Source organism: Mytilus edulis, chromosome 8, assembly GCF_963676685.1.
Source record: "Mytilus edulis chromosome 8, xbMytEdul2.2, whole genome shotgun sequence".
Taxonomy (NCBI): Eukaryota; Metazoa; Mollusca; class Bivalvia; order Mytilida; family Mytilidae; genus Mytilus; species Mytilus edulis.
The window spans coordinates 33,299,121-33,360,361 of record NC_092351.1 but is presented as its reverse complement, the minus strand read 5'-3'; the positions used below and the strand labels follow the sequence as shown (position 1 = coordinate 33,360,361).

At 32.1% G+C, this 61,241-nt stretch overlaps 2 protein-coding genes across 4 annotated transcripts; both read left to right on the top strand.

Annotated features, from left to right (window-relative positions):
• The first annotated feature begins 20,931 nt into the window (after nt 1-20,931).
• On the top strand, nt 20,932-37,152 carry LOC139485412 (transmembrane protein 272-like). Of its 3 annotated transcripts, XM_071269883.1 has the most exons (7): nt 21,249-21,354; nt 22,905-22,996; nt 26,322-26,351; nt 31,852-31,965; nt 32,424-32,483; nt 32,995-33,201; nt 33,926-37,152. In XM_071269883.1, exons 3-7 carry the CDS (start codon nt 26,336-26,338, stop codon nt 34,108-34,110), a joined length of 582 nt encoding a protein of 193 aa, XP_071125984.1. In that variant the 5' UTR covers nt 21,249-21,354; nt 22,905-22,996; nt 26,322-26,335; the 3' UTR covers nt 34,111-37,152. The 3 variants fall into 3 exon arrangements, with proteins under 3 accessions (XP_071125983.1, XP_071125984.1, XP_071125982.1); XM_071269882.1 differs by lacking the exon at nt 22,905-22,996 and having other exon boundaries at nt 20,932-21,354; XM_071269881.1 differs by lacking the exons at nt 21,249-21,354; nt 22,905-22,996 and adding an exon at nt 22,181-22,326.
• Nucleotides 37,153-47,815: 10,663 nt separating this feature from the next.
• On the top strand, nt 47,816-59,123 carry LOC139485411 (transmembrane protein 272-like). Its single transcript, XM_071269879.1, has 4 exons — nt 47,816-48,051; nt 51,811-51,870; nt 55,536-55,742; nt 58,594-59,123. The coding sequence occupies exons 1-4, from the start codon at nt 47,937-47,939 to the stop codon at nt 58,809-58,811; spliced, it is 600 nt and encodes a 199-aa protein (XP_071125980.1). The 5' UTR covers nt 47,816-47,936; the 3' UTR covers nt 58,812-59,123.
• Nucleotides 59,124-61,241: the final 2,118 nt, after the last annotated feature.

Sequence of the window (61,241 nt, the reverse complement as noted above, 5' to 3'; positions counted from 1 at the left end):
GACCTTCCAGGAAAATAATAGATAAAAAGGGGAGGGGATAATCCGGTGATACCGTTTGGGTAAACAATAACATTCTTTTGAAAATTCCGATGAATAACAAAATAATTTCAAATGATTGCACGTTGTTTTCTCTTAATTTGATCATAATAATTATATATTTGAATCAAAATCGACTGCGGTGCACTCAATATGGTTCAACGTGTGCCGTCACGTTATGTCGTCACGTGTGCTTTTCTTTTTTTTTTCTCTCATTCACATAGAAAGAAATGAAACCCGATTAGAAAAAAAGAAGCTAATAGGAGAGGACTACAATTTGAAAATAAATTATATATAAAACTTGCCATTATAAGCTGCTAAAACTATATCCTCTTTTTAATCCACACTAAAATCGAATATATCTGAATACACATTTAATTTTAATCCAAAGTTTGAAACAGCACAATCACTAAAAACGACACCACTTTATTCGTTTTATTGGCATAAGGAATATACTTTCCTCCTGTATCCATTTTGCAACACAAAACGCATGTAAAGGTATTCACTGATCATATTATGAGTAGTCCTTTCGCACTCACAAATCATGATGCGCATACCTTGAGTCTCAATCTACATGTAGCAATACATGTTGACAATGTTTACCTTCAGCTGTACTTTCTTTTTTTCTCTTGTTTAAGTTGAGCTACTGTTTGTAGGGGCCAACATGTAGGATAAATTTTAATATAAAGAAAGCTTATTCACAAACAATTTTCACACTTGATGAAAATAAATCTTTTTTATTTGATTGCATTTGTTCACCTTTTTGACGTGTTAAACAATGTTTTAAGTAAGATATAAGCCTCTAACAGTCCATTCTGTAAAATATTGAACAGGTCTTCGGCCTGCGGCCTCAGACCTGTCCAATATTTTACAGAATGGACTGTTATCGGCTTATATCCTTTACTAAAAAAACAGTGTTTTCATTAAAATAATATGATACAAATTTTTAAAGATTCCATTTCATGTGGGATTATATAAAACAACTCGGAAGAAACGTTTGCATCATGAAATAATCGAATCTCCGGCGCAGAGTTCAGGGAAAACGGTACTATTTATTCTGCCATAGGCGAAAATACTAACATTTTCTAAATTTAACAGTTTTTATAATAAAAACCTGGATAAAACAGTTATGTGTGGTGTTAGTACTTTATTACTGTATTCTAAAAATTGAAGCCAAATAGTGTCATGACCAATTTCCAACGGAGCTTGTTTATGTTATCCATGCCCATCGTCATTTTACACCAAATTTATGAAATTTTGCAAGCCTTTTCGAATAATGCTTTAGAAAATATTTCAATAGGTTTTAAAATTTATATTGTAAATTTACACACTGTAGTTATTCATAGATAAATAAAAAAATATATTGTACCCTTACATCCGATCACAGCGCTCCTAATTTATAAGTTGACTTCCTTCTCCTGTCTTGGGTACACAAAAGGCCAACCTAATGCTGGGAAAATGTAATATTACCGTTTCCCTTCATATCTGTTTCATACATGAATGTAGCATGAAGTAGAACTGAACGGCACGGATATGATCTCTGCACCGGAGATTGGCAATAACTATAAAAATATGAATGTTTATCAAATAATATTGTCGGTTGTTGAATGACGAGATGTTGATCAAACTTGTGTTGATTGTGATTACATTGAGAATCAGCGTTTTCACAAACAGTACAATTAGAACGAATAATTTAGGAAGTATTTTAACATCAGCATTCATACCATATAAAAAACATACAACTTCCTGTTTACATAAAGAACGTAACAATTGAGAATGCTTTCATATGATTCAATCATATATAGAAATTGAAGAGAGAATAGTTAAAAATAAATCTAAGATAAAACATCGAAAACTTACATAACTATTGAAGCAGTGTCTTACCCAGTCATCTAGAAAGTGGATGTCTGTTAACACAAACATGCATAGTTAATAGACATAAAGCTTTTCACTTGAAGGGCGTAAAGTATATATATAAAGTTCAGGGTGATGAATAATACTGATTATGGCATGATCCTCCGAGACAAATATTCTGACTTTTATCTTAGCAACTAAATTTGTATCGTCATTGGAACGCTTATAGGCATTTTTAGCAACTGTGTCGTTATATTTTTCTGCTTGGTTCGAATTAAGGAGCGAGGTCAGCGTTATTTCATTCCACTTTTGGCTATTGTAGATTTGATTGGATGCTTTGTAAGTTGCCCATTCTATATCATGGACAACACATTCTACTATAATTATCCAATTGGCACAGTTTGTCGGATTTTTACATTTTTACAAGCGTTCGTGGCAGGATTTTCAGGTCACGTTTTAGTGGTAATTTGTGCCCAAAGATATCTTTTAGTATGCAAACCATTAGGGCCAAAATTGACATTATTTCGGAAAAAGGTATCGTTTACAACTGCTTTGGTTTTGTCGTTAGTTTATACTGCACCGCTTTTAGCAATATCAGGAATTAAAAGCACGGATGAATTGTTTCTGAATCATACAGTTCAAACAACGCTTTGTAAATACTATGCCGAAGATACTTCAGCATCCATTACAGCATACTTTGGATTTCTGGTTTTGATCAGTGTGGTAAATATCATTATTGATGCAGCACTCTTCATTCCTGTTCTAAGGAGAATAAACATATCTTTTTCTGGGAAGAAGAGGAAAAATGTTTATCACATAAACCAAGACAGCAATACGTCGTCTAACACGAAATCGGTTTCTCAGTCAAAAAAAGACGTGTTCAATCGATTCCGATACACTTAAGTCTGTATCAAACCAAACAAAAACATGTGGAATTGGTGTAACGAAGTTCATTTCAAATCCTGATGAAAAGTATAAAAAGAAGGATTTTTAAACATAACATCTAATAAAGAGCTATCTCTTGATGATGTAGAAAATGGAACATCTTTCGATAATACCACCAAATCTGAGGATATAGTACCATCGAACAATGAAAATAACCCGGATGTAAATCAAAGACTAGGAAAGATGCCGTGAAAAGAAGAATAACCATAATGTATTTTGTCATAATTATTACCTATATAGTATCATATATACCCTCTTTGATTATTTTAATACTTGCTTATGCAATAGGAGATTTTAATGTCATAACATTAACAAAGGGCGAAACATTTGCGTGGACATATCTTTCACGCTTCGTTTTTCTCAACCATATAGTGAATCCCTTTATATATACTTATTTTGATGTAAAGTTTAGAACAGAATTGAAAACATGTTTCATTGACAAACTTTAATGAGCAATCATAGTCACTTTAACTTTAAGAGTTACATATATATATAAAATAGGCTGAATTTATCATGGGGATATTGAACCTCATGCATTGAAGAGAAACTGTCCGCGCTTCGAAAAATAACGAAAAGACGAACAACAATTCTAAAACACAACATAGAAAATTCAAGAATGAGCAAGCAACACAAACACAATCTAAATAGTAGGGGTGATCTAATGTGCGACTTCAGGATAATAATCATCTGCTCCATGGTCTAAGTTTCGTTCATTGATATTGAATTTGAAGAAAAGATGGCGGAATTGTGAATACGACAATTATATTTATTCGTAGGTATCTGTGAAACTGATATTCATTATCAGTCAATCAACTCATAATTGCGATCGTAATTTTGTTTTAAGGGATGCCATCAACCATTTTTATAGATTTATTAGCTCTTCAACTTCGTACATTATTTGGCCTTTTGACTTTTTGATTCAAGTGTCACTGGTGAGTCTTTTGTAGACGAAACGTGCGTCTGGCGAAATACAAAATTTCAATCCAGGTATCTATGATGAGTTTATGAGTGGAAATGATTTTAACATTTTGAGATCACCACATAATGTATTGAGAGAAAAGTAGAACGGGCTTGAGTCGTGTATATAATATTGTTTCAGATTTTTTTTCATCCATCTATACCAGAAAGAAGTAATAATTAAATTTTACATAAACATACAATTTGTATTTTTTGAAATTTATGTTACATTGTTTATTTGCACAAAACTGTTTGTAAATTATTAATTTTCTTTGCATGTTTCTGCCTTCAATTTTTTTAAAATAAATACCTGTTGGTACTGCAAAAGCTTATCTTTATTTTTGAGAACAATGCTTTATTGATATTATTGGCTGCATCCGGAAAACGCTCAATATTGGCAATACTATCGGAGTAAATATTTACTTTGGTAGCATGACTTGCATAAATGAATATAATCTTTTGAAGATTTTTATAATTTTTCTTGTCAGATTGATATTATATAATATATAATAATTATACAGCTTTGGTTAAACTTGTGATCAATGTAGTCTCTTTCAAACACAAAGTGCACTGAATCATCAAGCTTTTTTTGGGGGGCAAAAATACTGAATAAAAACAACCATAATATACAGATAGTGGAAAGAACTTCAATAAAAAGAACACATCTTCAATGTTAATCTGTGTTTAATATTATCTAAGACTTCAAAGGTATATATAATGTTCTTATTCTCTGAATTTGAACAAAACTATTGTGCATTGTGTGACTATGCGAACAGGATATTCGTCATAAAAAGACCCTAACCAGTTTTCATTGTTATCTAATAAAACAGAATTTCATGATTCCATTTAATATGGGATTATACTAATGGGACTTTAAACAGTTAATTGCATCAGTGTTCATATCTGTTCCTTACAAACTCCTCAATACCACACTTAGTAAGAGTCATGTTTTGTGTAGGGGTAAATTCAGTAAATAGTTATACGTCATCTGAGTCCGGTTATTTGGGGAAGAGCTTTCTGTATTAAACTGAAAGCATCTGCAACTCTGATTGGAAGATAATATTGTAATTGATAATTTTTGATAGATGGATACAAACTAGAGTAAAAAACAATGAAAGCTGAATGCACCATGTTTGTCAACTTCAGGGTTGAAAAGTATTTGGGTTCAGTAGAGGAATTAAGTGCGAATCTACAGTGTTTTATTGGCCATACCCAAAAGTACCACAAGACTGTATGTTTTTATCTTGGCAAACGATGGGTCTACATTGGTACTTTCATGAATGATATGTGAAAGCTTCTAAGTTCTAATGGTAAATTAAACATTTCTCTTGTATACGAGATTGGGTTTCCTTTATTTTATATAAAAAAAATTAAAATGTTTTGATACTTTATCCATTGTTTTTATGGCTGTTACAATGTTGTGACTGACAGTATTTAGTTTGAAAATACTTGTGACTGAATAACATTTTTCCATTCCTTTGGAAGTGCAGAGATTAGACCATAGAACTCTAGGAAAATTGTTTTTATATTATAGTTTCTAATCAAAATTGTAAAATTCTCTTTTTTTCCTTAATGAGATCATTTATGAAAAATATATTATTCTTTATCGAACTATTATAAAAATCTGTTCTTCCATCAATCATAATAATTTCATTTAAAAATAATGGTTGAGACAAGATGTCACTAGGGGATGTGGTCACAGGTTCACACAATGAGCCCATGATGAAATTATATTTTGTCAAAAAGGGTTAAATTCTTTTTTAATTTGTGCTGCTTTTGATAAATGCCAAATATTTTCTCCACAATTAATTTCAAGATAGTCTGCCAAAAACACCTTCTATGATGAATAATAAGGTGTGGTGTTTAAATGTTTTTTTAAAGCAGGATAGCTTAAGTGATTTTATAAAGGATTCAGTATGTGGCTTTTTACGCCGCCATCCTCGTGATTTGAGATAAGTATATTTCTTTTAATTTTCTCCCCTTTACCATAACACAAATCTGTAAAGCATAGCTTGTATCTGCTTTATTTGATCTTTGGTGAGATCTGGTAAACCAGTGTAAACATTGAATTAGAATTGGAATGGCAATAGTTTTAGAACTACAATTTTTCAATATATAGTAATATTTCTAAATGACCAATCATTTTAGAGATTTTTTACTTTTAATTTTTTTCTAATAATTATTAACACATATATCAACTTTTTACAAACAGTATATAATGCCTAGGAGTTTGAAACTTCCTGAATGTTTCCATATTATTTGTTAAATTGTGTTTAGCTCCTCACCACAGTCCTTTTTTGTCCCATTCTATATAACTTCGGTATTTTTTCGAATTAGCCTTCAGACAAGAACATGAGTAAATCAATTCTATCTTATTCAAAGCAAATTTGATTTAACAAACTTTACTAAAATTTTCCGTTTATAAATTTTGAAATTATTATGAAACTAAGGTTTCAACTCCCTCCGGCAAAGTTGGCTTTAGGTGAATTTGGCTATTAATTTTAGGTATTTTTGACATATAATAGCTCTTCAACGATTTTCGGTACTTATACATCTTCGGATTTCAAATGTTTGGCTTTGAGCGTTCCTGATGAAGGTAAATCCAGAAAAGCGCGTCGGACGCAATAAATTATTAAACGTGTTGTTTTCCATTTTGTACATCACTGGGTCGATACCTCTGCTGGTGGACTATCAGTCCCCGAGGGTATCATCAGCTCAGTAGTCAGTGCTTCGGTACTGACATGATTTAACAAACTTTACTAAAATTTTCCGTTTATAAATTTTGAAATTATTATGAAACTAAGGTTTCAACTCCCTCAGGCAAAGTTGGCTTTAGGTGAATTTGGCTATTAATTTTAGGTATTTTTGACATATAATAGCTCTTCAACGATTTTCGGTACTTATACATCTTCGGATTTCCAATGTTTGGCTTTTAGCGTTCCTGATGAAGGTAAATCCAGAAAAGCGCTTCGGACGCAATAAATTATTAAACGTGTTGTTTTCCATTTTGTACATCACTGGGTCGATACCTCTGCTGGTGGACTATCAGTCCCCGAGGGTATCATTAGCTCAGTAGTCAGTGCTTCGGTACTGACATGATTTAACAAACTTTACTAAAATTTTCCGTTTATAAATTTTGAAATTATTATGAAACTAAGGTTTCAACTCCCTCAGGCAAAGTTGGCTTTAGGTGAATTTGGATATTAATTTTAGGTATTTTTGACATATAATAGCTCTTCAACGATTCGGTACTTATACATCTTCGGATTTCAAATGTTTGGCTTTGAGCGTTCCTGATGAAGGTAAATCCAGAAAAGCGCTTCGGACGCAATAAATTATTAAACGTGTTGTTTTCCATTTTTTACATCACTGGGTCGATACCTCTGCTGGTGGACTATCAGTCCCCGAGGGTATCATCAGCTCAGTAGTCAGTGCTTCGGTACTGACATGATTTAACAAATTTTACTAAAATTTTCCGTTTATAAATTTTGAAATTATTATGAAACTAAGGTTTCAACTCCCTCAGGCAAAGTTGGCTTTAGTTGAATTTGGCTATTAATTTTAGGTATTTTTGACATATAATAGCTCTTCAACAATTTTCGGTACTTATACATCTTCGGATTTCAAATGTTTGGCTTTGAGCGTTCCTGATGAAGGTAAATCCAGAAAAGCGCTTCGGACGCAATAAATTATTAAACGTGTTGTTTTCCATTTTGTACATCACTGGGTCGATACCTCTGCTGGTGGACTATCAGTCCCCGAGGGTATCATCAGCTCAGTAGTCAGTGCTTCGGTACTGACATGATTTAACAAACTTTACTAAAATTTTCCGTTTATAAATTATTATGAAACTAAGGTTTCAACTCCCTCAGGCAAAGTTGACTTTAGGTGAATTTGGATATTAATTTTAGGTATTTTTGACATATAATATCTCTTCGACGATTTTCGGTACTTATACATCTTCGGATTTCAAATGTTTGGCTTTGAGCGTTCCTGATGAAGGTAAATCCAGAAAAGCGCTTCGGACGCAATACATTATTAAACGTGTTGTTTTCCATTTTTTAGAGATTCTGCATTATCTTCCAGGATTATAGGTTGCACATTGTAAATACAGCTGTTTCTCAAAACACGCCTCTTTTGGGGAGAACTTGAATATTCATAGAAAATTAATTTTGTTTACATACTGTTTCCCAGTAATGCTCTCTGTGTTCCATCTCACAGAGACATAACTTGGCAATGTTACCAGTAAATAAACATATGCATATTGTTTACATTGAAATCTGTGGTAACCTTTCATTCGAGGTAGGGGTAGTTAGGAAAATTAGTGTTAGTTTAAACTCTGAGAAGTTCAGGGCATATACACGTTAAAAATATGCCGCACAGCCCTATATTTTGACCTTTGAAAAAAATTGTGGTGCATATGAACATTCAATTCTAGGATAACATTTTTTTCAAAGATTCATAGTAAAAGTAGTACAGTTTTAGCTATAAAAGGAGTTCCTATGGGAAATTGCATTGTCAATATTTACAGAAATGCAACCTGAAGTCGAATCATCAGCCAACTGGTTGAGTAAAATTTAGAATTTTTATTCTTAATACCATTATTGTTGTTGTCATATTTTATTGATGATCTAAGCAGTTCCAAACATAAAAAAAAAAGATAGGGAGACAATGGATTCCCTTGTCGTACCTCCTCTCTATTGCCAAAAAAAAAAATAGATTTATAGTCATTATTTTTTTCTCGTATCATCAGTTTTAATGTTTCCCAAAACAGTTGATCTGAAATGGAAAATTCTATTTCTTCCTTGTTTTCAGAATCAACTATTTTATATTGTTCAATACATTCAGCAATACAAGTTTTAATATTAGCAATAAATTCTTTATCGTACAATAAAGCATTGTTAAATTTCCCCGTCCCTTTGCCTTTTTCATTTATATTAAATAGAATGGACAGAGATACAGGTGAGTGATCAGATCTATATGCAACACCAATATCACATAAGCTTAAGGTGATCAGTGGTTGACAATAAGATGATACAAGGAAGTAAGCCAGTCTTGCCTGCTTCTTGTCATGTCTTCTTCAGGAAAACCTCTTTTTCACTGGGTGTAATTACCTATAAACGTCAACCAGATTTATTTCTGCCATCATTTCATAAACCTATTTTGTGAGCTTTTGGGTTATTTTTATGCAAAAAGTTTACAGTGTCCATATCATAATTTTGTGGTATATTCCAATCAACCCCCACTTTTACTGAAGTATTACCAAAATTTTCAATATCTCGTTGGAATATTTCATAAAAAAAAACCCTGGTTTGTCCTTAATGGGTCCATACACTACTGCTATTGTCATTCTATGATTGAAAATTTGAATATCCAAATTTGCATAGTTTCGATCTTGATCCACTTTTTGCCCAAATATTTCACAAGAAAAGTGCTTCTAAACGAGATAGCCACACCCCTATTGCTCGTGGTATGCGACCCTTATGTTATTTCATTTCCCAACTCTGCCTGCCAATACTTTTTAAGTTCCTTTTTACAATGAGTGTCTACCAAGAAAACCAATCTTAATTTTCTCTACATTTACTAAATATATGTCTTCATTTTGTTTTATCAGAAGATATGCTCTAACAATTTTAAAGATGCAACCAATTTTCAAACTACCCATATTTAATATCATTAACATTTGTGAAGGACATATATTTTTTAAAATTATAGTCATAAACATATTCAGAGCAATACAAAAAAATAAAGTACAAATAGGAAAGAGAGATGAAAAGACATAAAATGCGTTTTCCCAACCGTTTAAACAATAACCAACAAAGTTCTCCCATATCATGGTCATACAATTTTAATAAAGAAAATTTGATAACTAAAATAAAGAGGAGTTCCTTCTTCCCCAGCTATTTGTATAAACAAAATCTAGTTTTAATCAAAATATGTCCCCGTTTCTTCATGCCTCTAACAGAAAGTTTTTTTTAACCCTATGTGTGGTATAGATATCTCTTAATCTATTTCCCGGTTCAAGTTGTTTATGTTTAATTTTGAGGATCGGAAGTTTAACTGTTTGTTTTTGTTGACAGGAGTTCCCCATTGTTTGTTGAAAACAGATAATTCTGCATTTAGCTGATTATGACTCGTCTCTCAGGTGGATAAACCCACAAAATCTTATTAACTGTTTTTCCAATAAAAAAGGCGGAGAGTAGAAAAACACCACTTCATGCATACTAGTACTACCAGAAGTCCCACTCCATATTGTGGTTAGTTGAATGACGGGAAGTTGATTAAATAATTGTTTCATTCGTGATAACACTTAGAAAGTTTTCATAGAAAGAACAATCAGAACGAGTAATATATGAAAAATGTGTTGAAAAGAAAACATCGAATGATTACAAATTTGTTGAAGCAGTGTCCATGAGCAGTTCAGAAAAAGGAAGTTTTTTAACATCAACATTCGAAGTATATAGACATACAAGTTCATGTTTACCTAAAGAACAATAATATATAAAGTTAAGTATGGTTAATAAAACTGATTATGGCGAAGTCCTCCGTGACAGAGATGCTGGAATTTATCTTAGTAATACAGTTTTAATCGTTATAGGCACGGTAATAGGAATTTTTGGAAACCTTACCGTAATATATTTCTATTTGGTTCGAATTAAGGAACGTGGTGAGCGTTATTTTATTCCCCTGTTGGCCATTGTGGATTTGTGTGCATGCTTAGCAAGTTCCCTGTTCATTGTCATGCACAACACATTCTTTTATAATTATCCAAGTGACATAGTTTGCAGGATTCTAACATTTTTACAAGTGTTCGTTACCGGATTGTCTGGGCATATGCTGTTGGTAATTTGTTTTCAGAGATACCTTTTAGTATGCAAACCTTACGGGCCAAAAATGACAGTATTTTGGAAAAAGATGTCGTTTGCACTCGCTTGTGTGTTTTCATTCGCTTATTCTATACCGCTTTTAGGAATATCAGGAACTAAAACAACAGATAAAATTTTTCTGAATCACACAGTTGCAACCACGCTTTGTAAATTTTATGCCGAAGATTCTTCAACAAATTCATTAGTTTACTTTGGTCTTCTTGGTTTAGTCATGGTGGCTAATATTACAATTACTGCTGCGCTCTATATTCCAGTTATAAGCAAAATACAAGTCGTTTTGTCTGGAAAAATTGCAAAAGGTAACCGAAACCGAAAAATATCATCTAAAACAGATGCTGGTGCAAATGATACATCTTTCAATAATACCACCAAAACTGAGGAAACAATGGCTGCGAACCACGAAATTCAACGGGAGAGCATTTCAAAAACTAGAAACGACTTCGCAAAGAGAAGAATAACAATAATGTTTTTTGTCATAATTCTCGCCTATATTTTATCATATCTACCCTCTGTGGTTCTTTTAATAATTGCCTATGCAATAACAGATTTTGATTACATAACATTTACAGAGGGTGAAACAATTGCCTGGACGTATCTTTCCCGAATTGTTTTTCTCAACCACATCGTGAATCCCTTTATATATAGTTATTTCGATGTAAAGTTTAGAGCTGAACTGAAAACATGTTTCATGTGCAAACGTTAAGTGATCAGCCAAAGTCAAAACGTTATTTGTAGAATTCAATCTATTTAAAATAAAAATTTAAAAAGGTGAAATATACCGAAGGGACATTCGTAAACATTCATATTCATAAGTGAGAAACAAACTGCCAACAATTTTGCAAATATCGAAACCGATAGTCTACAAAACATGATAAACGAGAGACTGACCAACACGAACCCAACCAAAATAAGAAGGAGTGATATAATGTGTTCTGTAAGGACACGAATAACGTGCCGAACATGTTACAACGGTTTGTTTCTGATATAAGTACAAGTGCGATGATAAGTCTCCTTTCGCTATATTACATTCAAAGAAAACATTACGGAATTGTGCTTACAACAACTGAACTCATCCTTCGGAATTTGTGAAATAAATATGTAATGACGGTCAATCAAATCGTCATACGTTTGCAAATTCACCCTTTAAAAATACTCTAATATATTTATTAGAAAAAATATGATTTACGGCTTATTGGAAATGCAAAGCAAGGGTTGAAATGACATCCTCGAATGCACTTGATACGTTTCCTCAACGAAAAGCTTACTGTTCTTTAGCTATTGTTATGTGTCATAATTATACAATGTAAATGAAGAATTTGTCGTTTTTTTTATGTTTTTCCTAGCTACATGCACTTAAAACACTATTTTGTACGGTGAAAATTATTATGTGAAATAACAATCTATTTATTAGGGGTAAAGAAATGTAGAATTGAAACAAATCGTATAATTAAATTGGTTCCGATTTTTTCATTCATCTATAATAAGTAAATCAGTAAGTATTTTTGATACTGACATGTGTATCATTAAATACAATTATATAAATATATATACTAAGCTATTTGATAACGTGCTGTTTATTTTTAAAACTCAACATATAAATGCTGAATAAAATAAAATATGTTTGGTTCTGCAACAGGTTATGTATTCCTGTAAGATTAGTGACGTTGCTGTCTGCATATTACTCAGAACTGCGGAAACAAATTAATTTCAGAGTGCAGATAAACCTGAATAATTTAATTTTGGATGTAACGCGTCTTCTGAATGGCTGACGTTATTTTGTTATGAGCCCATAGACATAATTTAGTCATGTAACCGTGACGTCATCAACGTTTTTTCATGGTTTTCTACGGTTTAAAATGGAATTTAGAATTAAAGTAGAGTTATGTGTTCTGCGCAGATCTGCTACGCGAGTTATTCAGTGTGCACCAAATTTTTTATGTTATTTCTTCATAGACAGAAAAAATATTACAGTCATTCCTTAAATGTTAAAAAAATCCATATTTTGTGTGCATATATGTTTATTATTATTATTATGGGGACGAAGTCCCCATTAACAGTAGAAAATTCAATAAAAAATTATTTTTTTTTAAATCGAGAAAATTTCCCGAATTTTTCATTGTACTAATGAACTCAAAATCGTTCAATTTTTTTTTGTCGCGTTTTTTAATTTCCAGATCTGCGCAGAACACATAACTCTACTTCCTTCTTCCGGTCATGTTGTCGTGAGACTTTGATTAGTCTAGTAAAATATAGGAACTCAAGGAACACAATACCAATATTTCATTTTTAATCCTTCTTTGGTATGAATAAACATTACCTGATGCATTTCGTTTCTTTGTTTACATTGAACATGACGCCATAACTTAAATAACGTCACAAGTAAAATCCCTAACAACAGAACCAAAATCGGAAACGTTACGGTATTTCCGTTTCTTTTTTTTTTTTTTAACAAATATTTAAGTTACAAAAAAAATAATTTAAACAAACTTCGTCCCCATTCACAGGTAATGCCTGCCTCATATTATTATTATTATTATTATTATTATTATTATTATTATTATTATTATTATTATTATTATTATTATTATTATTATTATTATTATTATTATTATTATTATTATTATTATTATTATTATTATTATTATGTACAAAAGAATGTTGAATATACAGATTGGTTACAAAGCTAAATTTAAATTTCGTTTCAAATAAACATTTTAAGTAATGTCAAAGTCCCACTCCCCATATATATATTCTTAGTGTAATATTGTTTTTCTACTAAAAATATTAAAAAAGTATGTATCGTATATTTGTTTATACTTACATAACAAGGCAGTTAACAACAGTGTATGAAAAATAAATTGATGAACTGTAATCATATACAAATACTATCTTAATCAGGATGTTTTAGATGTTCAATTTCAAATACTCGCCCTTGTTCGCAGTATATATTATTACGCGACTTCCACGCAGCAACCCCATCTTTACACAAAAAAAGGCATAGATACAATTAAAATGATAATGTATGTTTGGGGATATTGTTCCACTCTGGTATGCGAGGTTAACGCAAACCTTGTAGCGTATGCGGGGCATTTTGCTGTTCTCGAATACTTCTGTCAGGCTGATCTCATATAGGTTCTATGTGAGAAAGAATAGGTGATAATGCTGGACAAGAGAGAACTCGAAAATCAATACGGTTTTGTTCAAGATAATCCATACATTTCCTTGTCATGTGATATCTAGCGTTATCATGTTGGTAAACATTGATAAAACCGCGTTGTCGAATGAAAGACAGAACAATAGGTCAAATAAGTTCATTCACATTTCCCAAAGAGTTTAAGTCAACGACTTTTAACTATGTGTGTCCATTTGACATATTTCAGCCTATATCATCACAATTCCGCCTTTGAAATGAACACATGACACAAGGGTCTAAAAATGTCCATCTTGCTGAAGATATACTCTCATGAGTCCATGACTAAAACGGAAAGCAAATAAGAATTCATCTGTAAACAGGATAGGCAGTCAGGAATGCAGCCTCCAACGTGGTTGTATTCATTTAATGTACGGTTGCACAGGTGTAAAAATCGTATCGCACGGTCTTTATGCTGTGATGTCTCATGGGGTCTGTCACCATGTCGTCTATCATTCGTTAAGCTAGTTTACCTTATAAAAATCATCAGTCTTGATCTTGTTATTCTTACCCCGTAAAAAAAAATTTGAGACCTCAGCGTTCGTCATCAAAGCTCTGACCATACCAACAGCTTGTTTACGCTCATTTTTGAGTAATTGTGGCATCAAATTTTCGATTTGTTTTCCATATTTTTAGACGTCAAATTGTTTACCTGATACAATTATAGATATACGACCATTTAAATGGTTCATTAATCAGGGTGGTTTTATAATGTCGCATTCACAAGCTCATACACCAATATAATAAACTGCTGAAGACAGTATTCCTCAACTTTAGTTTAAAAATCCTGTATACAGTATAAAGAAATAGTCCAACTCTTTTTGATGTATACACCTTATTAAAGATGTGTGATTATTTATTTCTAAATATAGAGTTATGTCAAGAATATTCATTATTGTATCTTTATATAAGCAACAATGCAGACAAAAAAAAAGTTATGAGAAGAAGCCATTCGTAATAAAACAAAACAAAAATCTGAATCAATTGTATTTATATGATAAATATTTCTAAATATCCCATTTCATATGGGGATTGATAATGAATACTCTGGCGACAAATGTGCATTAGGAAGCAACTATAACATTCTATATGTATACCTATCTTGAGATACTTTTGAAAAACAGGAAGTTTAGTTGAGATATTGATTTGTAAGCTCTTAAATTACAGAAATTACCTTTCAACAATTGTTTTAGTAGCTATTACTTTGAGACCGCTGTCATATAGAACAATGGGAAACAGAAATTTATGAGAAAAAAGTTAAAACAAAAAAACTCGAATAATTTCATATTTGATGACGCAGTGTCTATAGAAGTCATCCATGAAGGGTGTGCATATAAACACTGACATGTATAGTATATAGACGTGGAGTTTCATGTGTACGCACACACAAACAAAATCATGAAAATGAAAGCAAGCATGATAAATGATACTAATTATAGCGAAATCCTCCGGAACAGATATTCGGACATTTATCTTAGTAACTTAATTTGCATCGTCATTGGAATGATTATAGGCATATTTGGAAACTGTGTCGTTATATTATTTTTACCTGTTTCGAATTAAGGAACTAGGTGAGCGTTATTTTATTCCACCATTGGCAATTGTGGATTTGGTTGCATGCTTTGTAAGTTCTCCGTTCTACATCATGGACAACACATTCTATTTTAATCATCCAAGTGACATAGTTTGTAAGATTCTAGCCTTTTTAAAAGCGTTCATGGCAGGATTTTCAGGACATATTCTGTTAGTAATTTGTATTCAAAGATACCTTTTAGTATGCAGACCTTTCGGGCCAAAAATGACATTATTTTGGAAAAAGGTATGGTTTGCAACTGCTGGTTTCATTTCATTGTTTCATTCCGCACCACTTTTAGCAATATCAGGAAATATAACCATGGATGATATTTTTCTGAATCATACAATTCAAACGACGCTTTGTAAATATTATGCAGTCGACAATTCACCAAACATTACAGCTTACTTTGGACTTCTTGCTTTGATCAGTTTGGTTAATATCACATTAACAGCAGCGCTCCTCATTCCTCTTGTAAGGAGAATACAAGTATCATTTTCGGGGAGGATGTCGAAAAATAAGTATCACATAAACCAAGATACGTCGTCCAATACAGAATCGAATTTTCAGTCAACTGAGACATGTTCCGTCGATTTCGATACACGAAAATCTGTATCAAAACAAATAATAAAAAGCGGAAATGGTATGACAATGACGAAGTTTAAAATCGAGGAACTTTCAAAAATTAGCTCCAATAGAGAGCTATCTCTGTCTATGTTCAAACTGAAACTTCTTTCTATAAAACCCCCAAAACTGAAGAAATAATGCCTCCAAACAATGAAATTAAGCCGGTTGGCTATTTAGAAAAAAGGAAAGATCTCGTCAAAAAAAAAATAACAATCATGTTTTTTTGCCATAATTATCGCCGATATTTTATCATATCTACCTTCTTTGTGTATTTTAATACTTGCTTATGCAATAGAAGATTTTAATGTCATAACAGAGGGCGAAACATTCGCTTGGACGTATTTTGCACATTTCGTTTTTCTCAACCACATAGTTAATCCCTTTATATACAGTTATTTTGATGTAAAGTTTAGAACCTAGTTAAAGAAATGTTACATGTCCAAGCGTTAAGGGATCATTCAATGTTAAGACTAAGCATAAGAATGCAGTATATAATAAGGCGGCGTGAGATGTCTAAGTGGTACTCAAGCTCATACGTAAAAGACAAAATGAGAACGCTCTGGCAGAAAAAAAAACCCACGAAAAGACAACAATGATAGTCTACAAATCATGACATATAAACCTTCACTGATCAACACGTTTCCAACCAAAAAAAAAACATAAAAACCAAGGAGTATTTTCATGCGTTTTGAAGGGTCAGAATAACTTGTCCCATGAAATTGTGCTTACGAAAAATATCCGTCTGTATCTGTAGAAAACAGATATACAATAACGGTCAATGAACTTGTGATAGTGTTTTAAAGAAATGGAATGGATAACATTAACTTCACTTACTAGAACTTTTGATTTAAGAGGTTAATTTTATAGCAAAATTAGTTAACACATAATTGATACTTAAAAAGCAAAGGTTAAATCAAATCCTCAAATACACATATTAAAAAAAACGTTTCCTCAATTTAAATATTCAATTTTTTTGTAACTGTTATGTTTTTCTGACAATTCAAATGATGTTACTTATGTCTTTTTCCTAGCTACATAAAATTGAAAGAAACTAAATTTTGTACGGTGAAAATAATTAATGGGAAAATATCGATCAGAACATATTGAATTAAAAGGAGCTGTGTAATGATATTTATTTTGTAATCTCATATATAACAAAGAAGGTTGTATTCAGGATTATATAAAATGTGTTATTATTTCAATAATTTTGTATTATGGTTTTGGAAAATTAATAAATGTTTTTTCTTTTATATTTCTGCATTCAAAAAACATCATTGGTTTTGTAGCAGGTATTGGGTTCATGTAAGATGTATAGTGTTGCTGTCTGAACATTACTGTGACGTGCAGACATCGATTTAAGAGTGAAAATCTTAAGTGTAAAATGATAGTTCTCTTATTCCTGTGTACATATGATAAAAAGAGTGAATACAGCTGTTAAAGTTGCCGAATTTTCTTTCTTTCAGGAATTTAGACACACACTCTTGTGACTATATGAGTTTAACGATACATTTCAGACTGCAAATCTTTGTCAAAGATTTTATTATTTTGGAATTGAATGTCTTTAACTTTTGTCTCTCAAGAACCTTTACTATATATGGCAGGTTCTTTTTGCAATATTAGAAAAATTGCCAATTGATGAACATTTTATGAATCTCAATGTTATTATTTCCATATATGATCTGTCATCAATAGTTGTATCCTTGTTTTCTTGTATTATTCTAGCGACATATTGTCGAAGACTTTGACGATTCTATATATTCAAGTATATAAATCTTTTTTTTTTCTATTTCTATAACCGATTACTACATTTTAACATGGAGGTTGATGCACGCAACGTACGAGATTCTTACACATACAGACGTAACGGTATGACCTAAAAAATTAATCATACAAAACAAATCTTGTCCGGCTACATTTACCAACAAGATGGCTTTTTACTTGCATATTAAAGCCCTGCCACACCAAATTAATTAGTAGTTCTTTGGAAAACCCGCACCTAAATTGCCGAAATTAAAATAAAAAAAATAAAAATAAATTTCCCGCACCTCACCTGCCAAAACCAAAAAATAAAAATAAAAATAAAATTCCCGCACGTCGAAAATAAATCCGCATTTTCGACGAACTCGATTCCGGTATTAAAAAAAATCTTTATCAATTAAGCTTTTGAAAATATGCAGTGTTTGTCATTTGTCAAGCATATTTTTGATTCTGATCAAAAAAGTTGCAAAGATGGAAAACGTGCTGATTGTTTCTGTGGTGAAACATTCAGACAAAATAACAACAAGGCATACATATTAAAAAATACGGCAACACAAACAAAATGTCAGACATTCAGGGAACTATATCAAGAAGCCATTGAACGATGTAGCGATGCACAAAGTGAGATTATTAATATTAAAACCATACAAATAAGTAAGTCGAACAGTTTCGATGATTCTAGTATCGACATATCTGACGAAAATATGGTATGGTCAATATGTAATGACCTAAACTTTAAATATGTGCAGTTCACAATTGATGATGGATCTACTGCTACTAAAGATGCATCAAATTCAAAACCAAGTGGAATTAATGCATTTTCGGTACTCATGAGCTCACAAAATGAGTTACACATGCCTGATAAACCTGTCCCCTTGTCTGGGAAACAGCTCACTGGGCCACAAAGACTTTACTCTGATATCATTGATTGTATTTTGTTTAATGAATACATAAAATTATTAACACATAGATTTTGTTTAATCAGGCCTATAGATGATATGCTGAATTGATTCTTGTTACCAAACACCATGGACCATGAAAAAAAATAGAAAAACTGGAGAACAACTAATTATTTGAGATCAAACCAGGCACAGATTGTCATTTGTAGTGGTTGTCTATATGTGATTAGTTTGGTTGCATATTCCAAGATCAAATTGGATGCTACAGGGCAAATAAATGTTTAAAATTGTTGTACATGGAGTAGAAATTAAGCCTTTTGTTGGCCCTGTAAATATCCCTACTGATATTTCATTGATACATTTCTTTTGATATGAAAAGATAGACACCAAAACAGTTGTTGACGGCCTTGTGGAGACCTCTGCATTTGTTATTTTTCCTGGTGGATGTTGTGCAGTTCTCAAACTTTAAAATACCCCATATTGTTCCATTTTTATATGTACCTTTTTATAATAATACAAGGTACTGACAAAATGATAAAATTTGATATTTTATACCATTTTTAAAGATGGGTGAAATTGAAAGTTAACTTGTTTAACACAGGATGTTTTGTAAATGAAAAAAAATGCATTTCTATTGCAGGATTATAGACTCCATGATGCATCTGGTTGAAATCTTAGTTATAACATAGGCTTAATATGTAGGTTATGTAGGTATTTCCATGTTGGTATGTTTTGGTGTAATTTATTTTCTGATATTTAATTGTAAAGTAGCACTAGCTAGAACCCCCAGTTTCCACTGTGCTTGGATTGACTGGTTAGTGATCCATATGCATAAACACAAAACACACACCATGCAGTTATGTTACAAGAAGCTAGCTAGCATACTACAGAGGGTGTCTAAGGACCAGAAGGTGCATATACTACAGATGAAAGCAGTGCATATTAAAAGCAGATAGCCATATAAAGTTCATGCATAAAAAAATATGTTCAAAAGTGTATATTTGTGCAGTGTTAATTATACAAACAACAAAACAAAATGAAAAAGAATGCAGAAAGTTGAAATACATATAAAAAGGGAGATAATTTAATTATATCAAATTATGTCCCCTTTCAATTAAGTGAGTTGAAAATTCACTTGCTTCTTTTAGGTAAAAGATATAAAAATTGAGAGAAAAAAAATATCGCTCGCTCCATATTTCTTCAAAATTTGAGGCGAAGAATTTAAAAATATAAATTTAAATTTCGCTCGCTCGCCCCATTTTTTTTGGGTAAAATCTCAAAGAACTATTAATTAATTTGGTGTGGCCTTAATGTTATTATTCCTAAGGATATTACTCAACGTCGCTAGAAATTTGTATACTCTTAGTTTAATAGCTCCGCTATTTTTTTTTTAGCCTTTAAAAGATCCATATGCATAACTTCACAGGGTGCAGTCATATATATATATTGGATTTTAGATTTGTCTCATTACATTTTCAAAAATTATTAACTGAAAACTCTGTATAGGAAGGAGGCAACATTCAACTTAAAAAAAATTAGAATATAATTTTCAAAAATGGTTGGTCGGTAAAACAAATCTCTTAGTATAGTTCACTCTCTTGTCACAAACAGCATCATGTTTTGGAACCTTTCAAATGTTTTGGTACGTTTGAGTAATTAAAAAATCGTTTTAAAAACTATAAGTAGAAAAAAGTATATGATCATTACAGATTGGTCTGAAGACGCTTAAGTAAATTCCTTGCACATTTCACAGCGTTTTGTTGAAAATACTGAAAATTGACCTATAACAAAAAGAGGGTGTGATAAAATCATTTAATTTGACCCAGAAGTCAACTCATGGAAGCTTTTCATAAATGTGTTCTTTTTATTGTTAAACTTATAATATGAAAGTAAGAATATGTAGTCTGATTGCCATGAGTATACATCCACTTGAGATCGAATGACGCAGAAGTTATCAATTATAGGCAACCGTTAGTCCTTAAAAAATGAACCCATACCACATAGCAAGTTATAAAAGTACATACAATTTGGATACTTTGGTGCAGAGAGTTCAATTGAAATGTCATTATGATGAAATTTACATGTTAAAATTGACATAGTCGACCTGTTATTGCATCTTACACATAGTTTGTGGACAAAATAGATGAGTCAATACCTTGCCAACAAGACAAAATTGTATTTATGTATTAGATTCTTTCAATCTGTAAACCAAACAACAAAACTGCATAAGATTGAGTGAAGAGTTCGTTCATTGTCTTTTTGTAGTGTGATAGAAGTTATTCCTGCACATGGAAAGCGTAGAATATGTATCATGACTGTACATCAGTAATTATAGTCTTGATATTTGAATCTTAGTGTGTTCTTTGTGCATATGGGACATAAGCACTTCAACTTATTTTGAGGAATAACCAAATGATTGAAACTTTATAACTGAAGCTGCATGAAAAGTTACCCACATCTCCTTTAATTCATCATTATGTGTTACAAAATGTTTTAAGATCAGAGTTGACTAGTTTCGTTTTGTCCTCGAATTCTTTTATATCGATATGACACGTTAGATCTTCAAGTTATTGTGATTTAACAGATGTAATACAGCACCAGTTTAATGTAGTCAAAGAAAACGTAGAGGTAATTATGATAAATTTAGCTTCCTTATTATAAAAAAAAACCATGACAAAATAATTAAAACAATTACGTATTAGAATGGAATTTTATCCTTCTAGTCACTTTTACAAAATGATTTTTTTTATCAACTTTCGTATTCAACATGTTCAAATGTTTGAGTTTTCGGCATATTCTACTTCCTTGTCTGATTTTATAATTCAATTTTATGAATGATTATTTTTTAAAAGGACATCACGACTTGCCCCATATCACCCTTGTCTGAAAGAGTTACTTAATTTTTTTTAGAATGAAGACAGATTTCAAATTAGAATCTCCACAGGTATTGTGTTATGTAAACTAACACAGCTTGTGTGTATCATGTGTATATAGTCCAATGTCAAGGTACTTTGAGCAATTTTATTTTCTAATATACCATGTCTAGGATTTTTCTTATGTTTTTATTACTGCAACCACTAAACGGATTCGTTAGATTTCCTCAATCATGATCACAGATTAATAAACCTAGATTGAAATAATTCCAGATTTATAAAATTGCGCCATATTTCAAACTTCTTCTATGTTGTCTCCCATTTTTTTAATTCTTACTTTTAAAAAAAAGAGAAGACAACAAATAAAACATTTATCTTGGTACCATTTTGTGACCTCGGTCTGAAGCTTTTACACTGACATTTGTGTATTGTTCCACAGTAAAATGCAGAAAACACTATATCGTTTTTTATTTTACAACCTTAAAAAAAGTTTTTAGAGAAGATAATTTGAAAGTAAAATATATTGAAATAATTGAAAAAAATATCGATTAAACTATTTATATATATAAATATCGCTAGTAAAAAAAAATTCAAAAACAGATAACAGGAAGTGAAAAAGTGATCGGAAATGTTCGCTTGTATAAGTTTGTCTATTTTATAACATTTAATATCTCAATAAGAACTTATTCTAAGTGAGGATTGAACGAAATATTAATTTTGTCCAGTGGTAAGTAAACATTTATCATTCAATAAAGAAATGCTCATGTGCATCGAACGAACATGTCAGTAAACATGTGAATAAAAAAAAGTTGAGTAAATGTTTATGAACCAATAGCCCCGGTGAGTGACACACTCAAGGGAGGGAGTTAAGGGTGCAGGGATACTTCAATCCTATTGGGGAATGGTAGGGAGCATCTGAGACCGCTAATGCCCTATCCTTTTAGTACTATTTTAATATATATACCCTATCATACATATATTTATGAATAATTATATATACCTACATCCATGATAATTACATTGCGCTATTTTATGAAAACCTTTCCTACTTAGATTTGACAAATATTTGATCCATTTTCGACTGAGGTTTTATAGCTACTATGAAAAAATTATTAGTTTCAGATACGTGTAATTCAATGAAAGACCTTTTCAGATATGGCATCATCATTTCGCGATCTTTTCATATACCATGACAGACATATTATTATATTATTATAAAAAAGAAACTTAAAACACGTACATACACACTAATACCAGTTAATAACGACAGGTACATAAATCAAAGTTTGATAAATATTGTTACAGGAAAAGGACTTTACTATCGTCTCTGCATTTAAACGTTTCCAAAATACAACGTTTTTAACAACAGCGATAGAAAACGACTTAGTGTCTCATAAGTAGGTATATTTGTCTGGGTATTGATTGTTTTGTGTGTAAATAGTACAATTGTTGTATATGTTTTATGGCAATCAATATGTGACACTTTAATAAACATATTTATGTATTTATTTATTTGTTTTTAAAAATATATATTTATGTCACCTAATGTTATAATTTATCGTCTGTATGTATAGTATCTTTTACAGAGATGGATGCTTTTATCTGATAGTGTACTTTTAAAAAATGCCTGATATACATCATTTGTTTTACTGAACTCGATAAATGAATGTGATCATACATATTTTGAGTTATTACAAATACATGTATAACAAATAGTAATGATCGTTATAAATGTGAAAAATACGTATGTGTGTGTACTTTAAAGTACTTTATGATGTCATACTTGTCCACGGCCGACACTCGGCTAACCGAGAGATTGGTCGGTTAATCTATATTGAGTATGCGGCTATATGGGCGATTGGTCTGTTAATCGGGTTGGTTATACGTCTGTTAAGAGTAAAACGTACAATTTAATGTTAAACTCTATCAAATATACAGATTTTTGGCATATTATAAGAACCAAATCAAAAAAAGAAAAGTGTCTGACAAAATGATATCTATCATAGAACATTTTCAACCTATAAAAATATTTCATAGTCTGCGCAGTTTTCAGTAAAACTAAAAGGCGTCGCGCAAGTATGTAGTATTTATGCTTATACGTATATACGCATAGCAATTTTTTTAATAAAAGGCAAAACAAACAATTTTAGATATCATTTAAAGTACACAAAATAGTACTTTGGTTCTAAAAAACAAATTGAAATGATTAAATATTTCATAATTGTAATATAACGTGAATAATACCACGTTTTAGTGAAAATTATGGGAATAAGGCCTGTTAATGGGTTGGACAATTGAAATTGTGTCAGTTAAGAGTTATTTAGCCACCTTTATATTTTCCCATTGAAAAAGTTAAGAATGAGATGTTCTTGAGAGAAAATAAAATGACAATACAGTATCCTTCTAGTAACAGTATTTTTATTTTTACTTTCTTTTCATTTAATTGAAGGGTGTGTCACTTCAATATAGCGTGATATGGATTGGCCGCTTGAATATGCAAGAATTTATTATTAACGTTTTCAATCAGCCTTAATTTGTCTGTCTGTTCAAAGTAGCTTGTTCTCAAATCCGACTGAAAGTGTCCCTCTAATACAACACAGGGTACATATAACCTGTTGTCGCTCTCATATGCACTTGATATTTGTAACTGGACGTTAAACCCTAAGGCTTATTCGTCAGCATTATCCAATTGGTTCTTTTCTTCTATTACTTAATCATATGTTGTTTACAAATCATTCTAAAGAAGTAAATGGAAAGAGGAGAATGCAGCTACATTTGGTTATCTTGAGTTTTCATTCATTTTGTTCCGTTTAGTTCCTTTCTACATTAGTGCAGAGGAGAACTGCAGTTGTCCGTATGTAAACTTCTAGCATTTGTCACCAATATGAGTACATCGCACAGGGCCGTTTTATGTCTGTATTCTTAAACAATTATTATTTTTTCTCTCTTTTTGAACAATGCATCACTCTCTACTGTCCTTATCTATTATTCTATATTCTGCGTCTCGTGTAGGGTCCGGATTAGGGGTATTGTTTATTTCTGTATTCTTAAAATTGTTATGCCATTTTTCTCTACATTTTATTTATCTTACTCATTATTCTTTCTCTATTCTTTATATTCTAGCATCCCAATATATTTTACTTACTGATGTTTAGTTACATTACGACGTGTATCTCAGATTTATATACTGGTTACCAATGCAGATGACAAATTGGCATCATTCATGACAATTAAACAGTAAACAGAATCCACATGATATACTAGTATGCGACCATTCTTGGATATATTAATATTACTATAATATTAAACTTTTTGAAACCATTTTTATCAATTTTCAATTTCCATTGTCTAAATTGGTCATTGTTCACGTGTTGTTTAAGAAATAATTGATGCAAGCTATAATACTTTATTGTAGTTTTAACATTGGTAGGCATTATATTCGTGATTATTTTTGACCGAGCGATAGTGAGGCCTAAAATAACACGAATGTAATGCCTACCGATGTTAAAACTACAATAAAGTATAGCTTGCATCCATTATTTCGATTCTGGATAGGACAATTAAGGTAATTTCTATGTCCGATAAGTATTAAGTGTAAAAGCGTTTGTGTAGGCTCTTCCATGAACCTAACTTTTTTACTTGTAAAGCAGCTAACGGCTGGCACTGTGATTTTTCAGAGGAAGGAGTTTGAACAGCCAGCATGAACGGTTGTCGTATCTAGGTCAAATATGTCAATTTCGGAATGCAACACATTACAGTCATCATAATTAAATTGGTACCATCATGTGCACCATTTAAAAGTTTAAAGTGTTTAAAAGTTAAAGAATGATAATTTGATAAAATTCATTATTCTGAAGAAGTCAATATACGCATGTACAAACAATTTTTATTGGATTTAGTGCATGTGTTTGTTCACAAAGCGAAAGAAACACGTCATATTAGAATTCCGTATATTTTATGTTTCATTATTCATGTGTTGTTATCGTATATTTTAGTTGCTGGCCTTGAGCCTACCCATTTGATCCGATAACAGTCACCCCATATAGCAATAAAACTATACTTGTGTTGCCATTCATAACTCTTAACAGACCAATTAACAGACCGGGTTTTATATATCCGACCCATTAACAGACCAGCTTTTAAATAAAGATTAATTAGTGTCACCAAATACAGATTTTCGTGTAGATTTTTCACACGATGATATCAATATTGCTGACAAACATAATGCCCGTCTTTGTTCGATATTCAAAATATTGCATGCAAGTAAATTCAACCAACGTGTCATTTTGTGTACATTTTGTGTGTGTAAAATGTGTATAAATTTATTGATGAGTAACCCGCCTTTTCATTTTATAGATCGTACATCGAAGCTAGAAAAAAATTAATTACACCACTGGATTCAGTACATTGAATTGTTTTGTTAGACATGACTAATTTTTATGATAAAAATATATTTAAAAAGTTATACAATGAAACATGCTGAACTTTCAATGATTTTCTCGATAACACCTGATTAACAGACTTTAGCCAACCCGATTAACAGACCAACCGCCGATATAGCCGCATACTCAATATAGATTAACCGACCAATCTCTCGGTTAGCCGAGTGTCGGCCGTGTTGTCATGGGATACAATTGCCTTATATCATATACATGTATTCTTCGTAGCTTACAAACTTGTCATACGATGTAATTTATATACTTATATCATATACTTTTGTAGATTGAAAATACAGAATGTCTCTTTTAGATGGTAAGTAAAACTATTAAATACTTTTTTTTCCGCCTCGCATGGCACCTCGGAGGAAAGATTATAAAAGTATCTGTCCTCTCTATCGCACGTGGTAAAATATTTAGCATTAATGATTAACCAGTGGCAGAATGAATATAATTTCAAGCCCCCATGACTTAATTATAACTTAATCAACGTTCTTTAATTGACATACTATTTGATTTGTTAAAAGTAATCTTGTATATATCGTTTTTTGTTGTGCTTGAATAACCCATATCTTTTTCTTTCTTTAATATCATTCAATTAAGAAAGTATTCGTTTAGAACGTTAAGTTGACAAAAATATAACGGCAATAGTTTACATGTATGTGAAACACACGACACATGGTTTAAAGCATAAACTTATGTGGAACTCTTGTTATGTATAGCAAATAATTAAAAATAAACAAAATATTAGAATAACATTCTTTAACATGCATAATTAAGGCAGATCCAAGGGATGGGAAGGGGACTGGGAGCCCGGTCTGTCACCCCTATCATGGGTATTTTAGTTAATGATGGCCATGAAGATATTATACGCTTAACACAATCTACACAGTAGAAAGATAATTCTATTTGTATAAATTAACATAACTCAAGTGATTTAATGAATTAAAGTCCCCAGTTGTTGGTTTAACGGGATCTATGAACAGTTTTTGTCAGATGATTACACAAAGAATGGATAATCTTGAGAAAACAATCCCGAATACAATAGCGACATTGATCGATAGTAAAATTTCATCAGAAATGAAAAATATAAAAAAAAAACAGTTCCAAAAAGAATTAAAAACTGTGTCTGACAAAGTTGAAAATATAGAAAAGTCCTATGCAAACGCGGAGAAACAACAACCAACTTCAGACGAGGCTATACGGGTTATTGTTAGGAATTTGCTCGAGTCCAACGGAGAGAATGTATCAAACAAGGGGAACGCTTTAATTAAAGATGGTCTACATTTAAAAGACGTAAAAGCGGTATTTGCAGATCGTCAGAAGAGTTACAAAGAAGGGAAATACGATGTAGTAATTGTAGTCTTCAAATCGATGAACGAAAAAAGAAAAGTCATGGATAAAAAGCACAATTTGAAGGATTCTCGAAACTTTAAATACATATTGATTGAAAATGATTTGTCGAAGTCGCAACGGATTCTGAATAACAACTTACGGAATATTGTGAACGCAATTGGCGAAAATAGACTAGAAATAAAAGGAGGCAAAGTCCGAACTCGAGAATCAAGATTTCGTGACAACAGAATTTACAGCAACCCACGTCGTAGTTAAAACCAACAAAGAGACCACCTACAAATAGATGAAGAATATGAAAATCGAAATTATAATACACAGGGATACAACAGCGCACGAGGTGGAAATCGACGAGGGAAACACTGAAAAAATGGGAGTGGCGGTTTTTAGGTAGAATGCGGATTTTGGAACATTAATGGATGAAACTTTAATGTAAATAGTGACAAATATAGTCTTTTAAGTTCTTGTATTCTGCAACGCAATCTACATATACTGGGTATTGCAGAAACACACCTGATGGGTTCTAATTCTGTAAACGTGGACGGGTACTGCTGGTACGGCCATAACCGACGGAATATACATATTTGAGCGAAGAATGGATCGGGTGGTGTAGGAATTTTGGTCCGTAATAACTTTGATGAACAATTTCACATAAAAATCGTTGATGATAACACTGATGGTATAATGTAGGTACAGTTTAAAGATAAACGCTGTAACGCAATATGTTTTACGTTTGCGTCGTCTACCTGCCACCAGAAAACTCAACTAGAGCAGTCAATGTACACGAATTTATGGAAACATTATTGACACATATATACACAATCCCACAAGGTAATTTGTTCTATCTGTGTGGTGATTTTAACAGCCGTTGTTCTGATTTCTCGGATTCAATCGGAGGAATAGATTACTTACCAGAGCGCGATATAGTCAGACAAACGGATATGGGAACATTTTTTTGTGATTTTCTAATTGATGTTAATTGTTGCATACTTAATGGTCGGAAAACATTAACTATCGACTTTACCTTTGTATCAACACGCGGTTCCAGTGTAGTTGACTACTGTATTTTACCATATGAAATGTTTGATTCATTTTATTTCCTTTAGCGTAACAAGAGCTACCACTATCATTCAAAGTCTTGGCGAGCCCGGTAGATATGACCTTCGTAAAATAGTACCTGACCATTCACTATTGACATGGAATGTGTGCTTATATTTTACAATGGAAGACCAAGTCAGTAAAATAAAGACAAAAATCAAACTGTTACCAAAATTAAATATGATCCTAAAAGTTTCCCGGAAATTTGGCTTATTGGAGATTCTATTTTAACAGAAATTAATCGTGTGATATTGCAGTTGGAACAATCTGAAGCTTCACAACAAAATATCGATAAAATGTATGAAAATTTTGTATCGGTACTGAAAACAGAAATGTCCGAAAAGTTATCAAGTAAAGAAATTCGAATTAGTAATGCGTTTAACAACAAAGCTACAAAATGTAAAAAACCGTGGTGGAATTCCGAGCTTACTATGTTGTGGAATGATGTTTGTAAAGCGGAGAAAAATTGGAACAAATGTTGTCTTAGTAACAAAAAAAAAAGGGAACTGCGTCATATCTTTGTTCAAAACGAAAACTATTTGATCGAGATGTCCAAAGATCAAAACATCAATATTGGCATTCAATGCAAGAGGAATTAATTAATTCGCAAGGAAACCCGAAAGAATTTTGGTGGAAAATTGGCAGGATCGGAGTAGGGAGCGAGCGTCAAAATACTATTCCAATGAAGATGAAATTAAATGATGGATCAATATGTGATGATAAAAGTTATAGTTATAAATAAATGGAAATGTGATTTTGAAGAAATGTTAAATAAAAATAGCGATACTAGTATTAGTAATGAAATAGAAAATTGTAATAGTGATATAATTTGTGATGAAATTTTTTATGGTGAAATTACTAGTAGCGAAGTGTATAATGTAGTGAAAATATCAAAATGTGGCAAATCTCCTGGCGTTGATGATATTCCAGTTGAATTATATACAAATCCTACAGCATTGAATGCGCTTATCCGTGTTTTCAATATATGTTACAATTCCGGTTAAGTGCCAGCTATGTGGAATAAATGTATCATTACACCGATCCCCAAGTCATCCACGGCAGATCCCAGAGATCCGATGTCCTATAGACGAATAAGTCTAGCACCAGTGGCGTATAAACTATATTGAGGCGTCTTAAATGCTCGTCTGACCGGAAAACTTACCGATCTTGAAGTGATTAATGACGAACAGAATGGTTTCAGAAAGAGTCGCAGTACCATAGACCATCTATCAACTTTAACAACTAACCTTGAAACAAGAAAACTTTGTAAACTTTCAACATTCTGTGCATTTGTAGATTTTAAAAAAGCATATGACTGGGTTAATCGTAATTTGTTGTTTAGTAATTTAGAATCCTTAGGTTTAAGTTCCAAAATGTTAAATGCTTTACATTCTTTATATTATAATGTTCAATCTTGTGTCAAGATAAATGGCAATGTGACTGATTGGTTTGGAGTAAATTCTGGCCTAATATTATCGCCGTTACTATTTAACATTTTCATAAATAACTAAGTTGATGACATCAAGAGCTTAGATATTGGTATAAATGTAAATGGTGAAAAGATTTGTATATTATTATATGCACATGATGTAGTATTATTCGCCGAAAATGAAAATGCCCTTCAAAGAATATTAGATGTTTTAAGTATATGGTGTAATGTAAATGACTTAATTGTAAATATGGACAAGTAAAAAATTGTTCATTTTATAACACAATCTGTGACACAAACAAATATTGAATTCATGTTGAACGGACACCAGTTAGATATTGTATTCAAATATATGTGTATTGGTTTATTATTAAATGAGTTTTTGGATTATAACGAGATGGCGAAAATTGTAGAAAATCAGCCAGCAGATCGTTAGGTTTACTAAATGCTTAACGAAAGCAAATGGTGGTTTTGAATATTCTATTTTTACTAAGCTTTTTGACACTCTTTTTATGTCTGTAATTGAATATGGTGCTGCGATATGGAGAAGTAAAGAATACTCTTGTAATAATGCTGTAAAAAATAGGGCAATGCGTTTTTTCATGGGTCTTGGAAAGTACACACCTAATTTGGCCCTATATGGTGATATGGGCTCGATGCCATGTATTTTAAAAAAATGGACATGTGTTTTTAGAACTTATAGTAGATTTACGGAAATGTATGATGATAGAATAAACAAAAAAGTTTTTATATGGGCAAATAATATATGCAATAATAGACTGAAAAATTGGAATTTCAGAGTACACACAAAGTTTAAAGAACTTGATATGGAACATTTTTTTAATACTAATTTGATTATTGATCAACATGTTATAAAAGATATTGAGAATATCTGTTTCAATAGATTTAAAGAGCAATGGTATATTGATTTAATGTCAAGCGAGCGTAGTAAACTACGTACTTACAGATTGTTCAAAAATGAATTTGGTGAAGAAAATTAATTATTAAAAATTATGCCTGGTAAATATAGGAGTGCCTATGCCAAATTAAGAAGTGGTACTGCTCCTATGAACATTGAGACTGGAAGGTATGAAGGTCTTTTAGTTGAAAATAGAATTTGTTATAACAGTATTTGTAATGAATTTTTTTTAATTGAAGATGAAAAACATGTATTAATGAATTGTCCTGTGTATGAAGATTTGCGTTGTTATTTGTTTTATCAAACATCTCTATTTAATGCTAATTTTATGCAATTGTCTGATGACGATAAATTTATATTTTTATTCACAGATGAAAATATGTACTTTTATACTGCCAAAATCTGCAATGACATTTTATTGAAAAGAAAAAGTATTTTAATAACTAATTTTAGTGTAAATAATGTATATACATTTTAGATAGTTTCTCATAACTCTTTTTAGAGTGGCTATTGTATGTTTTATGATGTTGTTTTATCAAATTTTGTATGTTTTATATAATGAAGAGGTGAGACTTAAATAAAATATTGTCTTGTCTTGTCTCTTGGGAAAAATTTGGTTGATTTTATAGTCAATCACTGAAGCATGATGGCTCCGAGTGTCACCCTTTATGTTAGTCAACCACTTCATGAAAATTCACGGTTCTGGATCCGCAACTGATTACAATTAAAACAGTAAAATAGAATAAGTTGTATAAACATCAATACAGTATGATAAAGAACTAATGAAAATTCCCTATTTTGAAAATTGGAAAAAAATCATGATTGCTGTGAAAATATAGATGCACAACATTTATATATTATATTTCCTTAGTCTATATACAAAGAAAAAGTTCAACTATTAAAATTTTTACTTTTAGTACTATTAAGTTAAATATGAATTATTGCATTAGACTATTTGTCTCATTTGAAATAATGACATCCGATTATGGTGCATTGTGGTCTATGCTTCTATTGTAGAATCGCCACCGCCCTCGTACGATTCCATTTACGGACAACTTAAGGAAGCAAGGCATACTACGGATGGCAATGTCAGTTTTGCTAAGAGAGGTTTTACAATCATCATTGGATCTAGTAAGTAGCACTTATTAGTGTAAAACCAATCAATGATAACTAAGAGTGTCATTCGGTTATCGAAAAATCAGTCCGTTGATAAAAATTAGAGATAAAATTTCGTTGATCTGAGTAAACAGGTTTGTTAATTTTACATAATTTGTTTTTAAGAATTTGCATTTTTTTTGCCCCAAAAAATAAATACCGGAAAAAAAAATTACTAGTTATTTTAAAAAAATGAATTGAAGTATTTCACTTCTACTGAGTCAAAACCTTTTACTTTTGTCATAATGAAAAGTAATGATCGGCATTGAACTACGTACTATTATTAGAAAGATGTAGTTGTCTTAGTTCGCTCTTTAATGGATGTTGTCGCATTGGCAATAATACCACCATATTTTTTATATATACATATTCATTTTTGAAAGCCCATTAAATGTAAAATTATTGACGTGTAAATAAATGTTATATTATTTTAGCTATCTGTACCATTCTGCTTGTCCTGTTCCTGTCGATACCGATCGCTTGTATAGTCATAGGTATGTATTATAGGATATTTAAATGAGCAGAGGGAACCAAAAACCTGTATTAAAAAGGTGGTTAATATATATTCAAGTCTGTTTACATATATTTAATAAAGACTTTATAATTCATAAAATAGTAAATTTATATCCAATTATTATTAGAGTGAATCAGCTAGCTATATTGAATGGTGACAGTTTTTGGTCCATAGTTAATTTGATGATTTCTTCAAAAATTTTTTTAGCAAAGATACATCCAACAGGAATGCAGCAGATTAGTTGAGAATATTAGTAAGATTTTAAATGTCGTTTTTTTTTTACTTATAAGTTAATTAAAACGTAACGGTTTGTATTTAAGAAAACAAGTTTCATTCAATTATGAGCAGAGCAAATAAACTAGAATAGTATGCAAATTCTTTATTAGTATGACTTTAATTTCATCACTGTCAATGTACATGACTTTTTACTATATATAGAATGGAAATTGGTAATAACAGGTTTGAATTTGACTGTTCTTTACTTATTTCAGGAAGCTTGTATCTGCATGATTGTCCAGCACAACGTTATATTCCTATCTACTTAATAGTAGCAGGTGCTTTCTCTCTAGTAAAAGATCTGTCTAGTTTGCTACAGAAATGTAAAGCCAAGAGAACTGAGGAAGAGCAAGAAGGAGGTGCACCAACAAATTTCTTTGATGGATTGGTTGGTTGTTTTCTATTTGCCTGGTTTATTTGTGGTATGTGACATTTATAAATTCTTTTCTACCATATTTTTGGAATTGAACTTTTGCGATGAATGTTAATTTAGAAAAAGCGCGAAATTTAAAAAATAGATAAATAAAATTTTCATCAACATTAAGGAAAACTTTTGTTCCTAGAAGTAATGATAATTAGTTCAGCGCACGTATCCGTTACCTGTAAACATTATACATTTTAAAACGCATTGCAATTATATTAAGATATATTTCAAGGTCGTTTAACATCTTATATTACCTGATTTTAACATGTGTCATTACTGTAACATAAAAGTACCGTCGATAGTATAAGCTTCATCAACTTAATTGCTTTTTCTTTCTAATGAAACCCTGATAATGGTAGAAAATGGAAAGAAATATGACCATCCAATGTAAAGTTATAAGCTCATGCTTTAGATGGTAGTCAGTTTGGTATACTGTACTGAATGCATGATTGCCATTATTTTATTTGTTTTCGTCCTGAATATGCATGGCATATTTGCAACTGGGCATTAGTCAAACAGCAATCTACACAATTATTAGATATAAGAAGATGTAGTATGAGTGCCAATTAGACAACTCTCCATCCAAGTCACAATTTGTAAAAGTATTAACACTGAATTTACGCCAACAATATATCAAAAGTACGAACTATGATCGAGATGACTTGACTGTCAAGTTAATAAGTTTGTGCGGTTATTCATCTTCTTGCCTTTCTATTTTGCAGGGAACGTATGGATATACAGTACACACAACCATTTCTCGACTGATTCCACGAAAGCAGATTTCTGTGAACCAGTACTGTTTTATTTCTCCTTTTGGTTACTCAATGCAACTTACATCCTTATTGGAATCTCTTGTCTTTTGTGTTGCTGTGGTGTCAGTTTCGCTTGTTGTGCAAAGGATGACTGATAAATAAAGTTGATCATATTTTACTGTCTCACATAATTTGTCACATGTAGTTGATTGGTTTTATGATATCTGTATTTGTTTGTAATCTTTTCTGCTTTTTCTTCGTTTTGAATTAAATTCTATTTTTTTTCTAACGGGGATCGACCTGTCTTCCGGTTTATTCGTGACTTTGGATTGACATTTGTTTTATCACAATTCAGAGGTCTCTGTTTTAGTGTTGATAAAGTACCTGTGTATTCAAATATCCCTGTTGTTTGGACAAACAATGTGCGTTACCATGATTAAAAGAAGATGTGTATATGCCTCGTTCAGACTACAACCCGACGACAGCTATATATTTTAATATATCATAATTAAATTCAAATAAACACAAATGATTTCAATTTCTTTCTCTGGGTTTTACATTATTCTTTTCTTACATCCCACTGTAAATGCAAAAATATATATACAATATAACAAATAAGTACTTTAAGCTTGTTTTTATAAACAAACGTTTTTCTCCCGCATATCAATATCATATCATAATTGTAATTGGTCTTAATTTGATAGTCTATAATTAGGTCATTCCAATTTTCTGGAAAGACTTAATAATCAGAAGTAAACCAAAAGTTTTTCCACAGATAAGTGGAAAAACCTAATTAGACCGAAATATTTGACGAAATAATGTTGATCCGTAACGGTTATTTAAATACTTTAAATGTAGGTTGAACATCTAAAAGAAAAATATTAAAGTACTAATATAGATATTATTATTAGACATTTACGGAAAGTCTCGGTAACGACTGTTGACACCGACTCTGACAGTTAAAATGAAGGGGGTCGTCTCAAAATAATGCAAGGAACTAAACATCAGCTTTTCGAGGTACAATTTGCAAATAACAGATAAACGAGATTTTACACAACGGTTTATTTTGTCTTCTGATTATCAATTCTGGAACAAGTCTCCACCATTTGTTTGAGTTTTATCTTGGGTGCCTTCACAAAGTATCCATCACTTTATTTCTTTTTAAAGTCAACCATGGTATGTTTGACAACAGTTTTATATTTTGCAATTTTTATCTAAATTTTACCCTGACATTTCTGGTGATCAGGTTTTCTGTTGATTTACTGTTCCGTAAATGGCATAATCACAAGATGCCGATTATGATAAAAGTTATCCATTAAAGAATTAAGAGAATCAATAGTTACAGAAACTCCGATGAATCAGGAGTGTGAAGATTTAAAACAGAAAAAATCTTTAAAAAAAAAATGTATTCTAACATGATCCATTGTTATCTACAACATTTTTTTAGAAAACAACTTTCGAATAGATGAGCAGATACATGGACTTGTGGTTTGAAACAAAGTTCTGGAAACCTATATCCTCTTTATTATACATCGGGAATGACAATTGGGTGCACCCTTTTCCATTCAAATAAAATTTACTATAGTTCCACGTGTTATCGACATAAATTGTAAAAAGTTTTTTTTACCAACTTGGACAAATATTTATTTTTATATCAAAGATTAGTTTATATACATTTTTATAGAACTATGGCATAAATGAAGGGAAAAAACAATCAAAATGACGAATCAGGCTTAATTAACATGTGCATGAGCATATAGACATATCCGCTTGAAATGTGCTGTTACGAAACTCTTGATTCAAATTTTTATTTTTATTGTCGGTAAAGAAAATTTTGTCCCGTTTATTGACTTATAATGAATCTAGTGCGCCTCCTAAATTAGTTTTTTAGACGACCCCTGTATTTTTTGCTATCAGAGTCGGAGTCAATAGTCAGAACTGAGACTTTCTGTAAATGCCTAATATTAAGGTTCAAACATGTTTTTAACTGTTAGGTATTTAAAAATCAAACCACATTCATAAGAATAGTCATACACACAAGAATCAGAAGAAAAAGGTCAGTGTTGAAAACTTATCATTTTTATTCAGTTCGAAATAAGAAATCGTTTTATCATCTGATATTATGTTTAAATGGTCATGTGTGTGCCTAGAATGATAATTCAAAAATCATTGTATGAAAATATGGCATTGTTTATCACCGTTTTAATTTTTCACTGTTGTACGAAAACCTAAATTAATTATATTACTAGTTATTCAAAAGTAAATCAATAGGACTGAGAACAAACTGACAACGCCTTGGTAAAAACACGAATTAACTTCTGTTAGTAAGTGTTTGTTATAGTGACATATGTAAATCAGCATGGATATATAAATTTGTACAAAATATAATTACATATATAATACACTCGGACCAATGGACAAATAAGTCACCTTTTTTTTTTTAATTCAATATAAACGTTCTAACATAACGTGTTTATTGTTAGTTTAGATTTAAATACAGAAAGTTTGGGACTTTAAGAATTGGCGTTTGTAAAAGTTCATCTAATATTATTCATTTAAAGTTTGTGAAAATTTTTAAGAATGTTAAATAGATAGTAGACTGTTTGTTTTCTACGGAAAAGTGACGTTGCTAAGTGTTTAGCTATTTTCCTTGGATGATTCACCATTAGAAATGTTAACTGTCCCTGGTCATCTAGCTGCGTATAGTCGGCCACCATTAATATCTCGCTAAAACAGTTTGTTTGATATCCTTAATCAAAAGTATGCTCATACCTCCTCCGAATGACGTCCGAACGAAAAGCTACGATTAGAGGCATTTTGACAAAGCAGCACCTATACTCTGGAACAATTTGCCATCGTCTTTGAGGAGTGCAAATTCTTAAGATGTTTTTAAAAAGTAACTCAAGACTCACTTATTTCGAACTGCTTTTAAAGATTTCTTGTAGATGTGTAGAGGTTATATACTTTTAATTGACTGCATTAGTTTTAGATTGTTTTGTATATTTTACGGTACATGCATGTTTTTTTTTATTTCTTTTTTTTCTTTTTTTTTTAGTATCTTATAAATTTTTATATGCTTGTTTGATTCTTTTAAGTAAGTGCTTTGTAATTCATGTTTTGTGTATTTTGTATTTTATTTATTTTTGAATGTGAATCGTTTAGAGTAATTGTTGTTATTATATAATGCGCTCTATGAATATTGCATTTATTATTTATTATCCTTAAAAAATGTGCAGTTTATAAGAAAATGTAGCTCACTTTCAACATTTTGAGAAATACAAAATCTACATAGTCAATTTTCTACTGGTTTCCCAATATATCTACCCGTCTCAATTCTGATCGGAAATATCTCGCATCTAAAACCGCACAGATCACTCGTGTTTCGTATGATTTAGTTTTACATCGTGCTCTAGTTCGAAATTTGTTTTAAAGTTTAAGTAAGATCGTAGCTTTGGCTTATTTATCAAGGACTCTCTCAATATATCACAGTAATAAGTTCGTACAATTTGTTTTAAAGATTTTAAATCCACCAATGTTCTACTTTCGTAATAATGTGACATATTAAATTCATATGAAACCTCAAATTAGAAAATAAAATGCTTATGTTTTTTTATAACTAAATTGATAATTTTCATTATAAAACTTATGTACATATACTTTTTTTTTGAAAAAAATCTTTAATTTGTTCATATTTAGAAGAAGTTTACTTTATTTGAATTGCTTTCGCCGATATATTTTCCATATGCAAAGTGACCTCCTCGTAAAAATCCGGTGATTGCAATACGTATGGATCTGTCCTTAAAACAAACTATTATCTGATTGTACATGTTAAACACTTACTTACTTAGGTTTACTTAGGTTCTTTTACTGATACAGGAACTAAAGTTCCTCTTCATCAGTCTCTATATCTAAATCTTCTCCACTTCCGGTGTCAATCGGCAAATTTCGGTTTCTAAACACGACATTTAAGGGGGGAACACGTGCTCAATATCCACGTTTAATTGTTGATTGCTTACCTTAAGGTGTCAATCGGCAAATTTCGGTTTCTAAACACGACATTTAAGTAACTGCCATATTTTCACTTCATAATAGAAAGTTAATGATATTTACATGGTTCAAGAATGGATAAACATTCTTTTTCACCGGTCACTCGTTTCTTATGACTTTAAATTCAGTGATAATATCTTTAGTGTCACTACACCAATTGTTTGTGCAACAATCATAATCCATATTGAGCACCACTTTCGTTAATCGGTCGTCTTCAAACGATTATAGACTATTCCGGGAGCAAATGATGTTTACCTAATGCCGAAACTGAATTGGTATCCCCAATGTAACCCCATACAGTGCTAAAATTAATGCCAATCTGTAAACGCCTTAGTTATAGCGAATTTTCTGTTCTGTACGTTATCTATTGATTGGAACTTCCTATTTCCCCATATTCCAGATGCATAGTCGAGGATTGGAGTAGCACACGAATTAAAAAGTTTTCATGAGGCTGATATCCAAAATCCTTTAAACTATGGATTTTCGATATGAATTTATCTTGGGCTCTCTCTGCACCCTTAACCAAAGTCTCTGCTGCTAAATTAAAGCTACCTCTACAGTTGAAAAGTTACTCCTAATTATTTATAATCGTCCACTATTTACAACTCATTATTGCCGATTGAAAAGTCAAATTCACTCTGATTTTAACGTCCTTAACGAAAATGCACGCACTTAGATTTGTCAGTGTTGATCAGAACCTTTCAACGTTTACACCAACTATGAATTACATTCAACATTTTCTGAAGTTCATCCTCAATTTTTGCGAAAATAACAATACCATCAGCGTAAAGTAGAAGTGAACTCTGCCTTCCATTAATATCAAATCCTAGATTTAAATAATTAACTTCTTTCACTAGATGAAAATAGAGAAAAGTGTCGGGGAAATGTTATCCCCTTGTTTTACGCCGAATTTACAGTCAAACCAATTCGTCAGCTTATTGTTGAAACGCACACAGGAGCTAATATGCTGATAAATGCTTTTAACTGAATCGTAAATTTTACCGTTTATATTATCTAAGTGCAATTTATAAACATCATGTCTCTATAAACGAAATCAAAGCACCTTGTTAAGTCAATGAATGCCGCAAAGACGTTGAAGTTGTTTCTCACAATACCGTGTAAGGTAAAAATATGATCTTCACAAGACCTATTTTTCCTGAACTCATTCTGTTCATTTGCAAGAATATGTTCAGTCTCGAGAAAACTTGTGTATGTCTTGTTAACAAATGCCCTATAGAGTTTGCTTACACATGATAATAGACTGACTTCCCTGTAATTTTTCGAAATACGTGCATCTGACGACGAATGGTCAACATTGTACAAATTATTGATCTTCTTCAGGCGGACGGGGTTATACTCGAGTCAAAAATTAGTTGAATAAAATGGTATAATATGTCAAGGAAATTTTAAAACATGTTATGGTATTTAGTCATATCCACTTGCAGATCATCGTTTTAGATTGCAATACTATAGAATTTAATTCATTTCTTGATATGTTCACATTTAAAAGATTATTCGGCACATACAAGAGTTTCATATTTTCCTCTAATAGATTGTTGTGTACTTTAGCTTGAATATAGTGTTCTGAATCAAATTCATCACTCGACAAACCATATTTTTTGTATAAATTTTCAAAATCACAACGCCATCTTTCCTTTGTTGACATCTAGTTATAGTACCGTTATCATCAACTACTTCCTGTGGTATACATTTGTTACTTCTATGTCCTTATTTACGTATTTCTTCCCAAAAGTCAGTTGGAATGTTACTCGACATTGTCTCTATTTCCTCCGCTGCTGTCCTTTTGTAGGTACGTTCTGCCCGTCTCAGATTTTTGTCGACAACATTTTCTAGCTTTCATGTAGTTTATATTGCGCAAAGTTGTTCTAATATTTCTCCTCTCAGAATACATAAAGAACTTTTTTTTCACATGTACGCATGTTTTTCCAAAGTTCAGTCAAAGTTTCGTTCTAGTAAGGTTTTGAAGTTCGAAAACGCTTCTTAGAGTTATTGTCACAAAATTGTGGGATTTTATCGGTCATTTCTGTGATTATATCGGGGCATACATTTTCATAAATTACGTCAATGTTTTCCTGAGTTTCTCCCGAGTGTTCGATGTCGGTGATGATATTAATCAGAGCATTTCTCCGTATCTCACTACTCATAAAGTGTAATGGGATTTGGATAATTTTAAATCGTGCTCTTTTCATCTCATTATATGTCGAAACCGCAAGTTCAAAATGCTTAACTGAATGGTAGGGTAGTCTAGATTTCCCACCTTATAATCCAAACAATGAATTATTGTTAACAATATATTCCGCCGTTAGCACTTCAAACAGTTTATATTTATCGAGCACGTCATGAGGGAAACAAATAAAGTCAACCACATATTTGGTCATGGTAATGTATGTAATTTTCATCTGGCCATAGTATTGTTTGTATTTCAACGACTGCTGGTTTAATTTTTTTGTCACGGTATTGTCTATATTTCTAAGACTGATGGTTTTATCTTCTTTCAAGGTATTGTCTGTATTTCTAAGACCGATGGTTTTATTTTCTGGTCACGGTATTGCCTGTATTTCTACGACTAATGGTTTAATCTTTTGGTCACAGCATTGTCTATATTTCGACGACTTTTGGTTTTATCCTCTCGTCACGGTATAGTCTGTATTTCTACGACTATTTGTTTAATCTTTCTGCCCGTCTCAGATTTTTGTCGACAACATTTTCTAGCTTTCATGTAGTTTATATTGCGCAAAGTTGTTCTAATATTTCTCCTCTCAGAATACATAAAGAACTTTTTTTTCACATGTACGCATGTTTTTCCAAAGTTCAGTCAAAGTTTCGTTCTAGTAAGGTTTTGAAGTTCGAAAACGCTTCTTAGAGTTATTGTCACAAAATTGTGGGATTTTATCGGTCATTTCTGTGATTATATCGGGGCATACATTTTCATAAATTACGTCAATGTTTTCCTGAGTTTCTCCCGAGTGTTCGATGTCGGTGATGATATTAATCAGAGCATTTCTCCGTATCTCACTACTCATAAAGTGTAATGGGATTTGGATAATTTTAAATCGTGCTCTTTTCATCTCATTATATGTCGAAACCGCAAGTTCAAAATGCTTAACTGAATGGTAGGGTAGTCTAGATTTCCCACCTTATAATCCAAACAATGAATTATTGTTAACAATATATTCCGCCGTTAGCACTTCAAACAGTTTATATTTATCGAGCACGTCATGAGGGAAACAAATAAAGTCAACCACATATTTGGTCATGGTAATGTATGTATTTTAACGACTGATGGTTTTATCTTCTGGTCACGGTATTCACTGTATTTCTACGACTGATTGTTTTATCTTATGGTCAAGGTATTGTCTGTATTTCTACGACTTATGGTTTTATCTTCTGGTCACAGTATTGTCTGTATTTCTACGACTCATGGTTTTATCTTCTGGTTACGGTATTGTCTGTATTTCTACGACTGATGGTTTTATCTTCTAGTCACGGTATTGTCTGTATTACTGCGACTGATGGTTTTATCTTCTGGTCACGATATTGTCTGTATTTCTTCGACTGATGGTTAAATCATTTGTCACGGCATTGTCACAGTATTGTCTGTATTTCTACAACTGATCGTTAATCTTCTAGTCACAGTATTGTCTGTATTCTACGACTGGAGATTTATTTTCTGGTCACTGATTTTGTGTATTTCTACGACCAAATGTTTGATCATCTGGCCATAGTATTGTTTGTATTTCTACGAATGCTGGTTCAATTTTTTTGTCACGGTATTGTCTATATTTCTACGACTGATGGTTTTATCTTCTTGTCAAGGTATTGTCTGTATTTTTAAGACAAATGGTTTTATTTTCTGGTCACGGTATTGCCTGTATTTCTACGACCGATAGTTTTATCTTCTGGTCACAAAATTTTCAAATTTCTACGATTGATGGTTTGTATCTTCTGGTCACGGTATTGTCTGTATTTCTACGACTGATGATTTTATCTTCCGGTTACGGTATTGTCTGTATTTCTACGACTGATGGTTTTATCTTCTTGTCTAGGTATTGTCTGTATTTTTACGACTGATATTTTTATCTTCTTGTCAAGGTATTGTCTGTATTCTACGACTGGAGATTTATTTTCTGGTCACTGATTTTGTGTATTTCTACGACCAAATGTTTGATCATCTGGCCATAGTATTGTTTGTATTTCTACGAATGCTGGTTCAATTTTTTTGTCACGGTATTGTCTATATTTCTACGACTGATGGTTTTATCTTCTTGTCAAGGTATTGTCTGTATTTCTAAGACCGACGGTTTTATTTTCTGATCACGGTATTGTCTGTATTTCTTCGACTGATGGTTTGTATTTTCTGGTCACGGTATTGTCTGTATTTCTACGGCTGAAGGTTTTATCTGCTGGTTACGGTATTGTCTGTATTTCTACGACTGATGGTTTTATCTTCTTGTCACGGTATTGTCTGTATTTCTGCGACTGATGGTTTTATCTTCTGGTCACGATATTGTCTGTATTTCTTCGACTGATGGTTTAATCATTGGTCACAGCATTGTCACGGTATTGTCTGTATTTCTACTACTGATGGTGTATCTTCTATTTACAGTATTGTCTGTATTCTACGATTGAAGATTTATTTTCTGATCGTTGATTTTGTGTATTTCTACGACCAATGTTTGATCATCTGGCCATAGTATTGTTTGTATTTCAACGACTGCTGGTTTAATTTTTTTGTCACGGTATTGTCTATATTTCTAAGACTGATGGTTTTATCTTCTTTCAAGGTATTGTCTGTATTTCTAAGACCGATGGTTTTATTTTCTGGTCACGGTATTGCCTGTATTTCTACGACTAATGGTTTAATCTTTTGGTCACAGCATTGTCTATATTTCGACGACTTTTGGTTTTATCCTCTCGTCACGGTATAGTCTGTATTTCTACGACTATTTGTTTAATCTTTTTGTCACGGTTATTTCTACTACTGATAGTTTCATCTTCTGGTCATGGTATTGTCTGTATTTCTTCGACTGATGGTTTCATCTTCTGTTCACGGTTTTGTCTAAATTCCTGTGACTGAAGGTTTTATCTTCTGGTTACGGTATTGTCTGTATTTCTATGACTTATGGTTTTATCTTCTTTTCACGGTATTGTCTGTATTTCTGCGACTGATGGTTTTATCTTCTGGTCACGATATTGTCTGTATTTCTTCGACTGATGATTTAATCATTTGTCACAGCATTGTCACGGTATTGTCTGTATTTCGTCTACTGATGGTTTCTCTTCTAGTCACAGTATTGTCTGTATTCTACGATTGGAGATTTATTTTCTGATAGCTGATTTTGTGTATTTCTACAACCAATGTTTGATCATCTGGCCATAGTATTGTTTGTATTTCTACGAATGCTGGTTTAATTTTTTTGTCACGGTATTGTCTATATTTCTAAGACTGATGGTTTTATCTTCTTGTCAAGGTATTGTCTGTTTTTCGAAGACCGATGGTTTTATTTTCTGGTCACGGTATTGCCTGTATTTCTACGACCGATGGTTTAATCTTTTGGTCACGGCGTTGTCTATATTTCGACGACTTTTGGTGTTATCCTTTCGTCACGGTATAGTCTGTATTTCTACGATTCATGGTTTAATCTTTTTGTCACGGTTATTTCTGTTTTTCTACTAATGATAGTTTCATCTTCTGGTCACGGTTGTTTCTAAATTCCTGTGACTGATGGTTTGATCTTCTGGTTACGGTATTGTCTGTATTTCTACGACAAATGGTTTTATCGTCTGGTCACGGTTTTGTCTGTATTTCTACGACAGATAGTTTTATCACCTGGTCACGGTATTGTCTGTATTTCTACGACTGATGGTTTTGTCTTTTGGTCACGGTATTGTTAATATTTCTTCGACATATTGTTATTGATTGTAATTTTTTGCTGTTTTACCTGCATAACATCTCTAAAGACATTACCACTTCTCGTGTTTTGTAACTCACCAAACGGATTGGTCGTTCTGTAATTAGTGCTGTGCACTTATAAATGATGTCGTTTATATCGTTAACCTCTCGATACATATGTATGCCTTAACTTGATTTGGCTTGAAATTGTTAATAGTAATTTAGAATTATTACTTTTGATACTTTTTGCTACCATTTTGAGCATTTCATGAACGATTGACGTGATCGATTGACGAGAAAAAAGTTTTGAAAACGTTGTTTATCACAGGAGATATTCCTTATTGGTATTATAAGTAGTCGTGTCCGGTAAATGGAAACAAATAAAAATACATAAAAACGTAATAGAGGGCACCTAAGATAAAATCAATACTTTATGAACGATATTTGTTGAAAGTCAAGTTATTAACCTGTGTGTTAATATTAGTTATGATTACGAAAACACTCAAAAAACCACAAACCTACAACCTTTTAAATGATTTATACAATTGTATATAATAATTTAATAAACAAACGTTACAAGTCATAGTTACACATGAAATGCTTATCATAAATCCTCTCATACCGGCAGTACCATTCACGACTGTCTAAACTACTTTGGCATATACTGTAATTGTACTTATTTTCGAGGTGTATTTATTAAAAAATACATACACACGAATTTAAATCCAACTTTTTGCCTAAAAAAAAGCTGTCCATCAATGCATGTAAACTTGACCTTACCATCAATGACATGACATGTTTACAACCCTTTTAATCCGATAAATAAACAAACTAGATTAATATCAACAGGTGACAAGTAAAAACCAATTAAAGATCAAAGAAACGATAATGACTCGAGATTACCTTGAACCATATGACTTTTTATTGTTGTTGTTATTGATTGATTTACAAACATGTGTGTATAGTAGCAGACAATGTTTTTGAAAGCTTTACTATAATCATGTGAGTGCCACTCCAGCAATACCGGTCTTAACCAAACCTCATATATAACTGTCAACTTTTACATTCTGAAATGCATGCACTAACCATCCAGCGTGTAGTGGTTTTAAAGTAGAAAGTTTTAAGTCGACTTTAATGTCATTAACTTTTTTGCCTGCTTTTATTCCAGTCATGATTTGATCAGAGTACCATTCAGTGAACTTAGATTTCACCAGTTGTATGAACTCATCATTTCCTGAAACGTCCAATGGTTGTAACTCGTTTGTACAAGATGCTGGTACATAACGAGTGCGAAAGTTATTCTCGCTTAACTTAGTCATGAATGATTCAACTCTGTGAGCACGGAAAACATCGAAAATACACAAAGCGGGTTGTTTTGTTCTGGATAACGGCAATTTATCACGGACGGACTAAACGTACGGAATAAGGACTTTGTCAGCATACTCGAGCATGTTCGTTTCATTTGACCAATGATTTTCTGACTGTGTAATGTTCCAATTTTTATGAAACTTAAAGTTAGGATGACATTGACCAGTTTTTCCTTGATAAATCAATTGTGGCGATATAAATTTCCCATTCAATGTTTCACCCAATAAAACTGTAATCTGTCGCTTGTCCTCGAGACCCGTAATAGACACTTGTTTGCTACCTTCTTCATCTAAAGTATAGTCACCAACAGGTATAGGTGGCACGGTAGTAGTTACTTGCCCATAAGGGACAATGATAGCCTTTTTAGAATTTTCACCACTTTCTAACACTGCAAAAAATTCTACATTCACAGTTAACTGAAGTACTTTTATTTTACTATTCAGAAATGAATTTAAATATGTATCATGACCGTTTACTTTTTTTGCTATTTTCAAAAACCTAAGGCCACTAGTACTTTTAGGTCTTTTATGGTGCAGTGAATACAAAATAAAAAAAAATTCTCAAAAATTCATTTTCATCTGTATGTAAAATTATTTCATATTTTTCTACACCTGATTCATCCCTCAGTTTGGGAAAGTATGTTTAGTTGATACTGTATTTTTTGTCCAATCACACTGTTTAGATACATTTACCTAAGTAGGGTACACAAAAGAGCAACCTAAATTCTGGAATGCAATTACTACAGTGCCACCTTAAATATATACATTTGTCTGGTCAAAGTTTATGATTAGCTCACTCGGAATTTTATCTTTCTGAACTTGTAACTCTATAGCCGTTAAAAATTAATCCTTTTGTTTTTCAAAATCATCTGGGATTTTACGTGCTGCTTTTGTACCTTTCCTGTTTACGTATTACATGCGCCGGGAAAATGACTGAGCCCAAGAATAAGAGAGTTCAATGCATCCTCCGAATTCATGACGCAGCTGGCGGTCTTTAGCCATTATAATGCCTCGCGCAGCGGCCACCAGAATTGGACGATTAACAATATCACCAGCTAGTCATAAATTTCGTATGTATTCCTAAACTTCAGCATCGTATTTTCCGAGAATCAGTGGCTATCCACATCTTTGACTTTCAAGTGATATTTCTGTATCAGAGTCAGACGATTGGATTTTCAGTTTTAGCAAGTATCCCTTTTTAAGAGTTCTTATTGTAGATTCATTTATGGATTTTCCTGTCTGTTTACTAAAATGCCGTACTGCTTTCGAAACATGCTCACATGCGTATTTTGCCATTTGCAGCTTTTGCTCACTGTCATAATGATTGTATTCACCTCGTTTGCGTTTTTTACTTGAAGAAGCTGTCATAGTTTTATCTACGTTTTCGTCAGCTGACACAACCATTTAACCCTTCTCTGGTGTAGAAGCCTCACGAGGATCAGACAAAAACGGACGAATAGGAGGCTTGTCTTTCTCCTGAATTAACCAACTTTTTAACATGTTGAATTTCAAATGAAGAATGACAAACGAATAAATTGAAATTGAAATCAGTTCACTTTTACCGGTACTCTTACTACAAATATTTTACCCGACGGCTATTTAAGCATTTTCTTAAATACAGTATACACGACAGCTATTTACGCTTTTACTTTAAATACAGGTCAGATTTACACACAAGGCAATAATTACAACTGTAAAAAAGTTATTTTTTTACATTTTCGAGAAATATCGCGAAAATAAATACCCGCGAACTTGTTTGAAATACGCAATTCGCCGAAAATAAGTACCCGCGTAAAAAATGTACAATTACAGTATTCTTTGCTTGATATAACATTACAACTGCTTTCGACCAGGAAAATCGAGCACACATTTTACTCGACTAGTCTCGAAATTGTTTCAACAGTATCAAGGTAAAACAAAGCTAGAACTTTCAGTTCGGACTATATTCAGAACGTACACTTTAATTTTTTTTATCAATTTTTCAAATCAACTTGGATTCTCATCAAACTATACAGCTATCTTACCTTCTGATTCCTAGGTATTTTTTTCAAATTTGACAGCAATTAATCAAATTACCAAACAACCTGACATTCTGTAAGATCAAAATATAATTGAGATAGCTGTAGAGTTTTTAAGAAAATTCTTTAATTTCACAGCAATGAACCAAACCACCAAATGATCTATAATTTTGTGAGATATATATCTAATAAAGTTAGATGGGCTGATTTACACCAGTCAAGACTACATTTAAAGACTAGTCGAAACAGGTCCAAACTGGTCGAGACTGAATTGAGACAGGTTGAGACAGGTCGTGACAGACCAAAACAAGTCAAAACTGGTCGAGCCTTGGCCGAGATCATTTCAGTCTACATCAAGATCATCAAGTACTGCATCAGATTTATTACGTAAATTCGAGACCATGTCGAGTACAGTTAATTTCTGTCGAGACATTGTCGAGACTTGTCGAGTAAAATGTGTGCTTGATTTTACTGGTCGAGCACAAAATCTGGTCTTTTCAGACTTTGAGCAGTTTGTAAGTAGCATGATATACGATAAATTTGAATAATGAATTTATATAAAATATAGATAAAGATAATGAGTTCATCCTCTATTCCAGATTGTGATTTCATCTGATCTCATAAACATTTTAGACATGGACGCACCACCATCTTATAACTCTTTATATGGTAAAATTATTAAAGCAAAGATTACTTCGGATGGGAATGTCGATTTCGCACGTAAATCAATAGGAATTGTGTGTAATTCGGGTAAGTATAACAATTCATTAGCATTTGATTTGATTTTTATGTTTTATCGCAACTTTTAAGCACCGCTTTTTTGCTAATTTGTGGCGTCTAGTCTTTATTGGTGATTGGAAGCCGGAGTGCCTGTAGAAAACCGCTAATACCTTCGATATAAAAACTGACAATCCTAGTCAATTTACATTTTATTTAAGTGCACAGACACGAGCGGGATTTGTACTCACAACCTCAGTTATTAATGCCGAAATATTACAGTAGTAAAAGAGGGACGAAAGTAACCAGAGGGACAGTCAAACTCATGAATCGAAAATAAACTGACAACGCCATGGCTAAAACTGAAAAAGACAAACAGGCAAACAATAGTACACATGACACAACATATAAGAATAAGCAACACTAACCCCACCATTAATAGTAATTTGTAGACCACTAGGCAACCGAGCCCCCAAATTCGTTAACGATAATACGTGAAAGTTATAAATACTTCTAATTCAGACTTAATCCACAATTTACAACATAATAAAATGCCATTACCAAGTCAAACATCCCTTCGTTTTATAAGTTTTCAGCTTTTAAATTTTTGCCATTTGATCGGGACTTTCCATTTTGAAATTTCCTCAGAGGTCGGTATTTCTTGTGATTTTCTTTTCACAAATGATTTATATGAAATATAACATTTATGATGCTTTTATATAAAAGAATTTTATTAACTCAGTACATTTGCGAATTGGTAGCATTTTGTTTTTATTATATGGACATAGTCGCAAAATATACATTAAATGGTTGGATAGGCCCTTGATGAGATTATTGTAACTAAATGGTTAAAAGGGTTAAATTTACCAGGTCATTCATATTCATGTTTTGTGCATCTCTAGATCTTTAGATTAAATGTTCATACTACGTTGATATCTTGAAACAACTGGAAATGCATTCTTTAGGAAGATTCTATATTGGTTGCGAAGAAAAAGCGACGTATTTATGAACATTGTATTTTAATTCTTAAAGTTGAAAGAATTTATTTAGACATCTTTGTTTTTTAACTGCAATTTGAAAATGCAATAAACCTTTCATTGATCAATGTTTAATCCACCTAATTTATCCCATTTCCTTATTAAGAAACTGACAGCAATAAACAATGTTATGAATTGCCTTACTATTTATCGTAGACTGTAAGTCCCCGACGATCAAGAATCAAGAAGGTATGATTGCTTTGGCAATATTCTAGTATATTCTAACATAATGATTATTCCTTTTGATTTAATTTGTAGACAATAGGGTTTTTTTTCTCCAGCAAGCAAAGTTTGTCTTATATCGAATCATGTATATCAGACGCAGTAAACATAGTAAAGACGTTTAATTAATCTTTGGTTTAATATGATTAGGAACCAACCCTTTAGTCTTCAATAAATGTATATAACCTCTAGTGCTCAAATGGCATAGTGTACTGTGTAAAAATGCTATAGGTTGCACTTTGTAAATTCAGCTGTTTCTCAAAACACGCCTCTTTTGGGGAGTAATTGAATATTCATAGAAAATTCATTTTGTTTACATACTGGTTCCCAGTTATGCTCTCTGTGTTCCATATCGCAGAGACAGAACTTGGGAATGTTACCAGTAAATAAACACGTGCATATTGTTTACATTGAAATCTGTGGTAACCTTTCATTCGAGGTAGGGGTAGTTAAGAAAATTAGTGTACGTTTAAACTCTGAGAAGTTCAGGGCATATAAACGTTGAAAATATGCCGCACAGCCCTATATTTTGACCTTTGAAAAAAATTGTGGTGCATATGAACTTTCAATTCTAGGATAAGATTTTTTTCAAAACTTCATAGTAAAAGTGGTACAGTTTTAGCCGTAAAAGGAGTTCCTATGGGAAATTGCATTGTCAATATTTACAGAAATGCAACCTATATAGGGTGAAAAAGGGGAACACTCAGAATTTAACCAAATTTGCTTTATTTCACAGATTTTAAAGAAATTAACTCAAATAAGAAGTTTTATAAATATTTAATGAAGATTGATAGAATCCTGGGCCTTAAATATGATGACTCAGCATAAATTCACAGTTTACAGTAGGCATAGTTTACTTAAAGTCCTGGATACAAAATTAAATCATAATATTTGCATATTTGTAAGTTAAATTGTTAAAAAGTGCTTACATTTACTCTTCGCAGTCATTGAAACTCATAGATCCTTCCTGAATATTATTTATGGGGTATTTGTGTCCTTTCGATAACCCAAAAGTAAGCCGCAACACCTAAATCTGCTTTTTTGTCACCACGGCATAATAAATACAAGCTAGAAAAACAAAAATATCTCAAGAAAACTTACAATAGTGTGTTCTATCCTGAATATGTACTAAATATTCCAAATTGCTAGAAACAGCAGAATTATTTAGGAAATTTGTGGCCCCAGGGGCAAGAAACATAGAAAATTGCCTACCCCCTGGGTCATAAAACAAATAATTTAACTTGTAAATGCTATGATTTTAGGATTTTCAAGTTCTTGATATACAAAACAATAACTGTGCTTGGAAGTTATGCAAAAATCAAATGTTAGCAGTCATCTCTACAACATTTTAAGTGAATTTATATCTCAGACTGGTATCTGCATACATACAACTATTGCAAATATGGCTTTGTTTGAACACTTCTAGTATATATAGTAGCTAAATTGTGTCAGATATATGGTTAAAGATGATACTGTTGTGACAAGAATTCTAAATTGTCCATTTGAGGCAGAAAATGTGTTCTTTAATTGACAAATAGGCATACAGTAAGATGTGGACTGGAGATAGAGGCTGGATTGGATACTTTATATAATCTTGAATGTTGTAATGATTGACTGCTAAACATTACATTTATGATATTCTGATATGCTTTCAATATGTTATCAAAACAGTTTTTAACAGGTGCTAGACATTTTTATCAGAAAATATGCAAATAGGGTAAGCTGGCAATAATTAATGTCTTGTTTTCAAATTCTTTAAAAAATTGAAACAGGGGAGGGGGTATAAAATGTATAGTAAAGAAAAACTTAGAGTATACACAGTGATTTCTTTAAGACTTTAATTCTGATAAATGAGTATTAATGTGAGAAAAACTGATTTTAGAGAGTTTTCTATTTGAATAAATGTCTGTATAGGTTGCACTTTGTAAATACAGCTGTTTCTCAAAACACGCCTCTTTTGGGGAGTAATTGAATATTCATAGAAAATTCATTTTGTTTACATACTGGTTCCCAGTTATGCTCTCTGTGTTCCATATCGCAGAGACAGAACTTGGGAATGTTACCAGTAAATAAACACGTGCATATTGTTTACATTGAAATCTGTGGTAACCTTTCATTCGAGGTAGGGGTAGTTAAGAAAATTAGTGTACGTTTAAACTCTGAGAAGTTCAGGGTATATAAACGTTGAAAATATTCTACACAGCCCTATATTTTGACCTTTGAAAAAAATTGTGGTGCATATGAACTTTCAATTCTAGGATAAGATTTTTTTCAAAACTTCATAGTAAAAGTGGTACAGTTTTAGCCGTAAAAGGAGTTCCTATGGGAAATTGCATTGTCAATATTTACAGAAATGCAACCTACAATATGTATAGTTAGCTTTAAACTTAAGTAATATAAAAGTGTTTTTGTTATCTCTCTCATACTTTTTGTCTGTGTTTGATATGTATTTTATTTGTAAGATTTACTATTTCGTGGCATTTTCTATAAATTAATAGAAATACTCACTTCGTTGGTCTATCTTTGGTTTCAGTGATTGCCACAGTTTTCCTAGTTGTGTTCTTAGCAGTGCCAATAGCAGCTATAGTAATAGGTAATTTGTCATTTTATTGTATGAAAAAAATATGTGAATAATTGTAGCAAAACAAAATTGTAATTCTTATGCAAAGAGCAGAAACACAAAATTTTAAATAAATTCCTGCGTATCGACAAATTGAAGATTATAAACGGCACTGTCTGCAAATTAAATATATTAACCGATGTATTGATTTTATCAACTTATTGGGTATATTTATTGATTCTACCGTTCAAAACTTTATACCTTCCTATTTTGATAATACAGAAGTACCTATTACTTCATACACATAAAAACAACAGCAGAAGTCTAATTTTTAATTTTACGTCGGTAACATCAGACGTCAATGTAGAAACAAAATACTCCTTAAACTTGAAATTGTGAATCATCGAAGTTAGGCTATGATCCTTATGACAATGTTATTATGGGAGAGGGGGAGGGGCTCGTTATCGTCTAGGACAGGGAGGTTAAAAAATAATTGGAAAAAGGACGAAATTATCGTCTTCCATCTTAAATAGATTGGAAAAAGTGTCTTCAGGTCACTAAAGTCGCTCTTTCCTCGTTTTGTGAACATTGAATTGGTGAAAACGGGAAAAATCTGATACAAAGTCTCTTTATTCTTATTCAAATAAAAGTATGGATGTTGTAGATATTAGAATATCGCATTTGAAACATAAAGTAGAAATGAATAAAAGGGTACATGATACGCCTATTTCCAAAAAAAGATATAAACTTCAAGATTTTTCAAAACGGATTGTGTTTGTTACGGTCGACGAAGCAGCCACCAATGTGTCGGTGGTATGCCGTAAATACTACATGGACGTCCTGACGAGTGAAATTTTATATTCATCTACATTCAAGTCCGTGCGCTCCACAGAGAGCCATATATAAAAACAAAACATTCAACAACTTACCGTTATCTTGATGATATTTTTTCGTTAAAAAATCAAGAATTTTCTAAATAAACTGCCGAAAGTTACACAAAGGAACTTACTTTATATAAATCAACTTTTAACGGTCATACTTTCATTTCCTAGATTTAGATATTTCGGTTTTATAAAGGAAACTTCAAACTAAAATTTACGACAAAAGAGCGTTCCCTTTTATTACTTTTCTCTTTCTGGATATTGAAGTTCCTTTGGCACCATCATACGGTGTTTATATTTCACAACTTGTTCGCTATGCCCGTGTTTTTTACTTTACCGAACGTAATCTATGTATTACTGGTAAATTACTAAGCCAGGGATTTCGATACCATAAATTACTTAAATACTTTACTTAATTCTTCCATAGATATATTCAGATTTAGTTTTTACTTCAAACGAGATAGCACATACTGATTATTACGGAAATGTTGTTTATCGTGCCCGGATATTTAAAAACGAGCCGGGTAAACTTATCGATCAATCCTTCAATAACGTATTATAAAAGATTACCAATTAAACACTGTAATTATATCATTGAATATTGTTTTGATTGGGTTGAACTTTGATTTTATTTTCAGTTAATTAAAAGCAAATTAAATATTATTGTTACATACATATACACGTTCATGGATCTACTATTTGTATCTTGACATTGCACAATGTCATTTCTTTTTCTGACTGAGTATGACGCCTTTACACTAAATCCATGGGATGTTGCATATATACTGATTGATAATTTAGTCTCATTTGTTGTTAGTGGCTTTGAACTAGCTGTCAGTAATTGCGAGTACTCTCTTATCAGTACTTACTGTCTTTTTGCTATTCCGATATATAAGTACCCGGTGACGTCTACTTTGTGTTATTGTTAGATGCATTTTCATTTATCATGGCCATCTAAGCTGAGTTCAGTCTTTTTCAACTGATTTTGATAGTTCGCTCTCATGTTGTACTGTAACACCACTGTCCCATGTTTGAGGAGGGTTCGGATTCCGCTAATATGTTTAACCCCGCCACATTCTGTATGCATATGCCTGTCCCTAGTCACGAGCCTATTACTCAGTGGTTGTCATTTGTTGATTGGTAAATATTAGTTTTTCGTTAATTTTTTCTACATAAATAAGGTTGTTAGTTTTCTCGTTTGCGTTGATTTACATTTATCATTTCGGGGTCTTTTATAGCTGACTATGCAGTGTGGGCTTTGCTCACTATTTAACGCCGTAAGGTGACATATGGTTGTTAATTTTATTGTCATTTGATAACTTGTGAAGAGTTGTTTCATTGGCAATCATATCACATCTTCTCTTTAATATCATAAGCATAACTAAACTACCGGATATCGGTATTGAGACTTTTAAATTTTAAATGTGACTTTCAAGGCAAAGTGTGTATTTCAAGTATACTATAGTCAACCCTCGAAATCGCGGGCATATAGGATGAAATTTTGTAAAAGATTTTATAAGTGGAGAATTTCAGGAAAGTTATAAAAAGTCATATGTACTTGGGAACAGAATTTTGTTGGCCCTGCCCCGTTTTTCGAAAGTCCCTTATTTTTTCTGTTAATTTTAATTTTTTTCGCGTTGTCACTATGAACATATATATACTATGAATAAAGTGTATTTGATATTTACTATAAATTCCAAGCTTACTTTCCACGGCAATCACTTATATAGTATATATTGACTCGATATTAAACTTGGGATTTACAGTAGACAGCAAATACATTTTATATATAGTATACGTATACATGATCATATCAGTATTGTATACGTATATATGTATGATCATAGTATACAGTAAAACGCGAAATGAAAGTCCAGTCTCAAAGTACTTGTTAAATTTTAAAATTTAAAAGTTATGTTCTCTTCGAGTTCTTCGGCTTTCTCCACCATAATAACATATTCTGCCCGGAATCCTACCACTCCCTGGAGTTGGGGAGGGGATTGTCCTTGTAAATATTAAACGTGGTAAATACTATAATGAAACATCTCCATTAATCACGATAGGTAGTGTACACGGATTCCACTGTATCCTCGCAGCCCTCAAGGTGTGCTCCGTAGACGGAGGGATCTACATACATACATTCATACATACATACTATGACTTAAAATTCCGTCCGGTGACGGTAACAATATCCGGACGCCTTTATTTTCGTTTTTCACCCAAAATAACCCAAACTGAATATTCATAAGCAAGGATGACAAATGCGACTATGCATGGTACCTAGGACACAAAGGCATAATGATTAGTTTATTGTTGAAGGAAGAGAAGCGACACACAAAATGAGGTCCTCTCGTTTAATAGTATAGATTTTCATTCTATGTCATAGAATTTTAATTGCTAATCTGAGAGATGGACGACCGAAACATCTCTTGATTGATATGCAATTGTAGAGTAAAAGGCATCATAATACATGTTATAAGTAAGCGTTGCAGTTATCATCTTATGGTTTACATGACATTCGAATCTAATTATCACCGATTTACGTTTTATTGTATACGTTCAACAGATAACACGATTTGTTTTAGTTTTACAATCTATCATATAAAAAAATGTTTCTTCTCTTAATAGTGTAAATCACAAAACAAAACAACACTAGAACACGTGAGTTATAAATCAACACAAAATAGCCAGCCCTAATTCAATTCTTTATTTTCACATATTACATTCTTAAAGTTATCGTTTTTATATAATCTTTGGAAACAGTTTTATATTAACTGAAAATATCCTTAACTTGATTCCTTTTTTTTTCCTATTCAGGAGGACTATACCTACATGACTGTCCGAAACAGAAATATATTCCTATTTACCTCATCGTATTTGGCGCTTTTGCCATTGTGAAGTCTTTGTTGAGTTTGGGAGACAAGTGTAGAGCCAGTAACAATGCTGGAGAACAGGAAGAAAGCAAACCGAAAGGTGCATGTGATGCAATCATTGGTTTGTTTCTATGTATATGGTTTATTCTAGGTGTGTATCAAGTAAAATATATATTCATATACGTAAATTAAAATATGCAAGGTATCACAATTTGAAATACAAGTTCTCATTGGACAATATCAATTCATATTCTTAGAAGGGCGTTTTGAAACAAAATAATCAAAATTACTTATGTCACCTGTTTTTAAAAAGAACAACGGAAAAAGGGAAATATTTGGTACAATATAATGTGAAAAATGCATTTTTATTACCAGTTACTGATTATATTATTAATCGATAGGATTGGATGCAAGTGATAACAACTTATGATAAGTCATCGTCTTACTATATACAATCTATAATTCAATTTTTTCATGTAACGTGACTTATGATTGGCTGACAGTATTTTGTTTATCATCTCATAGACAAAATTTTGTCATATGACTGACGTCATCAACGTGTTTTTTTAATGATTTACGCAGGGTGTCTTTCTGTGTTGAAGTACATTAACTTTGTCTTTTTGGCATCGATCTTAAGTCCAATCATTTTAGCAGTTTTTTCTAGCTCTTTGTTCTTTATTTAAATATATTTATTTAAAGTGTATTTGGAAACAATTTATTGCAACTTATAATAATCCCATTCTACATTGCGGGTGCGTGTGCTGCCTTGTAGCGGCATTAGTGTGCTCCTTTTCAAAATCTACATGGTTTATTTCACGTGCAAGAGATATGGCTCTCTCTTAACAATGGGTCAGCAATTTATCGTCCCATTTCGACGAACTATCATCATTTTCAAACCATGGTTTCAAGCGAAAGCCGAAAAATTTACTCCCTGAAATGTTCACTCCGGAACGGGGATCGAACCAGGAACCTTTGTGTAAGGTGTTTGATGCCCTTACCACTTCACCACGGCTTTTTTGTCTTCTCTTGCATATGGTCTATGGTATTGGATAAAATTGCTGTATCATCTGCATCGTCTGTGTCCTCAATCGTGGTACAAAATGTCTATCTAAGTCCGGTACTAGTGTTGTTCTCATTACCCAATCAATGGCAATTATGAAAAGCACAGATGATATAACATATCATTGCCTTACTCCAGATTTTACAAGGAAACTAGTGTCAGAGAAGTTTGTATAAAACTGCTTGATGCGTTGCACTATCTTATTTTGTATTTCATAGCTACTCAAAATTTCCCAAAGACTTTCCCGGTGTAAGCTGTCCACAAATAATACAAGCAGTTCTTTCTGCCACTCATGGCACTGTTCTAATATGTTTTGTAGGACAAATAAGTGGTCTATGCAGCCTCTCTCGTTTCTGAAACAAGCTGATTCTATTCTTATCTACAGACTCTATAATCCTTGATATCAAAATTATGCAGAATACAGTACTTGGAATACATAGTAAGGTGATTCTCTCCAGTTGTGGAAGTTTGTTAAGTCTCTTAGTTTTGGTATATATATGATGTTGCATTCAGACAAACTGTTCGGAATAACAGCTTGTTTCCATACTTTCTGGAATACTGGGTGTAAAGTATCCTCCTATAGCACTGGATCTATCTTAGAAAGTTCTACATTAAGTTGGTCTATGCTAGATGCCTTTTTGTTTTTCAAGCTTTTAAAGGCTTTCTGTATTTGTTGTTATGAAGGTGGAAAATGGAATGTTTCTTCCATCTGAAGTATGGATCTCGTTCTGGTGTTAGTTTATTGTTGTCTTTGTCTTTAATTGGCATAGTTATCGTAGCTTGTTTTACCACTTTGTCATGTTTGTTGTTTAGTTACTTGATAAATCTGTCCTATTCTCTGATTTGAAGCTGCAGTTTCTGCTTCTCTTGCTAGGTCTTTCAGAAAATCTCGCTTGTTCTTTAATATTGCTGTTTTTACCTTTTTTTGCATTCTGTATATTTTGTTCACAGCTTTTCCTTAATTCTCCCAGAATGTTTTTGACAAATTTTGTTGTTCACTTCTTTTATTTCATATATCGATTTCCAAGTCTCAGGTGTTTTTCCATTCTTTGTATACTTGTCTATTGAATTCTTGTTCCTTTTATTGGCTTCAGTGTAGATTTCATGTATGCGCTGCCATTCATCATTGACTGATATTGGATTTTTGTCGTCAATTATTAGGTTATCTAATAGGTGTTTTAACTCTTGCTAGATTTTTGTGTCTTGTAATTTACCAACATTAATATGTACAAAATATAATTGTTGTAAATTATATTAAGTCAGGGATTAAGTAACCACAAATTGCTTAAAACGTTTACTGACTATTTCCATTGAAATAAGGATTTGGTTTGTTCGATTATACCTTAAAACCTATTTCAAGCGAAATATCACATCCTCATTTTATGCAGATGTTGTTTCCACTGCCTAAAAATAAAGAAACGATCCTGGTAAATTTATCGATCCTTTACATAAACGTTTTATAAAAGGTTAACTTTTATACGCTGTAATTAGATCTTTGAATATTGTTCTTATTGGTATTAATATTAATTGTTGTTTTCTGTCATTTAAAACAAACTAAATGTTTTTGTTATATACATATTTTTTTTTATACATTTCAAATAAAACAATTTAGATAATTTGCCACTTCCGGTTGAAAACTATGCATTACATTGAATAAGAAATAATATGTATATGGTGCATTCATTTTTGTTAAATCATTGATTAAAATGTCAGTGATTTAGATAATGACATTCTAGGAGATAATGGTAATCATCTTCTTCAGGACTATTGATTAATCATATCGTTTTTTGGAAACAACCTGTGTTTTAAAGACATTAATATAAAAACATCGCACCAGAATATGTTTTATTGGTTATTTACTTTGTTTTACAACTGTTGTCTAGATTTCAACTGTATATAACAACTTTGGATTATTTTTACTTGGCTTTTCATATATTTTCAGGTAATTACTGGGTTTATACGACGTATAAACACTTCTCAACAGATGAATCGAGTGACGAATATTGTCAACCAACATTATTTTATTTCTCCTTTTGGTTAATTACTGGTACACACATAGTTACGGGACTCATTATTCTCCTCTGCTGTGGATGTTGTATTTCAATGGTTTGCTGTAGTAATAAGCCTGCATACGATTCATTTAGTAAATATGGTGTATAAGGAACGTTATGTGACAGTATTTGGTATTCTTGTAGTTTAGTGCATGACACTGCATTTATAGCATTAGAATTACACGAGCGATGTTTTTTTCATAAAAAAGTATCAGTCAATTTATCTTCATTATAAGAAGATGAGTGGAAATATTAATAAGGAGAAAAGGATAGATATAGAACACTTTATATTATTGAATTCAAATATGTCCTCTCCTACAGATACCATCTGTCTTATGCATGTAAGAGTTTATAATATGTAAATAATAAAAAAGAGCACACTCTTTTATTTTGTGCGTACAATATATATATATATATATATATATATATATATATATATATGGATGGATACATCTGTTGTAGGGTTGTCACTGACTCAGACGTACTTATGAATATAATTATTTTCTGTGACTGTATCTTACATTAATTTGTAGGATCCTTTACTATAGATAATTTAGCTGATCTGTAACAATAACATCTTCATGCCTTATATATCATGTACTGTAGTACGCCGCTAGATTAAAACTGACGTGGAAAGGTAACACATGCCACCGAAAGCTCTTTTTTTGAGAGCCCAGGTGGTCGTGTGGTCTAGCGGGACGGCTGCAGTGCAGGCGATTTGGTGTCACGATATCACAGTAGCATGGGTTCGAATCCCGGCGAGGGAAGAACCAAAAATTTGCGAAAGCAAATTTACAGATCTAACATTGTTGGGTTGATGTTTAGACGAGTTGTATATATATATATATATTCAGACATATGTGTGAATTTTTTTTTGCATGCCCCTAGCGGGGCTCCGTAGTTTTGTTTGAGTATTTTATATCTAAAGTAATAAACGTTTTAACACTATTTCTGTTTTTATTTTCTATGCAACTCATTATTTACTTGTATTTGCTTAAGAAACAATAATAAAGGTATTTTAGCATTAGTTTGTTCAATTGTCATATTGACGTTTTCATTATCTTACATCTTAATATAGACAACAATAATTTGTCAATGAACATTTGATTCTGTGGTCAATATCATACGACAAAAGTCAAACTAAATAGCCCTACTCGTTTTTAATATGATAAAACAAATGTTTACAGTCAAATATATGCGCAAACATACAACTTTAAGTGTTATCTAATATTTTCGAACTTTTTCACAAAAAAAGCATTTTTAAGTATATATATGAAAAAATTGTATGAATGCTAATGAGACGTCTCTCCATCCAAGTCACAATTTATAAAATTAACCATTGTAGGTCAAATTGCGGTCTTAAACACGAAGCCTTCACTCACTACGATCAACGTGCTTTGAAGGGTCCCAAAATGACTAGTGTAAAACTATTTAAACAGGAAACCCAACAGTCTACGACTTTATTTAGCTTTATTTCTTAATCCAAATTTCCCTTTCAGAAATGTAGCATAGCGTTTATATATCTCAGTCAATGCGATATGATAAAAGTCATATTGTATTTTATCTTATTTTTATGGTCTATAATTCTGTTATTGTTTTTATTCAGCTTTTTTTTCGAGTTCATTCATTTTAGATTTTAGCAGTATCGTGTCTTCTTTCAATTTCCTCAGTCCAAAAATAAATATCGAAATTAAAACCAGTTACCATACCTTGAGTTACACAAGTGAGGGATTTAGCTTGCTTTAAAACCAGGTACCATACCTTGAGTTACACAAGTGAGAGATTTAGCTTTGCTTTAAAATCAAGTACCATACCTTGAGTTACACAGTAGAGATATTTAGATTGCTTTAAAACCAGGTACCATACCTTGAGTTACACAGGTGAGAGATTTAGCTTGCTTTAAAACCAGGTACCATACCTTGAGTTACACAGGTGAGAGATTTAGCTTGCTTTAAAACCAGATACCATACCTTGAGTTATACAAGTGACAGGTTTAGCTTGCTTTAAAACCAGGTACCATACCTTGAGTTACACAAGTGAGAGATTTAGCTTGCTTTAAAACAAACCAGGTACCATACCTTCCCTTTCATGAATATGACCTACCGAATTAGACTATTTACCGGATTTGTAATCACATAAGCAACACGACGGGTGCCACATGTGGAGCAGGATCTGCTTACCTTTCCGGAGCACCTGAGATCACCCCTAGTTTTTGGTGGGGTTCGTGTTGTTTATTCTTTAGTTTTCTATGTTGTGTCGTGTGTACTATTGTTTTTCTGTTTGTCTTTTTTATTTTTGGCCATGGCGTTGTCGGTTTGTTTTGGATTTATGAGTTTGACTGTCCCTTTGGTATCTTTCGTCCCTCTTTTGAGTTACACAGGTGGGAGATTTAGATTGCTTTAAAACCAGGTACCGTACCTTGAGTTACACAAGTGAGAGATTTAGCTAGCTTTAAAACCAGGTTTATTTTACTTTTTATTAACTGCATATATATATTTGTAGTGTACAGAATCATATTACATGATCCATTGCCCTGTAA

Coding starts and splice junctions, on each gene's coding strand:
- LOC139485412 (XM_071269882.1), top strand. Junction 32,484..32,994: donor GATCGCTTGTATAGTCATAG/GTATGTATTATA, acceptor TACTTATTTCAG/GAAGCTTGTATCTGCATGAT. Junction 33,202..33,925: donor ATTTGCCTGGTTTATTTGTG/GTATGTGACATT, acceptor TCTATTTTGCAG/GGAACGTATGGATATACAGT.
- LOC139485411 (XM_071269879.1), top strand. CDS start 47,937: ATGGACGCACCACCATCTTATAACTCTTTATATGGTAAAATTATTAAA. Junction 48,052..51,810: donor AGGAATTGTGTGTAATTCGG/GTAAGTATAACA, acceptor CTTTGGTTTCAG/TGATTGCCACAGTTTTCCTA. Junction 55,743..58,593: donor ATGTATATGGTTTATTCTAG/GTGTGTATCAAG, acceptor ATATATTTTCAG/GTAATTACTGGGTTTATACG.